At 47.3% G+C, this 71,652-nt stretch overlaps 1 protein-coding gene across 1 annotated transcript; it reads left to right on the forward strand.

Moving 5' to 3' along the window:
- The first annotated feature begins 37,846 nt into the window (after positions 1-37,846).
- On the forward strand, positions 37,847-42,061 carry Vax1 (ventral anterior homeobox 1). The gene is made up of 3 exons (XM_045141106.1): positions 37,847-38,227; positions 39,397-39,584; positions 41,202-42,061. The coding sequence occupies exons 1-3, from the start codon at positions 37,987-37,989 to the stop codon at positions 41,793-41,795; spliced, it is 1,023 nt and encodes a 340-aa protein (XP_044997041.1). The 5' UTR covers positions 37,847-37,986; the 3' UTR covers positions 41,796-42,061.
- The last annotated feature ends 29,591 nt before the right edge of the window (positions 42,062-71,652 follow it).

Genomic DNA, 71,652 nt, shown 5'->3' on the forward strand with positions numbered 1-71,652 from the left:
CCATCACCCTGGAGCTGGTTGTCAGGCTAGCAGTAAGAGCAGTGCTCACGTCTCTGCTTCCTCTGCAATGTCTCCTGGGCCCCAGCAGATGTGGTTTTGGTGGCACGTTCTGTGGTGGCAAGTCAGCTATCTTTTTGTGTCCCTGATGGATCTTAGCTCTGCTCCATTTTCTCTGCCATCTGTAAAATAAAACAGATTCTGCAACCAAGAGTTAGAGCAGTTTAGGTTAAAGGGCATATGCAAAGTCATTTCAGAGACGTTTTGGTGTGTAAGCCCACTCGTGGTCTCCAGAGAGCAGTGGGGGCTTGTCTCTGATGTCTGAGCTTCCTGTCCATGGGATTCTGACTTGGTTTCCAGTACCAGATACAAGTTCTGTCCCACTATGTGGGCCTCATGTCCAGTCAGAGAATAGTTAATTACCCTCAGAGGCTGTGTGCCACACACAGAAGTGGGTACTTCTTGTGTGCATGGTTTTGTAGTCTGCAGGGTCCCCTGCTTATTCATGCTGTGGGTGACTGTTTGCTCCCAGCAGTTCCCATAGGGCTCTCAAAGCACCATGAGACCAGCCAGGTGGGAGCTAGTTTCCCTTTATGGCCCAGCATGACATGCCAGTGTCCCGGTTTAACCTCAGCCTGTGGTGCCGTCAGCAATAAGACCTTACCTTTTAGCTCTGGCAGGATATCAAGTGTTTTAGCAATGGCCTACATTGTTTGGGGGGCCTCATGGGTCTCCCTGGCCAACAGCTCACTGTTGGAAGAACCCAACTGTGGACCTGAGATTTACTACCAGAGCCCATGGTTTTAAGGTTGAGCTTTTCCTACCTTCTGCCTGGACTGCCCTTCCTCCCCCTTTATTGGTGGCTGTAACTTGTAGAATGCTGGCCAGAGGGAGGGTTCCTATGGAAATGATTCCTATTGCCCTAACTTTGTATAGTTCCCTACGCACCTTCCTTACTCCCTCCCCCTCCAAGCCCCTCTGTCAGGTAAGCCCTCCCCTCCTCTCTAGTTCTTCTCTCTCCTGGTCTCACATATTCTTTGTGCTTACTACCATTTGACTCATCTCCACTTGATCCCGGTTAGGAACCCCAAATGAGAGAGTACATGCAGTGTTTGTCTTTCTGTGTCTATGTGACCTGGCTTAAAATGATTTTTTTTTTCCCCAACTCCATCCATTTTCCTGAAATTTTTCATTATTTTACTTTTCTTCTGCTGAATAGCATTCCACTGTGTACATGCATCGTATCTTCTATGATAAATTTCTGAAGCCCCAGGACGATGTGGCCCCACTTAAAATCTCAGCTAAAATGTCCTTTCCTCAGAGACCCCCCACCTGAGTGCCCACGCAGGATCTGAGTTCAGGCAGAAGCCCACTGCCTTCCCAGTACGCGTCCCAGTGGGTCACTGAAGAGAATGGTAAACAGTGTCTATCCTTCGCATGGAAGGCTGAGGAAGAGTCATGTTGGACTCCTTATGCCTATATAACATGCTAAGCAAGTGTGTCGTGTAATGGACATGTGCTTTGTGTCATTAGGTGGTGGCCAGTAGCGTTACAAAGGTTAAGAAAAACACTGTGAGTCAAGTTCATAAAAGGAGTGAGGTGAGCAAGGGAGTCAGTAATTTACAAAGCACATGTGAAATGCCTAAGATGTTTCCAGTAAAGACAGAGGAGCCTGTAAGACCCAAAAGTCACGGGAAAATGCTATCAGCAACCTGTGCAGCAGGTTAGAGGTGGCAGAATAAATGAACTTCATGATGGAACAAACCAGGGTGCACTGTACACACAGAGGTAAAATGACCAGGCTGTCAGGTACCATCACCTGCCTCACAGTTGGCAGCTGTGCGGCCCCCTTGCTCAGCCACTTGCCACTGATACTCAGTACAGTCCCAATTGTGTTCTGCCCAAGAAACAAAAGACCACAGCTGCCCAGTGGGCTGGGAGACGTCCTCCTGCCATGCCCCTCCAGATTTTAATAGCAAATGAGTGACGTCGCACTGGATGCCTACAGTCTGCTGAGTTTCCTCACTCACTCTCAATTATGGTCCCTGTAATAATCACACCATCATTAAAAGGAGTTGTAAAAGTGACATGGATACAGAGGTGCCAGAGACAGACAGAGATGGGAGAATGGCATATCACATAACTCAAGACTCAAAGACCATCTCTTTCTGCCTGTATCTCACCGCGTTGTAAACTTATTCAGTAAACTGCACCCTTCAAGCATCTACGTCTCCAAACTTGATCTGTGAGCCTTTCTGCTCTACCAGCTCCAGAACTGTTCACTCCGGGTGCACCTGGAGGTTCATTTCACACACAGTTATGTTGAAATGCCACATTGTGAATTATCTACTAGGACTGCTGGTGAAGGTGAAGTTAAGGTCAAATTAGTTTCTAAATACAGTTTTCCAAAGAGAAAATTCATTCAACATCTATTGGTTGTGTTAAGGGCTGAGGATACAGTGATGAGAAAGCAGCCCTGACCTCACGGGCTTTACAGCAACAGAATGACAGCAGAGAAATTATTCACATAAAGGCAAAGTTTCAACAATGGTAAGACCCGTGAAGAAGGCTAAGGGTCCTCTGAGAGCGTATGGCAGGGTAATGCGACCCACTTGGAGAGAGTGGCAGCTAATCTAAGTGAAAGGGCATCAGTGTCCCAGATAGAGGGGTTGGGCTGTGGCAAGGCCAGGTGATGAGATGATGTCACTGAGCCAGCATTCAGCACGCAGCCCGGGCTCATCTTCAGTCTCATGCTAGAAGCAGGGGTGCAGACCCAAGACAAACACAGAGAGTTCCTTCAGAGAGAGCCTTGGGGTCTTATCCCAGAGTACATTATGCATTGTGGTGTAGGTATCCACCACACCCAAGATGCCATCCATCTCAGGATAAAAAGAAAAAGAAACTGAGGGGGAGTGGGGCTGTAACTCAGTGAAGAGCTCCTGCTTAGCATGCATGTGGCCCTGGGTTTGATCCCCATCATGGCAAGAGGAAAACGATGGGCAGGAGGGATGGCTTAGTGCTTAAGGCACTTGCCTGCAAAACCAAAGGACCCAGGTTCGATTCTCCAGGATCTGCATAGGTCAGATGCACAAGGTGGCGCATGCATCTCGTGTTCTTTTGTAGTGACTGAAAGCCCTGGCACACCCATTCTCTCCCTCTCTCTCTACCCCCTCGCTCTCAATTAAATAAAATAATTTTTAATGCAATAAAAGGAAAAGACAAAACAAAACATGCACACACAAAACCAACCTCACAATAATTTACCTGGCTCCTTCCAGTCCTAACAAATAGCCTTAATGTGCCAACTCAAACCCAATTTTCAAGTCATCATTACTTAATATCTCACTGAATTCCAGTCTTAAAAAGAAGAAGTCAAGACTCCATTCCATGGCCGGTGTTATTTATCGTCTTTATAGCAACCATGAGAGGTAGCAATAACAGGTGCTCAGAGAGGAGGCATACATTGTGCCCAAGTTACTGACTTGAGTGACAAGGTCCAAACCCACCTCCAGGCTGTTCTGGCTCTGGAGCCAAAACCCCACGAACGTAAGAGGGGCTAACCAGGAATGTGGCTGTGATGGAGTGCCAGCCCATGGAGCAGCCGTCCCTTAAAGCTTCAGGGACTGGGCGTCTCCTGGGTGTATCTCACTATTGTGGCTGTGTTGGTATACTGTGGTTTGGGTAATGGAATTGGCTTCTGATACTTGATAAAGTGGTGTCTATCTAGGTTTGTTTTTTTCCCCATTTATTTGTTTTTCAGGCAATCTGAGTGAATGGAGGAGAAAGAGTGTATGGGGGGGAAGGGAGGGCAGAGTGCGTGGAAGAACAGACTGACCATGAGTTCATTATGTGGTGTTTGGAGATGGGCACCTGGTGGTTCACTACAATCTTATCTTTTCTTGGGCTGGAGAGGGCTTATGGTTAAGGTGCTTGCCTGCGAAGCCAGGTTTTACTTTCCAGATCTCGTGTAAACCAGGTGCATAAAGATGAGGCAAGCGCAATGTCACACATGCCCACTAGGTGGCGCAAGCTTCTGGAGTTCCATTGGCAGTGGCTGAGGCCTTGGCGTGCCAATTCTCTCTCTCTCTCTCTCTCTCTCTCTCTCTCTCTCTCTCTCTCTCTCTCTCTCTCTCTCTCTCTCTCTCTAAAATAAGAATCTTAGTGGGCTAGAGAGATGGCTTAGCGGTTAAGTGCTTGCCTGTGAATCCTAAGGACCCCCGTTCGAGGCTCGGTTCCCCAGGTCCCGTTAGCCAGATGCCAGATGCACAAGGGGGCGCACGCGTCTGGACTTCATTTGCAGAGGCTGGAAGCCCTGGCGCGCCCATTCTCTCTCTCCCTCTATCTGTCTTTCTCTCTGTGTCTGTCACTCTCAAATAAATAAATAAAAAATGAACAAAAAATATTTTTTAAAAAAAAGAATCTTAGCCAGGCGTGGTGGTGCATGCCTTTAATCCCAGCACTCGGGAGGCAGAGGTAGGAGGATTGCCATGAGTTCGAGGCCACCCTAAGTCTCCATAGTGAATTCTAGGTCAACCTGGGCTAGAGTGAGACCCTACCTCAAAAAACCAAAAATATATATATTCTTCTTTTGAATACATTTGAAACTTTCCATATAATGTTCTCTAAAACAGGGAGCAGGGGAGATGTTTCCCTGGGTAACAACACTTGCTGCTCAAGCACAAAGGCCTAAGTTCATTCCCCAGCACCTACATAAAAACCTGAGCATGGTCACTCATCCCTGCCACCTCAGCCCTGAGGACAGTGGAGACAGGAGGATCACTGGGGATCGCCGGTCAGCTAGTCTGTCCCAGAACAGCAGCGGTTTGTCAAGGAGACAGAGCATGATGGGGAGGACACCTGAACTTTTCCTGTGGCCTCCACAAGCATAGACACAGGGAGCCCGCATCTACACACAGAAGATGCACATGTACTACACACACATCACAACGCACTGAAGTAAAAGTTTTCCCAAACAAGTTCTGAGTTAAGTCTTGGGATCCACTTCTCCACGTCTCATAGAAGAAGTTCATTATGATATTTTCCTGCCGAAGTAGAAGTTATGTGGGTTGACAGCGAATGCGCATCATGAGGGGTATAATTAGGTTCCCACCTTGGGTTAGAGAACAGGAAAGTACCCAGTGTATCCTGCCACGTTGGGTCTCGGCACCAAATCCCAGGTCACAGGCACTTGGAACAGCCTGGCCATTTACCATCACCTGAGGACTTCACCCAGTCCCTTGACTTGTTAACTCTGTGACTATGGGCAAGTGACAGAGACTCTCTCTTCCCTTCTGTGCCCTGGTGGGGGAAAAAAAAAGAATGGCAAGGAGGGCGTGGTGACAAGCTTTGGGAAGGGTGATGGAGCAAGATAATACAGGCAGTGTACAGGGCTGGGGATGGAGTCGCTCTCAGAAGTGTTTTCCTATTGGTCCTGGTTTGGATGGACCCTCTCTCTACAGTGGTGTTTTTGAAGGAAGCTGGTACCCACCTAGCCTTGGACAGGTGACATCAGGGGACACTGTATGATGCAACACAGTTACTGACATTGTGTAGGTTCGGGCCTGAGGCCTATAAACAAGGTTTCTTTAGGTGCACATGGGCAATCTCTCTTTAGAAAATTTATTTTATATTATTTATTTGAGAGAAAGAGAGAGAGAGAGAAAATGGGCACACCAGGGCCTTCAGTTACTGTGAGCAAACTCCAGGTGTATGCGCTACTCTGTGAATGTGGCTTATGTGGGTCCCAGGGAATCAAACCTGGGTCCTTTGGCTTTGCAAGTAAACGCCTTAACCACTAAGCAATCTCTCCAACCAATCAATCTCTCTCTTTTTAAAAATTTTTTTTTTTGAGGCAAGCTCAACGGATTGGCCTTTTTATGAGAAAGAGCGAGAGTGAGCAAGAGGGAGAGAGGTGGGGAGAGAGAATTGGCAAACCAGGGCCTCCAGCCACTGTAATCAAACTCCAGACGTGCATGTGCCACCTTTTGCGCATATAAGACCTTGGGCACGCGTCACCTTGTGCATCTGGCTTATGTGGGATCTGGAGAGTTGAACATGGGTCCTTAGGCTATGAAAGCAAGTGCCTTAATGGCTAAGCCATCGCTCCAGCCCTGCCTCTGTTTTTAAATCCAGATGCAAACATTGTTCCTTCGCCTCTAACTTGAATGAAGGGTTTGGGGATGGAGGAGGGTGTGTGTGTGTGTGTGTGTGTGTGTGTGTGTGTGTGTGTGTGTGTGTGCGCGCGCGCTTTTTTCCTTTTCTTTGCCTGGTGCTGGCTTGGCCTTAGGTGGAAGCCCCGCCCAGAGACTGGACCAGCTCCTGGAGATCCTCCCTAGGAAGGAGATGTAGATATGAGAATTTCTGAGTGCTGTCGCTAGGGGGCGCCAGATCCCACGCAGCGGCTGGTCCAGGCAGGATGGGAGCCGCTAGAGGGGTTGCTGGCTCGGAGCTGGTACAACTAAGGGATGCCTTGGGCTCTGAGAGGTCCAGGGTTAGCGCAGTGTGCTCCTGGGGTCAACTTGGTGTATGGACAGTACAAGGACTGGGTGCAGGGCCTGACGCCCCAGGTGTGTTCTCTAAGTACTTACGGAGGAGCCCAAGGACAGCTCCAGGGAGCAGCTGGCCCAGGAACCCCAAATCCAAGCCCATTAGTCAGCCTTAGTGCAGTACCCCAGGCTGTCGTTTAAGGTAGGGAACGAGCGAGCCTTGAGCTGCAAGGGACTGGATGGAGTTCAGAGTGTCCCAGCCAGGCGTCCCTCATTCCTCCGCGGCGTTCCGCAAACCTAGGGGACTTCAACCATAACTTTTGGGCAGAAGGGAACAGTATTTAAGTACACCCAGGGCTAGGAATGTAGCTCAGTTAGTAGAATGCTTGCTTAGCACGCAAGAATCCCTGGGTTGGATAAATCAGCACCACCTAGCCAGGGAGGGTGGCCCAGGCCTGTAATCCCAACACTACGGAGGTGGAAGCAGGATCAGAATTTCAAGGTCATCTTTGGCTCCAGAGTAAGTTCTAGGCCAACTTGGGGTACATGGGACCATGTTTCAAAATAAAAATAAAATAGTTAAGTAAGCCGGACGTGGTGGAGCACACCTTTAATCCCAGGCCTAGGGAGGCCTTGGTTGGAGGATCACTGTGAGTTTGAGGCCAGCCTGAGACTACAGAGTGAGTTCCAGGTCAGCCTGGGCTACAGCAAGAGCCTGCCCTGAAAAACAAACAAAAAAATAAATAAATAAAGTTACACAGGTTTGGTGTAAGTCCATGTTTCACCTCATTACCACTGTTGTGATCTTGGGGGCATTTCTTAACTTCTCTGAGATGTCACTTGTTTTTTATAATAATTTTTATGAATTTTGAGGGGAGGAGAATGGGCATGCCAGGGCTTCATGCCACTGCAAACAAACTCCAGATGCACGTGCTACTTTGTGCATCTGACCTTACTTGAGTACTGGGAAATGGAATTTAGGCCATTGGGCTTTGCAAGCAAGTGCCTTAGCCACTGAACCATTTCTCCTAGCTTTCTCCTTTTTATTTATCTTTCAAACTATTTGTTTGAAAAAGAGAGACCACCTGCCACTGCAAACAACCTCCAGATATATGTGCCACTTTGTGAATTTGGATTTATGTGGGTGCTGGGGAATTTAATCCAGGCTTTGCAAGCAAGCACCCCTAACCATTGAGCAATCTCTCCAGTCCGCTTGTTTTTGTAAAACAACTACTGGCAGGGCATAGTGGAGCGTGCAATTAATACCAGCACTTGAGAGGCTAAGGGAGGGGATGGCATGAGTTTGAGGCCAGCCTAGGTGGGCTAGAAAGAGAGTTCCAGGTTAGCTTGGGCTAGAGTGAGATCTTGCTTAAAAAACAAAACACCAGCCAGGCATGGTGGCGCATGCCTTTAATGCCAGCACTTGGGAGGCCCAGGTAGGAGGATCACCATGAGTTCGAGGTCATCCTGAGCCTACATAGTGAATTCCAGGTCAGCCTGAGCTAGAGTGAGACCCTACCTGAAAAAAAAAAAAAAAAAACTTAAGTACTTCCATGTGGACATTGTGAGATGATATCGAACTGTGAGCAGTGACTGCTTGATAAGCCTGGCCTGGCGGCAGCTATTAAACCAGGTTAATACCTATCCTGACCCAAGTAAAGTGTCCAAAGCTCTCCATACTGATGCTCTGGGGCCTGGAAGAGACCCAGGCCCAAGGCCTCCACCAGAATTGAGGGGAGAGAGCTGTACTTTCTGGAAACTGATGCCGAGACACCCCGACGCGATGTTGCAGGCGCCCAGTCTCGTAAGACTCTTGGAATTCCTCTCCTGCAGGCTCAGCCAAAGAAGGAAGTTAGCAGCAGCGACCTCAAGCGGCCCCTTAAGGACATAGAATAAATAAATCCTCACCCCTTGGCAGTGAAAAATTACAAAGTAATGGGATAGACAGAAAGATGAAGACACTTTCTGGAGTTCACAAAGTCAGGTGGCTAATCTGACTTCTGGCTCTCACCTCCACTGGGTGTTCTCTACACCTCCTCCTGCATCATGGGTCACCAGGGACCTACCTGCTCTCCTCTCCATCCCTGGGTGCCACCAGGGGCTGGCCCCTTACCCACTTCCTTCATTCTCTGCAAAGCCCGGGTGCCAGCAAAAAGCGCGCTGAGCCAGTGTTCACTAACGAATGAGCATTCCCAGCTTCCAAGGGGCGCCTGCGGCCTCCAGGCCCGGGGTCTGGCCATGGCCTCCTGCAGCTCCTACAGCGATGCCTAGGATAGAGACCAGCAGAGAGACTTGGTGCCCGGCTCCAGAAGAGGCCGCAACCTGGGCCCTGGGGTCCTCTCTGTGGAAGGAGACTTTCAGTATGGCCTGGGGCCTTTCTAGAGTCCGCCCGTCCCCACTTCCCAGAACAGCTTCGCTGGCAGGGATGTGGCCAGGAAAAAATTAAAAAGGCTTCACTGGGCAGCGGAGGCGGGAGCCGAGCCGGTGAGCTGGGCAGTTTCGCCACCGGATACCAGGGGGCAGTGCTGCGCAGCAAATACGGCGGCACAAGACCAGCAAGTTCACCGGAGCCCCTCCATCTCTCAAAGACCCCCCCACACACACCCCGAAAATTCCTGCCAGGGCACTCCCGATCCCAACAGCCTCCTCGCCCCATCACACCCTAAAGGGGCCACGGTCCCCTCCCTTAGCACGCATCCTGGCTGTCTCTGCTGGGTTAAGGCTGGGTGGATGCCCACCTGTGACTCGGCCCAAAAGAGGGGTAAACTGGGAGTGACAGGGTGCCCCTTCGTTTTTATAAGCTATATGCGCCCTGGTAGGGTGACCGCGAGGGATGGCGTTGGCTAGGACTTTCTCAGCCAGAACCCTGTGGAAATTAGGGGGCCGCCTTTGAGAGTAGGAGAAGCAAGGGAGCGGGGCGGGCCGCTTGCTTTCCATGGCTTTCGGGGTGTATGTAAAATTCGGTGGGGGTGGGCTGGAGAGATGGCTTAGCGGTTAAGTGCTTGCCTATGAAGCCTAAGGACCCCTGTTCGAGGCTCGATTCCCCAGGCCCCATGTTAGCCAGATGCACAAGGGGTGCATGCATCTGGAGTTCGTTTGCAGTGGCTGGAGGCCCTGGCGCGCCCATTCTCCCCCCTCCCCGCCGTCACTTTCAAATAAATAAATAAAAATAAAAACAAAAAAAATTAAAAAAAAATCGGTGGGAGTGTCGGAGGCTCACCATTAGCCAAGCGGGAACCTCCTCCCAGATGGATAAGTGGGGTTCAGTCAATCTTGCAGCAGAACCCTAGCTCTGGAATAGGTGTTGGGAAAATGCCTTTCTTTCTAGCCAGGAGTCTGCATGCAGGTTGAGGCAGTGGGCAAGCTGGGGCCTGTGACATGCTGCGTGTCCCCCCACACCCACCCCCCCACACACCCACACACCCACATTGGAGTGGCTGTGACCTCGGTTCCCCGTCCCGCCCCAGCGGAAGAGGCCGGGCCTTCCTGGCCCTTGGAAGCTTGAGAAATAGAAACCAGACATGATTCTTTTGGGGTTTGGTCTCCTTGGACTGGGATTTACGCCCCCCCCCCTTTATTGTAATAAATAAAATAAAAAGGTAGCTATATGTCAGTGTGTGAATGCTGGTGGCTGTTCTCTGAAGAATTCGCACTTTAAAATTGCTTTCTGTGAACGCAGAGGAAGAACTTACAAACCACCGTTATGTAATTTGAAACCATCAATAGGCCCTCTTTAAGGTTGTCTTTATTGTAGGAAGTCAAGGTAATGATTTCGTCCCTGTCTAATTTCATCCCAATGTACAGCGTCGCTTTTATAGCCTTTCAAAGGTAAGTGAAAGGCGTCAATCTAGGACCCTTTTTGTGGCCGATTAACAGTTTAAACTGGTTTTCTAACCCTGTCACAACTATTGGGCTGATAAACAGGATTTCTGCGGAGACATTAGCAAGTCTGTAAATAGATCATTTTTTTTTAAACCCAGGCAATTCTGAGCTCCTCTGGAAAATAAAATCAAATAAAACATAGGTCCAACAGGCGTCTGTGTGTCTCACCTCCAAGACACATGTGCGTACAAATGACTTCTGGAGAGCTGTTTGCGTCCTGGTTATTATGATCGTGACTATTATGGCCATAATCTTAGGAGAAAGTGAACAAGCCGAAGACGACTCAGGACTATGAAAATCAGTGTCCTCTGGGCATTGGTAAAGTGCTTCGTTGCAGTTTACCAGTGCCCCCTCCCCACTAATCGTGGGCAAAACCTGGTGCTTTCTTGGACAACGAACCGTCCAAACAAAAACATGTAGTTATATCTCAAGAGTTCTGCCGACGAAAATATTCCATGTGACCCCTACTGGGACAGCAGCTGCAGAAGATGTGCAGATGGAGAGGGACCGGTGCGTCGCCCTCCCCTCACTGAGGAATCCTTAATGCTAAAAACAAACAAAGAAAGAAAATCAAAGAGAAATTGACGCCCAGAGGCAAAATAAACAATTTGCAACTTTTTCTTTTCTTTCTTCCTTTTTTTTTTTTTTTTTTTTTTTGAAATATTAGGCGGAGGCCCAATCCATGGAAGGGGTTTGTCTTCGGCGGCGCTGCATGGTTTCTCTGATGTGCTACAACCTACATCCCGCAGAGAGGCTCTGGGGTGGGGGGGGTGCGGTCACCCCAGGGTCACCTGTGATGAGGCCCGGGTCCCCTTCTCCCCAGGGAAGGATGGAACGCGGTAGCGACGTCAGAGTTTAAGGCGTCCAACCTGGCACCCATCCCCGGAAGATGCTGGGGAGGGGGGGGAGACGAACCCCAGGACCCGGGGGAACCACCGAGACGCCCCCTCTCCCTAAAGGGCTCTAGGAGTTTCGGGGATCCCCGCCTGGGGAGGAAGATGAACGAGCTTTTTGGACTGGAGCCCCGAGGTCGGTCCAGACGCCTAGGTGAGATCCCCCGGCCGGCCGGCGAGCCCCGGGCTGCGAGCGGGCCCCCCGGGGCCTCTTGCAAAGTCCAGGCGCGCAGGCCGCCAGCTCTGGCTTTGGCTCTAGGACGCCGGGTCCCAGGGGTCTGGGGACACGCCTCCCGAGCGCTGAGGGGGGACCCGCCACCCGGGGGGTGGGACCCTCGGGGAGCCCCGCCAGGCTGCGGAGCGCGAAACGCAGCCTCGGGCGACGAGCGGGACGCGCAGCCGAACTCGCACTCCAGCCCCGCGGCCGGGCCCTGGGGCTCCGGAGGGCGCTCGTCCGGGACCCCGTCCCTCCCGCAAGTGCCACCGCCCAGGGAACGCGTCCAGCCCACCCAGCCCTGGAGGTGCCGATGGGGCGGCGGGTGGGGCGAGCGTCTCGGCGGCTCTTACCTCCCAAGGCCGGCGACGCCGGGAGGGAGAGAGAGAGAGAGAAAGAGAGAGAGAGAGAGGGAGAGAGAGAGAGAGAGGGAGAGGGAGAGAGAGAGAGAGGCTGGGGGCCCGGGTTCCAGGCCCAGCCCGGCTGCAGGCCTCGCGGCCCAAGTCCCTGCACGCTCAGCTAGAGCGTGGCCCCGACCTCTCCCGGTCCTCCTTCCCCGGGGGGGGGGGGGGGGGGGGGAGGGGGTCCACCCTCCAGGGCTCTGGTCTCGGACTCTTCTCTCCTTCCCACCCAGGCTCCCACCCCCCAACTCTTCTGCACTTTGTCCCCAACGGATCCCAAACGACCCCCCCCCCAGTACCCACCCCAAAAGGCACCCAGAATGCCAGCACTTCTTCAACCCCTGTGGGTCGCCTGTCGCTTTGGAAGGCAAACTGACCCCAGGGCTGGATTTGGACCGCTTAGGGAGAGGCCCGAAAGCTAAGGACGGTCAGGAGACAGGACTCCGTTAACACCAGCGCAGCGTCCGGGGACAGCATCCTCTCCGACGTCCCCAGCCCGGGACCTTAGCCCATTGTACAGAAAGAGAAGCAGGACTGTTAACCCGTGAGCATTTATAAACATCACGTTTCTCATGTGATGGATTCCAGTCTTTTGAATACAGTCTCTACCTCTTCCCCCCCCCCATACTCATTTAGTTTCTGGGTGCTTTCTTGCTTGGTTTAAGCAACGCGACGAAGAAAGGGTAAAGACAGCCCCATACCTTTCAATAGCGGGTACTAACAACCTGGAATTACAGCTCCCGAACTATCAGAAATGAAACTGTGTTTGTGAAAATCTGTAACCCTGGCTATGTAATTGGACACATTCATCAAAAAAAAAAAAAAAAGATACTTCACAGGTGAAATGATTTGACAATTGCTTCCATATTTTTAATATCTTTTTTCAAAATTGTATAGAAGACTTTTCCCTGAATACAACAGGCTGAATGCTTCCGCTTGGAAAGTTCAGTAGAGCCTTAGTCATCGGAGAGCTACAGTTATCATAAATTGCCTTTAAAGTATATATTAAAGTGATTGAAATTTTCTTTCCTTTTTTTTTAAAGAAAAAAAATAGTCTCTAAAGTAATACACTTCTTAACCTTACCAAATAGACTTTCATGAAACTTGAAAATGGTTCCCGTGAACTTTTTTCTTGGAGAAATTTCACTTTAAACATGATGCTTCTGAGACTCTTAGAAAGTAAAAAGGAAAGAGGAGGAGAAGGAGTTGCAAGCCACCCCTCCCAGTGGTCCATTTACCCCAGGGTCCCTGCACGCCCAGGTCTCGCCCTGGTGGCCCAGGCAGATGTTTTCATGCCTGGGGGATTTTGCATTCCTGAACGCTCTGCTTTAGGGCACATCCTGACTTGATGGCGTTTCAGGAACCTCAGGCCTGTCTGGGTGTCTAGAATTTGGGGGGTAGGAGCTCAGTAAGTATTTTGGGCTTGCTGACACCAGTGTAAAAACTGACCAGATTCATAGAGGCTGAAGATCAAATCAAAACAGCTCTTCATGGTGCAGGAAGCACTCCCTTTTTTTTTTTTTTTTTTTTTTTTGCCCCTTCGTGTTTTTAACCCTGTGTCCTCTCTATTCCATTCCTGCGTTCCGGGAGCCAGCCTCGAGGGCTTATCAAGGAACTGCTTGCTTTGAGGTTCTGCCCATAATCTTGGTAACTACTTACACTAAGGGTGCGTAATTCACATCCTTATACTTTAATCTTCAGCAACTAGGTTTTCAGATTAAATGGGGTTTCTATCCCTAAGTAATTTTTCACTGGTTTTCACTCTATCCCTTGGATTAACACCCTCTATTTTTCTCCCATTTATTCACTTGGTCACTTAAGCCTTCAAGGACAGCAGTTTGCCTAACTGACCAAACTTCCAAAACGCTTTCACAATAGTAGTTGTTTGTCTGCTGGGGATGCTTTTAGCCAAGAAGTCCCTAAGTCAACCCAGAAAGATGAGAAGGAGGGAAGGATGGGATAATGACATACGGGTAACTGAAGGCAAAAACACTGTTTTGTCATGCAATTGGGGGGGGTGTTTTATCCCCAATGGATGTTTTAAAATTATAAATATCAAATGAATTGTCATAAAAATGTAAGTTGTCAACTTCCAATGTGTATTCAGGCCACAATATTTTCCCCACAAGACATGGGATATACATACATACATACATACATACATATCAACTAAAAGTGGAGTGTCTAACTTCACGTGCTTAATTCTATAAGCGTCAGTCTGTCCTTTGTAGGAAAGCCCCACCTTAGAGGAAATGAAAAGGTTGGAGGGGCACCCATAACACGGATACAAAATAATTACCTTGTTGAAACACTCAAAGGAGCACAAATTAGTATTTCCATGTCTCATTTCAGCCCCAAGGAGACCGAATTTGGAATGCAAGAGGAAATGCAATTATTAGGAATTGAAACGCTTGCCCAGAGCATTCTAAGCAAATCAATCGTTCGTCCAAGTTTTATTTTTAAGCCTATTTCCCATTTGCTTTACTCAATTAAAAAAAATTTTTCCCAAGAGAGAGGAAAAATTTGCAAAATGTCTCATTAAGAGCAAAGATGAATCGAACTTCAACTTCTGAATGCTCTGCAGCTTGAATGGAGACCCTGGAAGCTCCTGGAATGAGAGAGTTCTGCCAGCTTCCTTTCGTCCTGCTTTCCATCTGTGAGCGGGTTTCTAGAGGGTGAGCTGCTAAAGATGCAGATGGCCGAACAACTTTGGCCCTGGAGTTTTCATTTATTTTGTTTCTAAGATGTTATTTCTCCAGAAATGTGGGTTTTAAATCATTTCTCACCTTTGATCTAAGTTTTGTTTTGAGAAACACATCAGACCAGAGGGTCTCTGTATTTTATATGAGGTCACAAGAGGAAAAAGAAGGAAAATAGGGAAGGTCTGATTTGGTGAATCAAATGGATTATTGGTTTCACTCTTTGGGAATTTATAGTGGGCACTTATAAAATTAACATTTTTTAACACATGCAGAACTTCACTGATAGAGTGATGTCTAAAATGGGTGGCATGTGCAGAAGGGAAATATTGGCTGAGCGAGGCAGTGCTTTGTGGAAAGCTGATGAGATTCAAAGCGGTTCCCTCAGCCTAACTCTGAAGCCAGAAGTTTGAGGAATATATAGATACAGTAGTACACTGTACCCTGTACCCTGTTCTCTGCCCCTCCTAGCTCAGGTCACCCCAGCTCTGAGCACCCGCAGCAGAACAGGAGGCTCCAGAATCAGAGAGTTATTCAAAAAGAAGGTAGAGGTTCAACTCCTTGTTTGTTTTTGCCTCAGCATTTCCCCACCAGTGGGAGACCATTACCCTGGACAATGTTCTATTCCATTGTCATTATCTCCCAGGGAACTAAAACAATGCTCTGTTTGGCTTCCCAGGCAGGGGGATTTGTTCTGCTTCTGCTTAAGCAAAATCCCCGACTGAGTTTCTGACCCTGTCACTTGATATCCAGCAGGGATACCTGGAGACAATTTTTTAAAAATCTGCTATCTTGTGTTTTGTAATTTCATTCTCTGAGAAATAGCCCTGAAACTCGATTCTTAATCAAGAGGGATCTCACCAGTGCTGGGGGAGAGGGTCTGAGAAGCTGCAGGAGATCTTCTCATTTAAATCAGCCAGATAGGATTTATTTATAGTTGTCTGGTTTGGTTTGGTTTGGTTTGGTGTTATTGAATAACAAACCCTAAAAGATTCTGTGTTGCTGTTAGATACTATAAGATCTCAGAATCTGCTATCATATCATGGTGTTTCCTTTCTGTTTCTTTTTAAATGCATAAGTGAATTAGATAGATAGATAGATAGATAGATAGATAGATAGATAGATAGATAGATAGATAGATGATTAGAAATTGTGGGGTTTTTTGTTTCTCCTTAAAGCATAAGCGAGAAAGATAGATGATTAGATAGATTAGATTAATAGAAAATTAGGTAGTAGATTAGATAGATTAATGGATTGATGATAGATGACAGAAGGTTAGAGATCATAGGGTTTCCTTTCTTAAATCATAACTGAGATAGATACTAGATAGATGATAGATACATAGATGATTAGATAAATTAGATTGATAGGTGGTAGATTAGATAAATAGAGAAATGCCAGATTAGATAAATAGATAGGTAGGTAGGTAGGTAGGTAGATAGATAGATAGATAGATAGATAGATAGATAGATAGACAGACAGACAGACAGACAGACAGACGGACAGGTAATATGTCAAGATCATTAACATGCATGACAGATGTTGACAAACACTAATTCTTTGGCACTATTTTGCCATACTTGAGATCTTCTACTGAATTGGAACTTTCCCCTTACAAGCTCCACACTACCTGACTTACCTCAGTTCTTGCCACAGAATGCCATGTTTGTCCTAGAGCTCAGGAGTCAGTAGGACACTTAAAACTGTTTTGCCCTTGAACTTGAGGCAAATAAACGGCCGGCTTCACCCCAGTTGTTGCCATCACTTTATTACTCTTGTTCTGTTAGGCCACGCGTAACTTGAGAAGTCCAAATGCAACAGCTGCATATAATAAAAGCGTAATTAGCTACCTGAGGTGATTGAGCCCCATGCTAATGAGGCCAAGGTCTTATGCTGATTGGCTTAGCCCTGAGATGTTAATGAATAGCTTTGGCTACCAGCAGCCAGCCCAGGGCCTGATGGGTCAACCCTATCCCCAGACAGCTAACAGAGAACAGCTCAGAGTTTAGGTCTCACTTGGAGAGCCAGAGAGCCACTAGGGAAATAGCGATGGCAAAAAGGCTTAAGAGTTGGGGATCAGGAAGCAGACAGACCTGTGTTTGAGTCTTGGCTCAGAGTAAACCTAAGCAAGTAAGGCCCCTCTGAGCTTCTGTTGCCACATTTCTCATAGAGGAAAGAGAATAAATAGCCCATTATTTGTTATAAAGCTCAACTGTCAAGGTTCATGAAAAGCACTCACCACTTTATAGCTTATGATTGGTTCATCTAAGGAACAAAGCTCTACAAGGAAGATGCCAGCTTTGAGTGTTTCCAGTCCTAGTGCCCTCACTGGAAGGTCTACCCTGTGGTTGCCATGATTACGGACCTCACTGTGTGGCACAAGGGGAGCTCCATTTAAGTGGCGTGTTTGGACTATACAACCATGATACACACTGTAAGTCACAACGGTCTTCAGGCATGGGATGCTTTACAGATGTCTACATAAACCTGCATGTTCAAATGCTCCAGGTAAGTTTGTGACATTGAGATCAACATGGCCACCATGTTTATTTTTTCCTGAAAGATATTAAATATAGGGCTGAGGGCATATCTCAGTTGGTAGAGTGCTTGCCTTGCCCTGCCCAGGGTTGCATCCCCAGCACCACATAAGAGATCATAGAAGATCAGAAGTTCAAGCTCATCTTCACATAATAAGTTCAAGACCATTCTGGGATACATAAGACTGGATCTCAAAAACAAACAAACAAACAAACAAAGAAATAGAGATAACTATCTGTTAAATGCAACAGATCTGTGTTGAATCTGCAGTATTCATGTAACATGTGAGGTGTGGTGGAATGCACACTTATAATTCCACCACCAGGGAGGTAGAGACAGGGGAATCTATGGACCTCACTGGCCAAATAGTATAACCAATTGGTTTAGGCCAATGAGAGACCCTGTCTATAAAAGGTGGATGGAATGAATATCCAAGGATTAATATCCATCGTGGTTCTCTGACGTCCACAAGCATACCTACACATGTGTGCCTCCCACATGGGCACACAAACACATTACACACGTACAAAGAAAAAAAAAAAAAGACAATAATCTTGCCACAGGGGAGCCCTGAAATTGAGGATATCTTTTTGCAAGTAAATGCAAGCTATGTGAGCTCATTGGTAGCTTGTAAGTTCTCATTTGGCCACTGATGTGCTGGGACCCAGAAAAATCTATCTGAATTGTGTCCCTTCCTTCTCTCTTTGTGTCTCCCCATGAGTGTCCTAGTCATTCCCAAAGCCTCTATTTCCAGCCTACGTGGTCCAGCATTAGATCCTGCCACTTCTGCCTTGTAAGTGTGTCCTGAATCCATTAACGTCTCCTGCTATGATCACTCTTTAGCACTTTCTGACCCTGGGTGGAAGGATGAGTGTACAGACGGGCAGGTCGTGTTCCAGGTCATGTGTTCCCTGAGGGAGTACTGTACTTATTCATAAAGCAGGCATGAAAAAAAAAAAAAACATTTAAGAACTGGAAAGATGGCTTAGTGACTAAGTCACTTGCCTGAGAAGCCTAAAGACCCAGGTTCAATTTCCCAGTACCCACCAAAGCCAGATGCACATGATGGTGTATGTGTCTGGAGTTTGTTTGCAGTGGCTGGAGGCCCTGGTGTTCTCATACCCCCCCCGTGTGTGTGTGTGTGTGTGTGTGTGTGTGTGTGTGTGTGTGTGTGTCTTTCTCTCTGTGTCTGACTCACAAATAAATAAATAAATAAAAATTAAAAGAAAGAAAACATTTAATCTGTCATGGCTGTTTCACGGGGCACTTACAGGAAAGAACTCTAAGCATGTGAAGTATTCCTCATATATGTACACATGCACAGGAGGTGGACATGCACATTCCATTCTGCAGTTACATACATACATACATAGCAGACATATACACGCCCCAGTGGTTTCTTTTCTATTTTCCTTTTTTCCCCCTGAATCTCTTATGAAACATCTCACTGTCTCTAGTGAGATAGATCACCATGCACGTGCCTTACCCTCTTGGGCTAGAGGAAATTTCCTTGATAGTAGAAGGCAAGGCTGAGTCATCTTCCTATCAGAGCTGGGAACCCAGCTAGACAGAGCACGTGTGCAGATTAGGTGTTGAGAGGACCTTTGTACAATTCATTCTTTTACTGAACAACTACCAATTGCCAGACACAGTTAGATTATTATAGATGTGATGATGAACACCACAAAGGTGAGCTTTCAAAGTCTAGTGGGAGAGAGGGGCAACAGATAGGAGACATATGGCAGTCACATAGATGAGTTCAGACAATGGCATGTGCTACGAGGAAATATGAATAGAATGCATGACTGACCTTAATGTGGCCAAGTATGTAGAGGACCAGTTAAAGGAGCAAGCACATGCTATTGCCATAACTTTCATTCCACCTTTGAAAAATATTTTAGGGGCTGGAGAGATGGCTTAGCGGTTAAGCGCTTGCCTGTGAAGCCTAAGGACCCCGGTTCGAGGCTCGGTTCCCCAGGTCCCATGTTAGCCAGATGCACAAGGGGGCGCACACGTCTCGAGTTCGTTTGCAGAGGCTGGAAGCCCTGGCGCGCCCATTCTCTCCCTCTCCCTCCCTCTATCTGTCTTTCTCTCTGTGTCTGTCACTCTCAAATAAATAAATAAAAATTTTAAAAAAAATATTTTAGGGCAGGAGAGATGGCTCAGTGGTCAAGTTGCTTGCTTGCAAAGCTTAACAATCTGGGTTCTGTTCCCCAGTATCCACAAAAAGCCAGATGAACAAAGTGGGGCATGTGTCTGGAGTTTTTTTGCAGTGGCTGGACACTCTGGAATGCCCTTTCTCTCTCTCTCTCTCTCTCTCTCCTCGCAAATTAATTAATTAATTAAAAATATTTGCCAGGCGTGGTGGCGCACGCCTTTAATCCCAGCACTCGGGAGGCAGAGGCAGGAGGATTGCTGTGAGTTTGAGGCCAGCCTGAGACTACATAGTGAATTCCAGGTCAGCCTGAGCTAAAGTGAGACCTTACCTCAAAAAAAAAAAAAAGAATGCACACACATACACGTATATATGTATATTTATTTAGATGCACAAAGTGGAGCATGCATCTGGAGGTCACATGCATCAGCTAGCTGGAGGTTGGTACACCCATTCTCTCTCTCGCTCTCTGTCTCTGCTTGCAAATAAATAAATAAATAAATATTTTTAAATAAAATAAAATAAATATTTTTAGGGCTAGAGAGGTCACAAACGCAAAAAGTACTTCATGCTAAGAAGACAGCATTGTAAAGCACTCGGCTCATCCTCCTCTTGCTCTTGCATTATTTCCACCCTCTTCCATGAAGTTCCATGGGCTTTGGAGGGCGTGGTTGAGACGTTTCATTTAGTGCTGATTACTCTACAGTAACGTATTCCCAGCACTCTAGTGATTTTTCAGTCTCCCCAGTAGTCATTTCCATCTTCAAAGAGAAGCTTCTCGGGGGCTGCAGGGATGGCTCAGCAGTTAAGACGTTTGCCTACGAAGCCAAAGGACCAGGTATGATTCCCCAGGACCCATGCAATCCAGATGCAAAAGGAGCACAGGTGTCTGGAGTTTGTTTGCAGTGGCTAAAGGCCCTGGTGTGCCCATTCTCTCTCTGTACACTCTGTCTATTCTCTCTCTCTCTCTCTCTCTGCTTGCCAATAAATAATTATTTTTAAAAACAAAAAGGTTCTCTGACCAAAGTTGAGAGGAGAACTAATCTATGACAAAAAACCCATAAATATTTAGAGTACAGTGTGCTGGGTGCCACATGTGCATTTAGCCAAAAACAGTAGTGGCGCCTCTAAAGTCCATGACCTTCTTAGCCATAGGCTTTTCACTATGTCTTCAGTACCAGGCCTGAATTCCCTTCTGTGGAGCAGGACTCAAATCCAAAGAGAGGTTGGTTATCCTCTTACCAATCATACCATTGTTGCAGTAGTGGGCACATTTTGCCTGGCTGGTCAGTTGTGTCACAGAAATGTTCTATCCACTACGGGGTAAGACTGTTGATGACTTTTCTCCCCCAGCAGCCTGTATAGAACTTTCCAGCACTATGACAGCTAGCCAGCAGGGAGGAAACTTCCAGTCAGTTCCAACTTGATTTTTCAGTGTCCTGCAACCAAAGCACGTGATGTTAAATGAAGTCTTTTAGAGGGATATATGTAATTTCAAACCCTCATTTAGTACCCTATTAGAATAAATACAAATTCCCTCCCACCAGCAATAGAGACCTCTATTAGCTGGTATTCACTCTCCTTTCCAAGTTCTTCAACTCCACTCTCTCAGGACTTAGCCCTAGCAGCTTTTCTGACTTTCCAGTAGTCCATGCATTCCTGCCCAGGACCTCTCTGACTCACTAGTACTCCATGCATATCTCCCTGGGACCTGTCTGACTCTCTAATACTCCATGCATATTTCCCTGGAACATCTCTGACTCTCTAGTACTCCATGCATTTCTCCCGGGGACCTCTCTGACTCTCTACTACTCCATGCATTCCTGCCCAGGACCTCCCTGACTCTCTATTACTGCATGCATTCCTGCCCCAGGACCTCCCTGATTCTCTAGTACTCCATGCATTTCTCCCTGGGACCTCTCTGGCTCTCTAGTACTCCATGTGTTCCTTCCCAGGACCTCCTTGACTCTCTAGTACACCATGCATTCCTGCCCAGGACTGCCCTGACTCTCTATTACTCCATGCATTCCTTCCCAGGACCTCCCTGACTCTCTATTACTCCATGCATTCCTGCCCAGGACCTCCCTGACTCTCTATTACTCCATGCATTCCTGCCCAGGACCTCTCTGACTCTCTAGTACTCCATGTATTTCTCCCCGGGATCTCTCTGACTCTCTAGTACTCCATGCATTTCTCCCCAGGACCTCTCTGACTCTAGTACTCCATGCATTTCTCCCCAGGACCTCTATGACTCTCTAGTACTCCATACATTCCTGTCCAGGATCTCTCTGACTCTCTAGTACTCCATGCATTTCTCCCCAGCACCTCTCTGACTCTCTAGTACTCCATGCATTCCTGTCCAAGATCTCTCTGACTCTCTAGCACTCCATGCATTCCTGCCCAGGACTTCCCTGACTGTATTACTCCATGCATTCCTGCCTAGGACCTCCCTGATTCTCTAGTACTCCATGCATTCCTGCCCAGGCCCTCCCTGACTCTCTAGTACTCCATGCATTTCTCCCCAGGACCTCTATGACTCTCTAGTACTCCATACATTCCTGTCCAGGACCTCTCTGACTCTCTAGTACTCCATGCATTTCTCCCCAGGATCTCTCTGACTCTCTAGTACTCCATGCATTTCTCCCCGGGACCTCTATGACTCTCTAGTACTCCATGCATTCCTGTCCAGGATCTCTCTGACTCTCTAGTACTCCATGCATTTCTCCCCGGGACCTCGCTGACTCTCTAGTACTCCATGCATTTCTCCCCAGCATCTCTCTGACTCTCTAGTACTCCATGCATTCCTGCCCCAGGACCTTTGCATTCATCTTTTCTCTTTTCATGAAGCTCCTTCCCTGGTCTTCTACATACTTGGCCACATGAGTGTCCATCACACATTCCATTACCATTTCCTCACAGCATATGCCATCGTCTGAAAGCATCCATGTGGCTGTTATATAGGTTCCTTATCTGCCACCCTCCCCCACTAGGCTTTGAAAGCCCACCATTTTGGTTTTTACCACTGTGTCTATAGCTACCTAATGGTATCTTTGACAATTAGTAGATAAAGATGCATTTTAAAAAATCATGTCCTACTGTGATGGCCTGAATTATGCCATTCCACCAACCCCCACATATATGTTGAAACTCTCTAATGTGATGATGTCAGAAGACATTACCTTTGAGGAGGTAATGAAAGTTAATGCAGGATTCTAATCCCATAAAACTGGGATCCTTAAAAAGAGCAGAAGCTGGGGAAGAAGTTCAGTTGGTAGAGTGTTTATTTAGCATATATGAAGCTCTGGGTTTGAACCCCAGCACCACGTAAAAATCAGCATGGTGGTTGCAGTGGTTTGATTTAGATGTTCCCCATAAACTTGGGAGTTCTGAATGCTAGGTCCCCAGATAATGGCAATTTGGAAATTAAAGCCTCCTGGAGGCAGTGTGTTGTTGGGGGCGGGCTTATGGGTGTTATAGCCAGCTTCCTCTTGCCAGTGTTTAGCACACTCTCATGTTGCTATTGTCCATCTGGCCAGGATGTGATGCCTACTCCCTGCTCATGCCATCATTTCCCCTGCCGTCATGGAGCTTCCTCTTGAATCTTTAAGCCCAAATAAACCTTTCTTTCCCCCACAAACTGCTCTTGGTCAGGTGTTTTCTGCCAGCAATACGAACCTGACTGCAAGAGTGGTGCACTCCTATTATCTCAGCACTCCAGTGGTGGAGGCAGTAAGATCAGAAGTTCAAGGGTAGCTTGGTCCACATAAGACCCTGCCTCTAAAAACAAAAACAATGATCTGGGGCAATGCTCAGTGGAAGAAGGGCTTGGCAGTGCAAGTTTGGATCCCCTGCACCCATGTAAATGTTTGGTGGGTGTGGTACCCTACCTGTGACCCTAGCACTTAGGACGTAAGAGACAGGAGCGTTAGCCAGCTATATAGACTCTCCTAATCTGTAAGTGCTGGGCTCCAATGAAAGACCCTGCCTCAGCAAATGAAGAGGAGATCCGTCCAGGAAGACATCCAATCTCTACCTCTGGTTTCTGCTTGTATGTGCATAAGTATGAAAATGCACACACAAATGTACACACAGCGCATGCACACAGACACGTGCAAGAAAAATAAACCAAGAGGAGAAAGAGGAAACACTGATGGTCTGTCCAGACACAAAGGAGAAGCCATGAGAGATCCTAAGCAGATGGCATCCATCGAAAGCCAAGAGGAGAGCTTCAGCAGACCCAAACCTGAGAGCACTGTGTCCTTGGACTTAGAGCCCTATTGAGCAAGAATAGAAATTTGTATTGTTGAAGCACCATGTCCGTGGTATTTCACAGCCTGGAAGACTACACCATGTGTCATCTTCCACCAGCTAGTGGTTGACCGTCAACCAGTCACTGAGCTTCTCCTAGCTTTGGTTTGGAGCTAAGAAAGGCTCCTGCCTTAGGGACCAAGAGATGGCTCAGTGGATAAAATGCTTGCCGTGAAACTCTAAGCACCTGAGCATGGAGTACTAGAGAGTCAAAGAGATGCTGGGGAGAAATGCATGGAGTACTAGAGAGTCAGAGAGGTGCTGGGGAGAAATGCCTGGAGTACTAGAGTTTGGATCCCCAGACCCCTGTAAAAGTCAGAATCTTGGGAAGGCTTCTGTAATCTCAGCATGCCCAAAGCACAAAGGGAGACAGAGACAAGCAAATCCGCTAGAGGCTCACACATAGACCAGAGGACACGTACAAATAATCCTGCCTCAAATGAGGCAAAGTGTCAAAAACAAAATGGGGGAGGGGCTAGAGTGATGGCTTAGCAATTAAGGCACTTGCCTGAGAAGTCTGAGAACCCAGGTTCGATTCCCCCGTACCCACGTAAGCCAGATACAGAGAGTGGTGCATGTGCCTGGAGTTCATTTGCTGGAGTCCCTGGCACACCCATCCTCTCTCACTCTTTCTCTCTCTCTGCCTCTTCCTTCCTCTCTCTCTCTCATAAATAAATAAATAATAAAATAAACAAGGGAGAAACTGTCTCAAGCTGGCTGGAGGAAAAGGACAAGCACCCCAAGGTAGTCCACAGACTTCCACACGTGTGCCATAGCACACCCGTGCCCCCACCTCACATCATACTCATCCACACATACATACATTCACACATCCTAGTCCCCGCCTCATAGACATATGGTCAAAGACTGGGTTACTATGTATATAGCCGTTAAGATACTATAGAAGTCTTACTGTTTGTATGGGTATGAAGAGAGCAGTCACACTTAGTGCACGATGCCAGTCCACACATTGTGCGTGGAGCTCTGGACGCAGGCCAGCCAACACAGAAGACCTCGCTGGTCAGCTGGCTGTTCCTGCTTCCTACATCCTTGTCAGTCTGGGATTCTGGAGTCCTAGTTTCCCCCTCTATAACGCAGGTGGCACTGGAGGGGGGGAGGTCAACAGGAAATGCCTTGCCAACTCTCACTATCTCAGGTGAATACAAGTGTTAGTGCTGTTTCCAAAACCTGCCTACCATTTAAAAAATATTTTATTTCTTTGAGAGAGAGAGAGAGAGAGAGAGAATGGACATTCTAGGGCCTCTCGTTATTGTGAACTCCAGACCCATGAGCTCTTGTACTTCTGGCTTACATGAGTACTAGGAAATCGAACTTAGGTCCTTAGGCTTCTCAGGCAAGTGCCTTAACTACTATGCAATCTCTCCAGCCCCCTACCAATCATTTATTATGTTTGTTACTTTTCTGTGATCCAACTCAGAGGAGGAAGGTCACATCATGATGAGGGAGAATGGGAGTGGGAGCCTCTCCTGATGGTGGCGGTCAGCTTGTTCCCATGGGGGGTGGGGAGACAGCAGAGGCTGGATAGCAAGATGGAAACTTGAAGGCCCACCCTTTACAGAACTGCTTCCTCCTGCTAGGTTTCACTTCCCAACGATTCCGCAACCTCCTCAGACTAACTAGCTGGAGCGGGATGAGCCTCTGAGGGACATTTCACTATTAAACCATAATGCTTATTCTCTTATATTCCCTGGTCCCACAAGAGCTGGATCTTCCTTCTAGATAGGAGGAATTGAGGGGTTCAGTCAAGGAAACTGGTCCTCCCAAGACAGCGCTTTGTTGGTGTAACTTGGGGTTTTAAGTACTCAGGGATGGCATAAACCCAACCGCATGGAAATTTCTTCAGGAGCAGCCAGCTCTGAGAGGCCAAGACCGATGCTGAGGCTCTCCCACTTCGTTAGTTCCCCAAAGAAAAGGCTGTTTGCACCTCCCGGCTTCTTACACTACCCAACTTGACACTGGAGCGATGGCTCTTCATGATATTGTCTTACATTTGGATTCCTCCCGGCATGCACTCGACTGTTTTCTGTTTCTGTCACAAAAATACTTGAGTCCAGGTGCTTTATGAAGAAAAGTGGTTTCTTGATCTCACAGTTCAGAGGGTCGAGAGCATGGCACCAACATCTGCTCGGCTCTGGTGAGCGCCCGTGGCAGATTATCACTGTCAGAAGTGCACAGGAAAGGGTCCAAAAGGTAAGATGGGAAGCCCGAGAGCTGGGAGAGGACACTCAGGTCCTGGAAGAACCAGCTGACTCCACCCCTAATACCTAGTTCTCCCCTACCAGACCACACCTCTTAAAGCTTCCATTACCTCTTAAAGCCATCACATTGAAGGCCGAGTTTCCCGTACAAGAACCTCTCTGTGGGGGGGGGGGGGGAATAGTGTGGAAGGATAGTAGCACTTGCTGCACAATTATAATGCCCTAAATTCAATCCCAGCTCCCATGTCGAAAGCTAGGCATGGCCATGCACGCCTGTAACCCCAATGCTGAGGGGAGCAGGGACAGCAGGATTGCCTGGACTCGCTCATCAGTTAGCTTAGCTGAAAAACAGCAAGCTCCAATTTCTGTGAGAGACACTCTCTCAAGGAAACAATGCCAGAGAGTGACAGCAGAAGTTATTTGACATCCTCCTCTGGCCTCTGCAGGCCTGTGCATGGGCACATGCCTCTGCACGCGCGCGCGCACACACACACACACACACACACACACACACACACACACACGGGCACCATACCATACCTACATGCATACATACCAAAAAATAATAATAAAACAAAAAATAATCAAGAACAGTAACAACAAACTCTTTAGGGGCAAGGCTCCAGGGCCAGGCTTGTGCAGCAGAGAGGCATACCAGCCCTTCCAGGAACAACAGCCACTCCTGGCAGCAAGGTCATCTAATTTTTCAAGAGAAGTCACTTCAAATGTTTAGATTAAAATTCCCCTTATTCTTAAAAGAATGGAAATTGAATTTAAAATATTGTAATGGGATAGGGGCTGGGGAGATAGCTTCCTGGGTAAATCACTTGCTGTGAAACCCCCCAAGTACCTGAGTTCAAAGCCCCAAGTCCCATATAACAAGCTGGAAGCTCTAGAGGGCTTCTGCAATCGTGGTGGACATATGGTGAGAAGGGGGCCAGACAGGAGGATTTGCAGGAACCTCTCAGAGCCGTGAACAGTGAGAGACCCAGCGTCAAAGAAAGTGGAAGTGAGGACCGACTTAAAAATGTTCTCTGGCCTACACCCCCCCCCACACACACCAAAATAAATAAATGAAACAGTAATAAATGAAAATAAGGGCTGGAGGGGTGGCTTAATGGTTAAGGCCTGCAAAGCCAAAGGACCCAGGTTCAATTCTCCAGGACCCACGTTAGCCAGATGCACAAGGGGGAATATGCATCTGGAGTTCGTCTGCACTGGCTGGAGGCCCTGGCATGCCCATTCTCTCTCTCCCTCCCTCTTTCTCTGCCAAATAAGTAAATGAAAGAAAATTAAAAAAAAAGAAAAGAAAAGAAAAAAGAAAACTAGGTGGGCTCAACAAAATTCAAAACCCGAGGTTAGCTTTGTTTCCAGTGTCTTCCTTAAATGATACACATTGTCATACGGGTAGGTGTTTGATGTTCTGTTATCAGTGACTTATCTGAATCTCTTTGGTGCACTGGGGCCTTGACATGGCCCTCATGGTAAAATGATGGATGGCAGAGAGAAACATGTTTTCAGTCATGGCATGGGGAACCTTGCCTACCCTCCCTCCAGGCCAGACCAACCTGAATACAGCAATCACATGACTTGCACCGCCCATGACGACAGGTACAAGAGGTAATCCCCATCTGAACAGCCAGTTTCCCCCGGGGCTCAGGCACGTACCATCGCGTGGAGACGGGGGAAGGGAGAGCTGGCCGCGGGACCACCTGGCCTGCCTCAGCAACCAGGACAGTGAGGGCCGCGTGGGACGTGGTCAGTCCTGTCTGGGGTTGATCAGCTTTTGTGTGGTGTGCACGGAGCCACAGTGCAGCCTCCTGATCACCACTTCCATCTTCTTCCTACATCTTTCCCCAGAGCGTCTATATTCAGCTATGGAATAATTGTTCTTGCTCTGACCTCAAAACGCATTTGTCCTGAGCCCCTGGGCTCCAGGGCCGTGAAGAAAGAGCCATAGGGTGAATGTGTGGCCAGGACTCCGCTCTGCTCTTTGTGACTGAGGTCAAAATCGGAACCAGCAGTGTGGATGATTCTCACATCCTGGGTAAGGACTCCATTCTTTCACAAGTCACAACATACCCTTCTGTGTAATCTCGATGGGTTGCCTCCAATTTGGTCCACTAGTCAGTAGAAACTCCTTTATATCACTTCTAGAAAAAAAATGTGGCAAAATATAAAAACAAAAGAAATAGTTTAGGATGTAGCTCGGTCAACGGTGTGCTTGCCTAGCAGGCACAATCCCAGCACACCTGTAATCCCAACACTCAGAAGTGCAACTACATCAGGAGTTCAAAGCCAGGCTAGGATACTAATACCTTGCTAAAAACAAAACAAAACAAAATATAGACAAGCAGGAAGAAAAGGTACTATCGGGTCTCAGGATAGAACTTTAAGTATTTTTAGACAAAATGCATTTAGGTAGCAGAAAGCAACTCTCTGAACTCTCTGAATGGGGCTGAAGGTCCCTCCATGTGCAAGATGTCTGGCCTTTGCTCAGTGCAGGGACCTGAGAGGGACATCTGCTGCCCACACCTCTCTAGAAGGTTCCTTTCAAAGATGGTGGGAGAATGTGGTTGGTTCCCGAGGTAAACTTCCTCTCCTTTTCTGTTTCCATCCACCCAGCGCTCAGATAAACCCTCAAAATGAAAGCCTGAAGGAGCCAGGATCACAGTGGTGACATCCTCCCTGCTTGCAGAGAGAAACTTCATGGCGTTTGTGATTCAGTCTTGATTTTCAACAATGCGTGTTGTACAGATAGCGGAAGGTGTCCGTGAACAGCTTCTGAGGACATCAAATGCCACCACCACACTTGGATATTTAATCCCTCACAAAAGCTGTTTATGGTTCGACATACTCCTCTTCAAAAACATTATACCTTAATTTTATTTGCTGTTTTTCAGAGAATACAAACAGATTAAAGAGGCTCAGTTCTGCCTTTGAGAAGTCACGCTGGTTTAATTAGTTAATGTTTCTCAAGCACTTCTGAAGAGGGGAAGTGATGGATATTCCAAAGCGGCAGGGCTAGGAGTTTATCAACACACTGTGTTAAAGCATCTTCCTCCTATCCTTTCTCAGGGTTGGAGCTGTGGGTTACTTCCCAAGAGGATTTCATTCCATGGAAAGTAATTCTGCCTCCTTTTGAGTCTCATTGTGGGCCAGGGCCACTTACAGCCATCTGTGGCCCTATGGTCACAGAACTCCACTTCTCTGAAAGCTGAGTCTGGCTGAACTCTTGGAAATAATGTCCCTCACAAAGCATTCTGAGTCTTCACCCTTTCTTTTCCTCCCCATGTAAAACTGAGCAGGTACCCACAATGCTCCTGTTCACACTTCCTCTCCATCCTCTTCCCTTGCCCTGGTCCATGAATGAGTCATTTCAACCTTTTGCTTTCTTTTTATCTCTTTCAGGGAAGCTCAAAGAAAATTTCTGGGGATAAAAGAAATGGGCTCACATTCAGTACTATAGTCCTGAGCCACACATGGCCTCCACATCGGTACAGTTTTGCCTTTCACAGGTATAATGACTTCTCTCCCCTGGTGGAGAGGAATGAGAGGTGGTACAGGCGCAATTTTTCTGGGATTATCTTATATGAAAATATTCCTCAGGTATGTCATGTGCTTCCATGCCATCTCAAACAAGGTGACACCTAACCTAGAAGTACCATTTGCTTGAATATCAATTGTCATACTGTACTCTCCTGTGCTCAGACCATCCAGATCACTTGAGAGCGTCATGACTTGTGCCCAAAGTGACCCTAGAAAGAAATGCTTTTGGAGTCACTCAGCTTGGTTGCTGTTCCTCTCCAAGGCTTGCTGACCATGGGTGTTCTCCGTCACTGGTGAGTGCTATCCCTTCCCATATGCAGCCTCCAAGCTTCTGCTAGCTAGGAAACGAGAGGAGAGAATTAGACCCCTTACAATTAGATTTTTTTTTAATTTTATTTTTATTTGTTTATGAGAAAGAGGCAGAAAGAGAGAGAGAGAGAGAGAGAGAGAGAGAGAGAGAATAGTGGGCACACCAGGTCCTTTAGCTACTGCAATCAAACTCCAGATGCATCGTACCACCTTGTGCATCTGGCCTTGCACAGGCGCTGGGGAATCAAACCTGGGTTCTTAGGCTTTGCAGGAAAGCACCTTAACTGCTAAGCCATTCTCCAGCCCTAGGTGTTTTTTTTTTTTTTTTTTTTTTTTTTTTTGTTTAAGGAGGGTGTTGCAATCCCAATACTCAGGAAATGGAGACAAAATAATCTCAAGTTTTGTTTGAATGATCTGAGTTATACAGTGAGACCCCGTTTGAGAGAGAGAGAGAGATTATTAAGAAAAAAAACCAAGAATGTAGGTTGAGAATATAGCTCAGTCAGTAAAGTGCTTGCTGTGTATGCACAAGACCTGAGTTTGACCCTCTAGAACCCACATAGAAATCTGGGTATGCTGGTGTGTTCTTAAAATCCCAACACTGGGGATATGGAGACAGGAAGGTCTCTGGGGTTGCTAACCAGCCAGGCAAGTTCCAGGCCAATGAGATGCCCTGCTTCGCAAAAGGTGGATGGGATCAGAATATGACACCCAAAGTTGTCCCCTAGCCTACACACACACACACACACACACACACACACACACACACTCACACACACACACACACAGTTCCTAACACACATGGCTTTGGATGAGGAACTGACATGGTTCTGCTGGAGCACAAGACCAAGTGGGAACCTACAAACATATGCAGATTTCACTGCTGGTGGCCTCTTCCTCCTTTTCCAGTTTGGGCTGTCTTCTGGATGGGATGAAGTGCAGAATAAGTGATTCTGGGCAAGGGATCTTTCCCCCTGAAGTAAAACCACTTCATGCCTTTGATGTAGGGAGTTCTCAGAGCCTTGCTGGGAGTAGGTGTTCCTATTTGTTGAACACATGATTCTGGCAGTTTTTTAGGCAGTAAAGGATTTTAGATTTTTTTCTGTTCATTTTTATTTACGTATTTATTTGAGAGCAACAGACAGACACTAGAGAAAGAGGCAGAGACAGAGAGAGAGAGAGAGAATGGGCACGCCAGGGCCTCCAGCCACTGCGAACAAACTCCAGACGCGTGCGCTCCCTTATGCATCTGGTTTACGTGGGTCCTGGGGAATCGAGCCTCGAACCAGGGTCTTTAGGCTTCACAGGCAAGCACTTAACCGCTAAGCCATTTCTCCAGCCCAGGATTTTAGAAAAGGATGGGTTTAAAGATGCTTTGAAACACAAATGTACTCCTGTTAGAAAGATACAAATTTATAAGCCAGGTTTCTTGGAAAACCTCAAAGTTCTTTGTGACCCAGGAAAACATTGTAATAAAAGCACCCTTTCTTTTCCTTCTCACTGAATGCTACATCTTGGGAATTTCAAAGAGCCAGGCGACCACTTGTGGTCATATTCTGTCCACCATGCTAAGTGTTAATGTAGCTCTAATTCCTAGAAGATAAGAGCAGCACACGTTCCCTGGCATCTTTTTGTTGTTGTTGTTTTTGTTGTTCTTGTTTGTTTGTTTTGTTTTGTCTTGTTTTAAGATAAAAAGGAATTCAGAACTCTGGGCCCAATCCCAGTGAGATGCTCCAATTTCAATTTTCAAAAAGAAAGATCTTGGCAGAAATGGTTTTAGCTCCATTTCCAGTTTGAACACGTTTTGACTGCTTCATTGTAAGACTTCCATGCGAGGTCTGTTATGAGACCACCTTATAGCAGATAGTGTCTCAAATAGTTCAGCAATGAAAATAAATGTATACATTATTCCTTAAATTAGGTTGCTTTGTGGGAGTTACTGAAAAAGTTAATGACTGTTATCACGGTCCTGGTTGGCGTCCTGATTGTAATGCTTCCTTGCTTGGAGACCATGGAGAAGCTCCTGAACTTTTCTACACCCCAGTTTCTCCTTCAAAATGTGGGGGTTATTTTGTTTTATTTTGTTTTGCTTTTTATTTTACCAATCAAGGCATAACAAACTTATCCAAAGTTTGGTAACTTAAAACAACTACCATCATATGATGTCTCAAGATTCCCTCCTTGCGTCGGGCTGTCTATGGGAGACTTATGTCTCACAAGGCTGAAGTTAATCGGTGCATAGGACATCATGATGACCTCACTCCTCACCTCCTTGACACTGGTAATATGTAACTTCTCCTCTCCTTATAGTCTAGTCTGTCTTCCTCTCAGAGAGATAGCTGGGGTCTAGGAGAGTGGGAACAGAAGCTGCCAGACCACTTTGGGGCGTAGTCTCAGAAAGAGTACAAGGTCACCTCCGTCTCATCTTGTTGATCAAAACATGACATAAAGCTTGCCAAATTCACAAAGAGAAATAGCGTGTGTCTCTTTCTACATTTTTTAATTCTATTCATGAAAGAGAGAGAAAAAGAGAGAGAGAGATAGAAAGGCAGAGAGAATGAGAATGGGAATGCTGGGTCTCCTGCCACTGCAAACTCCAGATGCAAGCAGTACTTTGTGCATCTGGCTTTGCATGGATGCTAGAGAATTGAACCCAGGCCATCAGGCTTTGCAAATGAGTGTCCTTAACCACTGAGCAATCTCTCCAGCTCAGTGTATAGCTCTTGGTGGAAAAAATATCAAAGAATTTGTAGCCATGTTAATTCAATGAGATAATGTCAGTCAGTATGTCTTTCACAAATACTAGAAGCTTTTTATGCTATACAGTACTAAAGCCAGTCAATTTTGCTATCTACTCCTTGGACCCATCATTTACGCTGGCTGGCTCTCGGTTTCTTTTTGGTATCTGTTTCAATCTGAACAGAACTGGCCCCAGAGAGATGCTCTCATTTAGACAGTAAAGGCAAAGGTTATATTGACACTGTTTACCATGCAGCAGGCACCATTCTCAGCATTTTACTCCTGCTATATAGCAACCCTATAGGTAGATACTAGTGCCAAATTTATTTTAGGCACAGAGAAGGAAAGCACATGCTTAGAAAGGTCAGGGCCAGGGATTTCAATATATGAATCGCACAGCCTGAACCCACATTTGCTCCATTGTTTGAAGGGTGAACCAGTGAAGCTTAGGAGTTACACCACTTTAAGGCTTCTTCTAAAATTCAATGTTTTATTTACAAAATATAGAAATAATTGACAGAACTTGGTTTCTTGGTGCAAAATACAAAGTTGAAACATGGAATTCAGTGAAACTGATAGCTTTAAATGTGAACAGAAAAACCCAGAGTTTAGCTCTGCGTATTGGCTAAAATCAGAAAGAAATCTCTGGATGTATGAGTACATTTTTCACTGTGGATGTTCAACACTGATTCATATTTCAGTACTTCTCCACTGCCCCCACGACTTCCTGCAAAATAAGGCTATTAACAACTAGATGGGATTGAATTTACTACCTTTATAAATAGTAGATATTCTTGTTATGAATTAACCACTGTACCAGGCACCTGACTGCTAGAAAGAATTTCCTCCTGCATTATCTCCTGTGATGCAATTTCTCAAAAGCATGTTTTCAGACAGCTAGTGATTCCATCCCCAAGTCCTTCATAGTCTAGGAGGAACTTGAATATTCTTCCCACAAGCGTCACCTCCTACTTCTTTCTGAAATAAAAAAGGGGTGCCCATGGTGAAAGAAAGGGCTCTTTGCTGTCTTGAATCCTGCTTGCCGGTGCCAGGGGAAGAAAGCAGTGGACAGAGGCAGTGAATATGAAAGGCACTCTCAAGGCTTAGATCGTGATTTAATTCACTTCTACAGCATCATTGCACCTAATCCCCAAGAGTGCGTTTATCGGTTCCAGCCCTGGGGAGTCTGGGTGGAGGTGGGGGTGTAGCTTGGAGCCAGGAGAGCAGGACCGCCCCACCAAGGCCTCCACTCACTAGTTGTCTAATCCTTAACAAGTTGCTTTGTCTTTGCAGGCTAATTTTCCTCATCTGTCAAGTCAAATGAAGGTTATGGAATAGATGATCTCTAAAAAATCCTTCCAGCTCCACAGTTCTATTCTGGGTCTCTCTGCACCTGCAGCCAGCCATGTGGGGGCAGAAAGGGCACTGGGAAGGGAGACAAATTTAGTCAAGAGAATAAAACACTTTCACCTGGAGCAGCCCTGTGTCCTTGTGTGTGTGTGTGTGTGTGTGTGTGTGTGTGTGGTGCATCACCACCTTGTCTCAGATTATCCAAAAATAATTGAGTGAGTTCCCTCCTTTCTTTGCCAGTGCATGGACATGCACACACACACACACACACACACAGAGAGAGGGGGGGGGAGCTTTCGTTTTTTCTGGGAGCAGCAGCTGTTTTTCTGAAATTTCCTCCACTGTGTCCTCTCAGAAACCTGTCATGGTTTTTCTGGATGGATGCCCACAGAATTTTAATCCAGTCAGAGAGAGGGAGAAAGAGAAAGGGAAAGAGAGAGGGAGAGAGAGAGAGAGAGAGAGAAAGAGGGAGGGAGAGGCTGTGCATAACATAACAAAAAGCAGAAGCCAGTCATAGGGCTTAAAAAACACATTTAATTTGTTTATCTCAAGGAATTGGAGCCTAGAGAGGCATCCGTCAACAGCAGCAGGTGCACTGCCAACCGGGAGCCATGACTAGAGCCAGGGTGAATTCCCGTAGTCAACTGGTTTGTCCTTGTAGAGGGCAGCCCGTTTGTGTCAGGGACCTCCTGAGTCCTGCACGTGGTCCTGAAATCTCCAGACACTTGGTAAGTGTGGGTTTCATCAAACCAGATGTTTTGAGAGCCCCCATTGTCTGCTCTTCCCCAGTAAGCCATTTGCATTTCCAGTAAGCAGTGGTGTGTGTGTGTGTGTGTGTGTGTGTGTGTGAAACACGAGTGTGTTGGGTCCCTGATCCGCAGAACTTAAGGAGTCCCTCCACTTCAAAAGGTGCAGTTTCCAAACTCAAACTGGTGGGAAAACATCCCAGGCCCCCAGCCACTTAGAAATGGGAGTTTCTGCACTGGGATCCCAGATCCTAGTATCCAGCTGGCTTGAAACCCAGGAAACTGAGCTATAGTCGCTCTAGAAAAGCTTACTGGGGAAGAATGAGGGGCTTCTGAGAAATACTCCTGGCCAGACAGAAGGAAGAGGGTTAGACACAAGAACCTCAGGTTTCCACTGAAACTCCGTGTTGTTTGGATAAAATAGATGGAAACCGATGCGAAATAATCAGGTGTTTCGACATTAACATTTAGGTCCTTGCTTTGTCTCTCGGATAAACATCACCTTCCCCCAGAGATTTGGGAAACTCACAGAGGGGAGGATTGGGAACTAACATGAGGGTAAAATCCTCGGGACTCGGTGAAGAAAAGCGCACACAGCGTCGAGTTGAGACGCAACAGCCCAGTTCTGCATTCACCAACCTGTGGCTGGGACAAGCTCTTGAACTTCTCCAGCTTCCGTCCATTTAGTCCTAAAGCTGGCATGTTTCCTTCCCCGAGTGTTCAAAACAGATTTCCAACTTCTAACAAAGTGTGTCATTACCATCCCCAAAGAGTTGTGGAAGGGCAGGGTCCCCGCCCCCAGGACCAAAAAGAAATGATGAGCTGGCCATTTTTATTTTTAAAAGACTTCCCTCGGGCCTTTGACCCTGCACCGCAGGTGTCCCGCCAGGGTTTATTAAGCTGCGGAGGTGTTTCCGGAAGCCTAGAGCCCTGGTGCTTAGGAAGAACCTGGAACATTTGAGAAGGCCCTGTTTGGCTGGCGCTGGGGACTCTCCCCGACCTGGAGGGCTCGCTCTCACAAGCCAAGTCCCTCGGGTCCTGCGTGGTGGCTCCTTGAGCTTGAATTCAGGACCTGAAGCCCAGGAGCTGCCCAGGGCTGATCTCTCCAGGAGACCTGGACCCCCATCCGAGGCATCCGCGTCCCAGGGACTTTCTCTTGGAGACTTGGTGATGGGAGTCCGAATCCTCCCACCCAACCCCACCACTTGGCCATAGAAAACGGGGAAAAGAAGGCTTTGGGGCCTTTAGGCGCCAGTCTGGGCGTTTGAGCATTGTGGAAAGTAAGCATTAAGTTGGCTGAATTTTGTCCAGATCCCTCTCCAGGCCTTCCGACCAGGGCCCCGCGAAGATTGGCTCCCTCCCGCCCCAACAAGCTGTGCGGGGGCGGGGGGGGAACAGCCCGCCCCACGGGGCACTGGCCACCCTGCGGACGGCGCTCGGGGCCAGCCAGACAGCTGGGCTTCGGGTCTAGGAGGACCCTAAGGACCCAGTGGACAGCCCTCAGAACCATCTCCCAAGTACCCGAGGTCTGTCTGTGGGATGGCATACACCCTGGAGACCAGACCAGAGGTCATGTCTCCTCTAAGGGGCTGGTGGTGGTGGTGGTGGTGGCTGGGCGAGGGGTGCGGTGGACCCAGGCTCAGCCACCCTCTCCGGTCCCCAGAGGTTCGATGGCACGGTGGGGGCGGCGGCTGAGGCCGGGCGGTGACCGCGGAGCCCCTCGGGGGACCCGCCGCACACACCCCATCGGTCCCCCCCCCCACCCGCTCGCCCGGCGACCCCCGCCCTTCCCCCGCCCGCCTCCGCCCCATTCTTGGAATTGTGTGGAAAAATTCTCAGCCAAACCTCCCACCTCTCCTCTCTCCTCCTCCCCCCCCGCACCCCACCCCGCACTCCCTTTTAAAACCCCCCTTTCGTGCGCGGCCCCAGCACTCTTTGTGAATGAGGGCAGGGAACACGGCCCTTCCCCCGCCCAGGAGCCACGCCAGACCGCCGCGCTCAGAGGACTGTTTGTTAATAGTCCAATTAGATAATTGCCATCTTTCACTCCTTTTGCTCCGCATTTCCCATAAAGGAATGAATGGGGAGAGCGGCGTGGAGAGGGCTTCTGCCCCGGCAAGGTGACGAGAAGGGCTGGAGCATGCTCCTCGCACAAGGCCAGGCGCTTGAATTGAATCATTGTGGCCTAATCAATGCTCTTATTGGATTACTGGCTGTTGCTTTTCTCAAAGATATTGTAGCAGAGACAATGAAATAGCTAGGGGGAAACTTTTTTTTTTTTTTTTTGAAGCAGATCTCACAGTTGAGATTTTTTTTTTCTCTGCTCTCTCTCTCTCTCTCTCTCTCTCTCTCTCTCCTCTCTCTTTCTGTCTCTCTCCCCCTTCTCTCTCTCTCCTGCTGGACTCTGAGTACAAAGCTGCCCTTTGAATGGGCTGCCTCGGGGCTGCTGGAGGTGTGGGCATGAAAAAAATCCGACTGGAACTAAATGAAGAGAAGGTGGCAGTTTAAGATGGCTGTCAGCGTCGAGGTGTGTTAAGGAGTTGCCTAAGAAGAAAGCTTGGTGGTTGTGCTGTTTTTTGTTTTTTTTTTTTTAATGTAGGGGAGAGACTTTGGGGGGAAACTTTTTCTCCTCCCCCTCAGCCCCCCCCCCCGCACCCAGAGGCAACAGCTTTCTTGTGCTGCTGGGGTTGTGAGGGGCATCTGGCCCCCACCCCTCATTCAGCTCTATCTGGCGAGTGTGGAGAACCCGCCTCCTCTAGCCCGTATGTGAGCAGAAGGGGTCAAAGGCAACGAGAAAGTTAATAATGCCTGCTAATGGTACTAACCATTCAGGATGAATCTTGTCAAAAGTTTTTCTGGAAGTGTAGGTCTTTGATTGTGTGTTTCCCTGAAAGCAAGACCAATCATTTCCGTTTATTCACTGGCTAAACCCCTACTTGATTGGGGACAAGGACAAGAAACCATCTATTACGATCTGATATATTATCCAAACAATTTAGTGTATTCATGAGGTAACCGAAACGTGGGGGCTGCGAAATTACCCGTAATCAATTGCAACGGCGGCGGCGGCGGCGGCGAGCGTGCGTCCCCCTGGGTGTCGGGACAGCTACAACTCGCGGGCTCCGGAGCCGGCGGCAGCAGCCGCAGCAGCAGCAGCAGCAGCAGCAGCAGCATCTGGAAGTCGCGCTGTTCGCTCCCTGGTCGCCGGGCTGGGGCCACTGGACGTGCCCGGAGGACGCGGGCTCTGACCAGGCGGCCTCGCCGCGGGCTCCGCCGGGATCCTGGACCACACCGGCGGCCTCCCCGCCCGCGCGCCCCTCTCCAGTCGCCGCCGACCCCAGCCACCCCGCGGGGACATCCCTTCTCGCCGGCGGCCACCGGGCGCAGGGGCTGCTGCGCGGTAGGGGTTTTGTCCCCTTTTGCTTCTCCCCCTCTCTCTCTCTTTTCCTTTCTCTCCCTTTTTCCCCCTCCTTCCTTCTCCCTTTTCTGTGTTCCTTTGCCTATGTTCGGGAAACCAGACAAAATGGACGTCCGGTGCCACTCGGACACCGAGGCCGCCCGGGTGTCGAAGAGCGCGCACAAGGAGAGCCGGGAGCTCAAGGGCGCCGAGGGCAGCCTCCCCGCCACCTTCCTCAAGGAGCCCCAGGGCGCCTTCGCCGCTTCTGGCGCTGCGGAAGATTGTAACAAAAGTAAATCCAATTCCGCAGCCGACCCGGATTACTGTCGCCGTATCCTGGTCCGAGGTAAGGATGAGTTGGGCACGGCTGTGGGGCGCGATCTTTTTTTGAGGGGGGGGGTGACAACTCCTTGGCACCGGCCGTGTGTCGCCCAGGGCCAGCAGAGCCGGGATACCGACTGGGACTTCGGAGAAAGTTGGTGGCCCTTTCCTGCCCGAGTCCGGCTGGCTGCTGGGGTTCGAGCCTGGGGCTCACCAGCGCGCGCTCCCCAGGGGCCTTAGCTCTCCTAGCTCCGAGGACCCCCCCCCCCAGCCGAACCCAGCTGCTGGGGGATGGCTGAGGGGCTGCGGGCCGTGGTGGGGGATGTGGGGAACGGGGCAGGCTACCAGGCTGCGGCCTCCAAGCCGGCACCTCTGGAGAGGACAGGCGCACGCCCCTACGGGATGGAGGACCCACTGGAAGGTGGCCTGCGGGCTCCTGCACCCTAGAGGGCAGAGAGCATCCAAGGGAGCCCGGGCACGGAAGAGCAGCCGCCGACCATGGGCTTTGGCCCGGTCAGTTCTGCGCGGAGCTGAGGGCCCTGGCGCTGCGCTCCGGGCCTGGCCGCTGCTGCCAGGAGAAGCCGCCGAGCTGGATGGTGGAGCTGCCAAGGCCGCCTGATTGTTTTGGCCCGACCTCGCTCGGGGCGCGGCAAACGCTCCTCCCGGACCGCGGTGGCAGCGGCGAGGCCCAGCCCCGGCCAGCGCCGCCCCCGCCAGCAGATAGCCAGGCCCCGCCGGCGGTGATTCCCTCGGTCCCTCCTCCTTCCGCCCGACTCGGGAGGACCGGAGATTCGCGGTGGGGGTGGGGGGGACAGCTGGAGAGCCGGCTACTCGGAAGCCAAGGGCCCGCAGGACCCAGACTAGCTAATAAAGGCACCCTCGGGCTCCAGGGGACTTGAATCAAGCAGCCCAGGGCCCCCTAGGCCGAAAAGAACACCCGCTTCTTTGGAACTGATTTTCTTCTTCCCCTGTCTGGAGGGTTCTACAAAGTCTGGTGCCTCCTCCAGTCAGTGGTGTGAAGTCAGCCTCCTTGGCCTCGTACACACACTCACACACAGAGTCTTTGCCAAGGCCACCCTCCGCATCAGACCGGGAGGGTGGGGGGACCGTGCCCCTGAAGCAAGCTGGGGCCTAGGTAAAAGAAAAAGGAGAGTTCTGTGTTCAGAAAGTGCCTGACGTCTCCTCCTTTCCTAGATGCCAAGGGCTCCATCCGAGAGATCATCTTGCCTAAGGGCTTGGATCTGGACCGGCCCAAAAGGACACGCACGTCCTTCACCGCCGAGCAGCTCTACCGCCTGGAGATGGAGTTCCAGCGCTGCCAATACGTGGTGGGCCGCGAGAGGACCGAGCTCGCCCGGCAGCTCAACCTCTCTGAGACCCAGGTACCTTGACTAGTCTGTGCGCAGTTCTGCTGTAGGCTCCCGGCCCGCTATCGCTACCGCGCGCTGCTTTAACTCACTACCCAACCGGGCTTTGGACCCAGCTTCCCAAAGGAGTTGAAGGGCATGGGACAGACAGGGAAGAAAGGTGTAATATAAAAAGACTTTCTCCTCTTTCTTAAGCTGTGTTTCCCCAGTGCATCCCGGAAAAAAAAAAAAATCTTAACAAGGTTTATGCTTGGCCCACAGGGCCCCAAATCCCATCTCTGTGGGATTCTTATTGGTTCTCAGACTTAAAAGAATTTTGGGATGGTTTCTGCTTTTGTAACAAGCCAGTGTTTTTGCCCATTTAGGGGCACACTATTTTGGCCACAGTCCCAGGATTCCCTTTGAGGTTCTCGGCTTTACTCAGCACCCAGGTCTATTCTGCAGGAAGTAGGATTAGAAAGGCCTTGCCAACTCCCAGTGCAGACCTGGCAGCCGGACTCTTCAGGATGTCTCTCCCTGGGGCCAGCGCTGAGCATCACTCTGCGGAGGCCCTAAGAAGCCTTGTGCTGTGTGTCAGTAGTATGAGACATGAGGTGGAAACAGATCTGGGAACCTTAAGTCTACGCATTGCCCTAGAGCTGACCATGTCTGGAATCTGGGCTGAAGGCTGAGAGTTAAGGAGAAAACAGATGGGAAAACCTCAGGTTGAATTGGCACAACAGCATTTCTGTTACTACCTCCTTTGGTTTTCCAAATCTAGACAGGAGGGTTTTTCCTTACAGCTGCTACCCTCCATTCTGCTAGGCCAGAAGAGGGGCAGAGGGAGAAGTGGAGATGAGAGGGGTCGGAAACTGGAGAGTGATAGTCTACCTTAGCCTCCTGTCTTCCTCCCGTTACTTCGGAGCTCATTTTGGAGAGCAGAGGGAATGAAAAATTAGGAGTATCACTCAGACCCTCCAATCCAGCTGGAGGTGAGAGGAGGTGGAGAATGCTTAGCCTATTAGAAGTCCGTCCTTCAAAACATATTCCTTCTACAGTTACTTTCCCTGGGTGCTGTTGGCTCACGGTCTACTCTTAACCTAACAAGCAGGAAACAGTCCCAGGCAGCCTTTAACCCGAGTGGCTCTCTTCTGGGGCTAAATTCTAGAGCACTGGTCCTAGGGCCTTGTGGGCTGGGGGGCCCAGGAGGGCTGAGAAACCCTTTCCCCATACCTTCCTTAAGGCCTTGGGCTCTCAGGCGGCGCTGATTCCACGAATCTGTGAGCCCCAGTCCTGCTCAGGATAATGCAGCAGCCGGCCCAAAATCCCTTGTGGTCTTCCTTGGAGTTGGAGTCATGAGCATTTTTGTGACTTTGTTTTTGTTATGGGCTCAAGCCGGGCCCAGCTTCCGTGACCCGGAAGCGCAGCCTAGTGGAGTGGTATCCCCCCTCGTGGCGGCGCCAGCTTCCCCAGGCGCCTCGAAGCTCCCTCCAGGACAGCGGGGTGGGGCCCGCGGCTAGGGCTGGGACTTTGTGGGTGGGTGGGTGAGGGGTGCACAGCGCATCCCCGGGACGGGACGGGAGCTGTCTCTGTCTGACACTGCTCTTCCCTGCCTCCTCTCTCTCTCACCCTGCCGCGCGCCACGGAGCGCAGGTGAAGGTCTGGTTCCAGAACCGACGCACCAAGCAGAAGAAGGACCAGGGCAAGGACTCGGAGCTGCGCTCCGTGGTGTCGGAGACCGCCGCCACGTGCAGCGTGCTGCGGCTGCTGGAGCAGGGTCGCCTGCTGTCGCCGCCCGGCCTGCCCGCGCTGCTCCCGCCCTGTGCCACGGGCTCCCTGGGCTCGGCCATGCGCGGGCCCAGCATCCCCGCCCTGGGTGCGGGCGCTGCGGCGGGCTCGGCCGCCGCCGCCGCCGCCGCCGCTGCCGCCGCCGCCGCCGCTCCGGGCCCCGCGGGCTCCGCGTCTCAGCACCCGCCGACCGTGGGTGGAGCCCCGGGTCCCGGGCCTGCGGGACCCGGGGGACTGCATGCGGGAGCGCCGGCCGCTGGCCACGGCCTCTTCAGTCTGCCGGTGCCCTCCCTGCTCGGCTCGGTCGCCAGCCGCCTGTCCTCCGCCCCGTTGACAATGGCCGGTTCGCTAGCTGGGAATTTGCAAGAACTCTCCGCCCGGTACCTGAGTTCCTCGGCCTTCGAGCCTTACTCGCGGACCAACAATAAAGAAGGGGCCGAGAAAAAAGCGCTGGACTGATTGGAAGTGTTTTGCCTGTATTTATATTTATAGTATCCATTGTGGTGGTATTTATGGACTTCTAGGCGCCCAGGGCTCCCCGCGCTGGTCCCCTGGCTCCCAACTAGGCCTCTGACGGCCCTCCATCCCCATCGGACTCTGCTAACCCATCGCACCTCACTTGGGCTATTTTTGTTCCTTTCCCCTCTATCTTTCTCTCTTCCTCTTAACCCTAATTGCCTTCTGAATCCAGAAAAAAAAAAAAATCCAAAGAATTGGGGAGGGGGGAAATGCGCAAATTAGCCAACATGGTACCCCCAGCCCCTCCCACCAATGCCAGCCTGGGAGCCAACACTCGTCTGGGCACCAGACTTGTTCCACGTCGGGCTGCTGCGGGTGCTGCGGATGATTCCCCGTGGATCACTGAAAGAGGGAAGCTATGCGCAGACCCCAGGGGCGGGAAAGCCTTGCAGGTTTCTTTAGACCAAAAAGGAAAGCCTTCCTAACGCTTGGTGGAGAAATCGGGGACTTTGGGGAGTCCCTGGCCCCTTATTGGGGTCCTCGCAGGGGAGTCAGCTTCCTGGAGGGACAAACCCTGCTGAGTTTTATCCGCTAAGAGAAACTCCAACCACAAACTACCCCGGAACCCAGAAAACAAAACCGAACAAACGTTCTATCAGGCAACAGAGGTGGTACATTTGACCTAATCAGAAGTAAAGTAAGAATAATTACTACATAAAATCAAATAAGAATAACCCGGTTTTAAATACGCATAATCGTGGAATTTGAGAAAGGTGCAAGAAATTGAGGCCAGAGAATGTGCCCACGGGCCAATGCGACATTAAATCTCTGGGATTTGTGAATGTACACAGGAGCTTATAGGGGAAAAGCACACCGATGATGAGAGGAAAAAAATTTTTTTTTCAAAATCTCGCCAAAGCTTTTTGGGGCGGTGGCTGTCAAGGCCTTGCTCCTGCTAGGAGAGAGCCAGGCAGCTGGAGGCCATTGCCAGACCCCAGCACCAGCCTTAAGGTCTCCCAGATGCTAGGCTCCAGCCGAACTGCAGGATTTGAGAAAGCAATCAACGCCTACTGCCGACTTTTCCAAACTCCCAGATTGGTAACATTTTCCCACCACGCAGGAAGTCCCCGGATGTCTGAGCAATTGCTTGCACAAGGAGCGATATGGGATGCCAGGGTTTTGCTGGCCTCCTGGGTTAATCCTAGTCTGGTGCCCATTGCCTGGCTGAGAGGAATCATCCATCCCCTCCTCCCTCGTGCTCCGCAGCTGCAGGGTTGGAGGCAACCGAGTTAGACCCTCACCACCAGACTGGTGAGACCAACCTGATCCCTGACAGCCATGGCCACCCGCATTTTAACCAAAATCTCCGACCCAGAGCGTGAGGTGCCGCAGTGTCTAGAATGTATCGTCCATCCGAAGCTAGCGCAAAACACTTTTTTTTTTTAAAAAAAATAGTAACTATATTGTAAATTATTTACGTCGGAAGCTTTTTTCCTTTTATTTTTTTCGTTTCTTTTCTTTCTTCCTTTTTTTTTTTTTTTTAGGCAAATAGTGAAGAAAATAATGAACGATTCAAACGGCGGGTAGGTGTCACTGAATCCTGGCTACTAACCTTGTTCTGAATGTTTTGGATATTTGGATGTTTTGTATTTATGTGGTGAGAGTGAAATATATATATCTATGATGATAAATGAAGTGTATTTTGTCTTATATTTGAAGGATTAAAAAAAACATAAAAAAAGAAGAAAAAGAAGATCCGACGAATGATGAGTCTGGGCATAGGGACTTCTGGGTCAGAGGGAGGTGGTTCCCCAAGTGCCAGGGCCCTGACTGGCACTGTGAGCTCTTGAGATGAGATCTAGGGGGACGCAGAGGTGCTCAGCTCCATCCCCCTGCCCTGAGTCCCTGGCTCTCCATTGGTGTGGCCACTTCACGCCCCTTCTCTCTTATAACAACTTCCATGATTTAGGATCCTAATCTCCCAACACTTCCCATTTCTTGAGTTTTTCCAGCTGCATCTGCACTTGGGATTTGAATTTTGGAATTCTGAGATTCAAGAAAGGCAAGATGTTCTTTTCTTCTGACCTAGAACAAGTCTCTCTGCCATCCAAGAGAGACTTGAAGGGTGTCAGAAAATGTACTACTTATTAGCTCCTGCAAAAAGCCCTCTCTTCTCCTCCCGGCCCCAGGAGACAGGCTGTGATATGGCTTGTGCACCTTGAGGTCGGGACTATAGGGAAGGTATGAGTGGCTAGAGAGAACGTTGAGTGGTGATTGTGCTCTCTCAAATGTATGCAGTCGGGACTGTCCACACACCTAACTGTTGCTGGAACTGTAGTTTCTTGGTGTCAGCCACATAATCAGGTCCCCAAACCCCAGTTCATATGCTGTGCTTGCACACACCAGGTATAAGTATGGGAGAGGAGGCAGGGGGGCAGAGTGGACAGCCAGTGGAGTCTGTGAACAGAGTTGAGGCGCCATGGGCTTGGGTTTTACTGACGGAGCAGCAGCCCACACACAGTTCACGTTTGCTTTTCAAAGTCGCTTCACAATGCTTGTTATGTTCTCTCTCTCTCTCTTTTTTCTTTCTCTCTTTCTCCTCTTGTTTTTAGATTCCTCCCTTCTCCTGCCCTGGCTGCCCCAAGGCCAAGGCTGTGGGTGGCACTGGCTGCATTGTCAAGGCTGGTGCCTGGAGAAGCAGGGAGGGAGAAGGTGGCATAATCTTATGGAACAAAAGAAAACACAAAATCTCAGCATCAGAGTCCCCAACAAGCTCAGCCTCCTCTCCCAGCAGCCCTGGGAGATTACCAAGCAGATCCCTCCTTCCAGCTTCCCTCACCTCCCCTGTTTTTGCTTTCTTCTCCCTAGAAGGGGAAGTACCCTCACCCATCACCTCTCCCTCTCACCTCCTTTCCGTCCCTGGTTCGGGGAGCCGCTGAGCTTAGAGCCTGCCACTCAGGGAGTACAATTGTTCTTAAAGGGCCTCTTCTGCCCAGAAAAAGAACCACAATTTTAATTTAAAAAAAACCTGTAGACCACCCATTTAATCTTAGTGCCTTTCTTGTTTTCCCTCCTTCTGCAAGGGCCTCTAGCAAACTGCCTTGGTTTCTGAAGGCCCCTGGAACTGGAGACTTCCAGACCAGGGAGGAGGCAGGTGTCTTCTGTGGCAACAGCTGGCTGTGCTTGGGAGAAGGTGGGAGGGCTCCTGGGCCTCTGAGGAACAGCTGGGATGGGTTGGCTTGCCAAGAAGACTGTCACACTCAGGCCTACGCAAAGCAGCATCCCAGTTGCTTCAGAGCAGAGAACGAAAGAAAACCTTGAACTCACCCACTGTGAAAGGGGTCTGATTTAGGAAGGAGCTGGGAAGTCACTGTGGAGCTGCCAGAGGACCTAAGCTCATATCTGCTCTTACAATAACTAACCCAGAGCAGAGAGAGCGTGGTCCTCATTCTCATGCTTGGGATCCAGCAGATCTTTAAGGGTTGCACATAGGACTTCGGAGGCACCATTCTTTTATTTCCAATGCGGTTTTCTTTTTCCTCTTCTCCTCCCCTCCTCTTCCTCCTCCTCCTCCTCCTCCTCCTTCTTCTTCTTTTTTTTTTTTTTGAGAGTTAGTCTTGTTTTAAAGATCAGCACACAGAATTGGAGCAACTAACTTGCTCAGAACCCACAGTCCCACTAGGGTCAGGCCCTCCTCTTTTAGCCCCTCCCTCTTTCTTCCTCCCTCTCTGTCTCTGATATCTCCCTCATATAATTGAATGCTTCATCTCTTGTGCCCACAATCTACTAACTCCCATTTCCAGCTTGCTTTCACTGCCAAGGCTCTCTGGATGCATGCTCCAAATTTTTCCCTTGTCCGTGTTGTCTTTCTTCCCTGTCAGTATTCCAACTTTGTCCTCTACTTCAATCTGGAACACCCTCCATAAACTGCTTCACTGCTTTGGTCTCATACTTTCTTAATTAAAAAAAAATGTGGTAGACAGCCACTTAGTAAACATCGGCATGACAAGGTACCTGAGGCTTGAGAATACAAATTGATGGCTTTTTACACTTGAGTCTTTCCAATGAGACCCTTCTGCATCTCTGTCTCCCTTGAGTCATCTCCTGACAATGTCTTTACACACACACACACACACACACACACACACACACACACACTTGAATTCTTCCATGAAGCCCTTTCTACTTTTCTCTGTCTCTCCTTAGGTGACCTCATGACACTCTCTTTTTCATGACTGGGAAGAAATGCCATCTTATCGGTGTGCTATTGGCCCATAAAAGTCTTTCCAAGAAGTCTCTCTAAAATTCCCTAAGGATTTCCAAGACACCCTGAATGAAGTGACTTGATCACACAGCTGATCAGAGCTTTAAAAACTTACTAAATCAGGGTTGCTGTTTTTTTTTTTTCAATATAAACCCCGAGTCAAGTTGTGCCAGAGTCACTGTGGAAGCTGGTTATAAGGAGATTCCTTAGCCTCAGCCCCACTAGATGCATCAGAAGTTCCAGGGTTGTGCATTTTAAACAAGTTTTCAAAGAGATTGTTACCTGCCTAACAGCAGAGAACCACTGAACTAAAGGACACACTCCCCACGGAAGCCTTCAGCATGTGGCCCAGGGTCTGGGAGAAGTATAGTGGATGTTTGTTAAGCAAATTAATCCTGTTTTCTGACCCAGTGTAGAGTTTCTTGTACCACACATTGTAATTCAACACCATTTCTACAGGGGAGGGGGAATCTTTATATCCCACCGTGTTTTTATTGAATATGTATCATGTTGATGGGGCAGGAGAGGAAAGGGGGTCCATGTTGCTGGTTTCTCAGGTGTCTGGGAAGGTCTTTTGTAAAGTCAGCTCAGGCCACCTTGCTGAACAGGCTATTGCTCTCTTGCAGGTGTGATGACTCAAAAAGGCAAAAGGGAGTCCACTGAGCTTGCTAAAAGGTACCCTCTTCTTCATAGGAACTGATGTTCCTGTTGGAGGGACATCAGAGCTCAGTCTCTAGAGGGAGACCTGGTCAGAGCACTTCATAAGGCACATTTACTTATCCTCTTATCCTGTGATGGGGTTCACTCTATGCCCCCATCCTGGGAGTCAAGCCCAGGACCACTCACGTACGGAGTCCCATTCTAGCCCTTCCTCTTACCCTGAGAACGGACAGTACTGTGCCGTCTGTGGCAGTACTGTATCCATCCTTAGAAAGAACTATTTTCTTCATGTAAAACTGTACATGAAACAATCTAAAAAGTGTGTGATGCATGTAAAAGTGTACATAGCAGCAACAACATGCCTCAGAATCTCAAAAGGCTGAAACTGCTGCCTTGATGCGTAGAGGAAAAAGCAATTCACCTTGGTGATTACAAGCTGCAGCCCCTGGAGTTAGAATGAATCGGGTTCAAACCTCAGAGTGTGTATCCTCAGGTAGAGTACTGAGACACCTGTGCTAAGTCTATACAGATGTTTCTGATTCTGCCTCTCAGTATTTTCATTAGTATGTGATTGGTTAAAGCATATAAAACATTTAGCAGACCTCAAATGCTAGCTATTTATTATAAGACCATGAGAATGAGGCAGTGGATGATCTTCAGCTTTCTCAACCTCAGTTTCCCTATCTGTAGAATGAGCACACTCACCAGAGTTCTTTCCTGAGGAAGTACTTATAATGTGGTTGAGCCAGTCATAACATGTTTTATTCCCTGCTTTTAGACTGCGTGCCACGGCCACTAGTAAGCACAGCATTTTTACCCACCACTAGTAAGCACAGCATTTTTACCCACCACTATAAATTACTGTAATGACTTAGCAAACAGACCTCAGCTTCAGCACTTAGCTGTCCACACGCTAAGGCTGACAGCCTCGGCTGACATCTGCCACCTTGCCAACTCCTGTTTCCCAGGCTGGTCTCCAGTGACTGACGGAGGGTAAGCCTGGTTCTTGCATTACAATATTGGGTAACTTCACAGGCTCATCCAAGCTTCCACACTCCCTGAAGAGCAGGCTGAGGTTTCTGTTGTGAGTCCAGTGAAGTTTGACTTCTCCTTCCATCCAATCCTGCCTCCTTCCTTTCTCTCCACAGCTGATGAGCTTGAAGAACTCCCTCGTGCATCTTCTCCATGATCGTCTCCCGCTTCTTGAGGAAACCAACTTGAGTGAAATGCTAAGAGACAGGACATGCTAGGATGTGGCAATGAGGAGGAAGCCCTGAGGACCTGGAGCACAGGATGCCTGGGGGCAAATACTGGGGCTAGAGGCAGGTGTGAAGGCCGAGTAGGGAACATCAGGACAATGACCTTTAGATGTCTCCATGAAGATGGACGGGATGGGGTGGGGGCTCACTGAAAAGTTCTCCTAAGGAGTTCATAGAATCAGCATAGTCCTTCTTTTCAAAGATCTTTCTGGTGCTTTGGAGTGAAGTCCACTGGCAGTGTGGAAACAGAAGTGCAAAGATTCTGAGGCAAAGGCTGACTGGTGAGTCCTCTCATGTGGGGGCACGAGGACATAATGGTGCTGCTGATGGTGACATCAGTTGGTACACTGGCAGCAGAGACAGAGGAGATGGGCTCAAGGCATTTTGCTGAGAATAGAATCGGAGTGTCTGGGCTGGGGAGATGGCTCATTGAGCAAGAGCGCTTGCTGCACAAGCAGGAGAAACTGAGTTTCATTCCAAGCACCCACGTAAACAGCCAGGCTTAACCTGTAACCCCAGCGCTGAGGGTGATGGAGACGGGAAGATGACTGGTCTAACCAAGAAATGAAAAGCTCCAGGTTCAGAGAGAGACTATCTCAGGGAAGCAATGTGGAAAAGTGGGGAGACTATTGATGTCTTTTTCTGACCTTTATACATATGCATAACACACACACACACACACACACACACACACACACACACACAGCAACAAAAGAAAAAGAAAGTTAAAAGAAAAGAGAACGTACTTAGTATCAGATGGGAAGTGACTAGTGGTGGCACTGATTTCAAGATTGGATCCAAGTGGTGGACCTTTGAAACTATTTCCCTGATGCCACTTGGGGGCTGGGAGATGGCTCAGCAGTTAAAGGAGCTGGCTTGCAAAGCCTGACATCCTGGGTTTGATTGCTAAGCACTGAGTTTGATTCTCCAACACCCACATAAAATCAGATGTGAAGAATGTATACATTTAGGATTCATTTGAAGCAACAAAAGATCCTGGCATGCAGTCCCCTCCCCACAACCACACACATGCAAATAAATAAATAAGTGAATAATTTTGAAAAGGAAATTTATTTTGTGGTTCCTTCATGTGATATCTTCCCCTCATTTTCATTTGGTCTGTTTTCTAGAAATCCTATTATTTCAGGGTTGAACTTCAGGATCTGATTATCCAACTTTCTTTTTCTTTTGCTTTTTTCTATAATTTGATGCTTTGAATTAATTAATATGCATAAAGCATTCATAATATCTGGCCAATTCATATACTAACAAACCTACTAGGATTTCTAGGTCTGGAGAGATGGCTCATCGGTTAAAGGTGCTTGCTTGCTTGCTGGCAAAGCCTGGTGAGCAGGGTTCAAGTCCCCAGTGTCCATTCTTATATTCTGCAACCTTTCGTAACTTTTTATTACTTCTGATATTTTATTCCATAGCTTGAAAGGTTGTTTCTTTCCTTAGTTTTCCAAAACAAGGTACCTCATAAAAAAACAATGAGTGCACTTATTGAAGAATGAGCGAATTTCTTTTCTTCTCTGTGGAATATAGATGCTATTTTCAGATAAGACAACAACTACTATGTTTTATTTTTATTTTTTATTTTTTGTTTTTTCAAGGTGGAGTCTCACTCTAGCTCAGGCTGACCTGGAATTCACTCTGTAGTCTCAGGGTGGCCTCAAACTCATGAAAATCCTCCTCCTACCTGTGCCTTCCAAGTGCTGGGATTAAAGGCGTGAGCCACCATGTCTGGCCCAACTACTCTGTTTTATTGTGAAATGCTCATTGTTCTTAATACTTGGTGAAAACTGTTGGCCTTGCTTCTCCATGATCATGGAAACCTGTAATTACAATATGGTCATTATGATCTGCTCCTCAGAGGAGTGACTGAAGAAAATGCTCCACTCAGGTGAGAAAAGGCCCCAGAGAACACAAGGAAAATGGGATGGTACTAGGTTTTAGAGAATACCTTCTACACCTCTGAGCAGAGGCTAGCCACTCATTGTCATTATTCTCTTCTCATCTGGAGCAGCATGGCTGCTGTGCCTGGGCCACTGTGAGAGCCCCTGCCATCTCCCAGGGTTCTCTTTCCTGCAATCCATCCATATTGCAACCACAGTGATGACTCTCAAATGCAGACTGTGGCTACTTGACTGTTTAAAAGTCTCAGCGGTAGGGAGCTGGAGAGATAACTTAGCAGTTAAGGCATTTGCCAGCAAAGCCTAAAATCCTAGGCTCAATTCCCCAGTACCCATGTAAGCCAGATGCACTAGGTACCACATGCATCTAGAGTTCGTTGGCAGTGGCTAGAGGCCCTGGACCACCCATTCTCTGTCTCTCCTTTCTCTCCCTCTCAAACTAATAATAATAACAATAATTATTAAAAAATAAAAGTCTCAGTGGTGGACTGGAAAGATGGCTCCTCAGTTAAGGCACTTGCATACAAAGCCTAACAGCCTGGATTCCATTCCCCAGGACCCACATAAAGCCAGATACGCAAAGTGGTGCATGCATCTGGAGTTCGTTTGCAGTGGCTAGAAATCCCAGTGTGCCCATTCTCTCCCTCTCTCTCTCTCTCTCTCTCTCTCTCTCTCTCTCTCTGCCGTCTTCTCTCTCTCTCAACTTACAAATAAATAATTAAAACTAAGTAAGTCGAAACAAGCAAGGGTGATGTTTTCCTGATGAACCGGATACCAGCACAAAGGGGAAGGAGGCCAACACAGAGAAAAATCAACTCCTACCAAATCAGAGAGCCAGAGCCTCAGAGGCCCCCAACACCGCAGCACTGAAGTAGACCAAAAATGAACCCAACATGGCTCAGGGAAATTTTGTGGAAGAGGGGGCAGAAAGAATGTCAGAGTCACATGTTGGGTCATGATATGCAGAGACATTTATCGTACCAATAACTGTGTGCTAACTCCAATGCACGACCCATTTACATCAACAAGGAGGGTCCGGGAGGGGGTAGATCATGGATGAGCCTAAACAATGGTACCAAACTGCCTGTATTTGCTGAAAAGAAAACTAATAAATTAAAATAAAATTAAAAATTAAAAAAAAAACAACTAAGTAAGTCTCAATGGTTTCCCATTAACAAGAGGGCAGCTTCTGTTTCCTTACATGGCCTACCAGGCCATATATTACCAAGCCTTGCCAATTTCTCTATTTCGACACATGAAGGCATTAAGTCTCCATCACGCTGGACTCTCACACATTTCAGATTATTCACAAACTCTCCCTGTCCAAGAGCACTCTTTGCCATGCTTTCTTCCTCACCCACATGCTGTTAATGTGGCAACTTCCAAATCTCCTCCAGGTCTCAATTACATGTAACTGAGACACCTTGGATCCTGAAATTTGAACTTGCTGACTCTTCTTTTGTTTTCATAGAATCCCATGCTTTTCCTATCATCTTGCTAAGCTTTACTCCTGTAGTGACCCGTTTGCTTGTTGTGCCTTCCCTAATAGTCTACATTATACAGCAGCAGGGATTCCATCCAGATGACTTCCCTTAATTCAACCTTAAGAAAGTACCTGTAAATGGGTTGTTTCTTTCTTTTCTCGACATGGTCTTATGTAGCTCAGGCTGGCCTCCAACTCCCTATGTAGCTGAAACTGACCTTGAACTTCAGATCCTCCTGTCTCCACCTTCCAAGTGCCTGGAAGACAGGTGTGTGTCATACACCTAGTTTCTATGCAGTGCTGGGAAAGGAATCCAGAGCCTCATGTATGCTAGTCAAGCCCTTTGCCAACTGAGCTACATCCCCAGCCCTGAGTAGGTGTTAATAAGAGTTTACTGGGCTGGAGAGATGGCTTAGCGGTTAAGCGCTTGCCTGTGAAGCCTAAGGACCCCGGTTCGAGGCTCGGTTCCCCAGGTCCCACATTAGCCAGATGCACAAGGGGGCGCACACATCTGGAGTTCGTTTGCAAAGGCTGGAAGCCCTGGCGCGCCCATTCTCTCTCTCTCCCTGTATCTGTCTTTCTCTCTGTGTCTCTCAGTCTCAAATAAAAAAAAAACACTATTTAATAAGAATTACTGAAAGATTATTTTGTGTATGTGTCCTAGGTATGAGGCACAAGAGGCACTTAAACATTTGTTGATTGACCACTTAGAATGATACCCTTTCGTATACATGCATAAATGAGAAATTCAATAAGAAAAGCAATTTTCACTCTGTGCTAACAATGCAGAACCCAACACATAGTCAGTGCGGCTGCAAAGGAGACATAAGGTTGTAACGTAATGTTGTCTTTCTGTGCCCCGAAGTACCACAGTGAAGAGCATGTTTAGCTCTTTAGTTCTGCTTACGGGCACATATGTTGTGCCCTAGAGCTTTGATTCTTTTTAAGGTCCTATTCTTTGATGGCCAAAAGCCCATTACACACTAGGCTGGAGCCAGGACCAACTGACTATAGATTAGCAATTCTTTCCAGTTAGTTTGCTGGGCGGATATTTGAACAGAAACCTAGCCTACAGATTTTGGAGTATAGGAAGAGGCTAGGGAATCCAAGGTCCACAAGATCATTTATATCATTGTTGGAACTCAACAGTGTCAATCACGTACTTCTCTTCCCTTTTGGCTTGACTCAACTAAAAGTGAGGGGCCCAATAGGACAGACCTGTAAGTGGGAGCAGATGGCTCCTGTGGTTGGCTCCAAGTTCCCACCTGGAATTCAACTCACTTGTGCATCACTGGGCAGATAGGAGCTTGACCCTCGCTTTACGTACTTGAAAGGGAGAAAGAGCAAAAGAGGCAGATACGGAGAGAATGGGCATGCCAGGGTCTGTAAGCACTACAAACGACTTCCAGTCATACGTGCCACCTTGTGCTTACATGGGTACTGGAGAATTGAACCTGGGTTCTTAGACTTCACAGGCAAGCTCCTTAACCACTAAGCCATTTCTCCAGCACAGATCCTTGCTTTTTAAGGGTTCCGAAGTGGTCCAGTGACTGTTGGTCCTAACCAGTCAGATGACCTCATTTTTCTCTTGAACTGTGAAGATTAAAGACACAAACATCTCTCCCGGGACTTCCCTAAGTGCTAGATGCATTGACTGAGCAGTGTTTTTCTTTAAAGTATAATAAAGTGCTTTAATTATTATTCTTAAATTTAACAATCTTTTTTCTGTACTGAGGATCGAAACTGAACTTAGGTATTTTTCTAAATGATATCCCCAGCCACCTGCTTTTAACTTTTGAATTAAAATTTAATTTTTTTTAACTGAACACCTTTTCAAATACTTATTGGCCATTTGTATTTGTATCGGTCATAAACTTAATTGTATGAACAAATCGCATGTTGGTCACATTCCCCTCGTGTGATCCTTTTATATCCCTTCTCCCCGCCCCTGTTCCACCGAGGACCCTCCTCAGTGGAGTTATTTCGTATTCATTTTGAGATGGGCTCTAAGTTTCTCAGCCTCCATCTTGTGAGTCTCCTGCTTCAGCCTTACAAGTAACTGGGATCACAGTACCACTATGGTGGCTTTTTGAAAAAGTATTTTTATTTATTTATTTGAGAGAAAGAGGTGGTGGGAAGGGGGGAGAATGGGCATGCTGGGGCCTTCAGCCACTGCAAACGAACTCCAGATGCATGCGCCCCCTTGTGCATCTGGCTTACGTGGGTCCAGGAGAATAGAACCTGGGTCCTTTGGCTTTGCAGGCAAGTACCTTAACCACTAAGCCATATCTCCAGCCCCCGTTGTGGCTGTAAAAAATTATTTATTTGCAAGCAAAGAGAGTTGAAGAGAGAGAGGCAGACAGAGAGAATGGGCATGCCAGGGCCTTCAGACACTGCAAATGAACTCCAGCTGCATGAACCACTTTGTTTATCTGCCTTTTTGTGGGTACTGGGGAATCGAACTGAGGTCATTAGGCTTTGTAGGCAAGCACCTTAACCCTTAGCTATCTTTCCAGCCCTTTTTATTTTTTTGGTGGTGCTGAGAGCTTGGATTCAGGGTCTTGCACCCATAGGCAAGCATTCTACCACTGACCTATATCTTTGAGCCTGAGGTTGGGCAACTTAAATTGAACCATCTACAGTGAAAGTTCTCATTGCTCTCTTAAATGTGACTTTACACTCATGGTGGTTTGATTCAGCTGTACCTCATAAACATAGGTGATCTGAATGCCAGATCCCTAGCTGAGGACAATTTGGAAATTAACGCTTCCAGGAGGCAGTGTATTGTTGGGGGCAGGCTTATGAGTGTTATAGCCAGCTTCCCCTTGCCAGTGTTTGGCATACTCTTCTGTTGCTGTTGTCCAACTGATGTTGGTCAGGAGGTGATGTGATGTCCACCCTCTGCTCATGCCATCACTTTCCCCTGTCATCATGGAGCTTCCCCTCGGGTCTGTAAGCAAAAATAAATCCCTTTTCCCCACAAGCTGCTCTTGGTGGTTTTCTTGGTGTTTTCTGCCAGCAGTGCAACACACTTTTTTTCTCTTTTTGAGGTAGGGTCTCACTGTAGGCCAGGCTGACCTGGAATTCACTATAGAGTCTCAGGGTTGCCTCGAACTCACGGCGATCCTCCTCCCTCTGCCTCCCGAGTGCTGGGATTAAAGGTGTGCACCACCATACCCACCATTGCAACACTCTCTATGTGGCCATCCCCAGGACAGGGTCATAGCTAGCACTTCTGTGTTTGTTGGTGAAGTGGCCAGAGTGACAGCACTGGTTTATAAGAGCAGCTTATTTGAGTCCCTGTAATGGCATAAATATGGACATATACCCTAAAGGATATTCTCTTGATTGCTGTGATGTGAACCCTTATATTGTGTTCAATCTGGGTTTCTCTGGTTGACCATTTCCCAATTGGCTTTGGGAAAATGTCTATTCAGTCCCTTTGCCCATTTTGTAACTTGATTTGATTTATTGCTATTGAGATCTAAGAGTTATTTTTATATCTTGACTATTAAATAAATAGCTTACTAATATTTTCTCTGATTCTTTAAGCTGCGTTTATATTTTGTTGTTTGTTTCTCTTGTCATGCAGAAACTTTTTAGTTTAAAATTGTCCCAGTTTCTTTTGCTTGTCTGTGCTTTTAGAGTCATATCCACTGATAAGACCAATGTTAAGGAGAGTTCCCCCAAGTTTTCTTCTTGGATTTTCATGATTTGGGTTTAGTAACTTAGGGTTGATTTTCATGTATAGTATGAAGGTCCAGACTTACCCTTTTCCAATGCAAATATCCAGTGTTCCTCAAATAATTTATTGAAGAGGCTTTCCTTTCACGTTCTCCCTTCTTGGAACCTGTGTCAAAGACAATTGGCCTCTACTTGTGAGGATGGCTACTGTTAAAAAAAAAAAAAAATCAAATGTTACCAACTCTTGGTGAAAGTATGGAGAGAAAGGAGTCCCTGTGCACTCCTGGTGGGGGATATAAGCTGGTGTAGCCACTGTGGAAAACATAATGTCGCTCTCAAAATATAAATAAAAATGAACAAAATTTTTAAAAAGGGGCAAAAGAGCAAGAGAGAAAACCTAGCATCCCCATTTATCTGCTGCACATGGGCTGCACATCAGCATACACATGTGCATATACCATGTGCACATGTGCACACACACACACACACACACACACACACACACACATTTGGCTTTCAGCAACAAGGGAAACATGGAGATCTACCCTGAGAAGGACATAAAATTCTGTTGAGCTCTTCAGCCTCTCCTCACCTTCAAGTCTAATAAAATGGTTTGATCACAAAAAAGTTGAAAAATAAACTTAGTTTGAGTGTCAAGCATTCCCCATAGCCTGGTGTTTTTGTGATTATGTTTTGTACTCAATCCCTAGCTGGTAGAGCCTTTGGGAGCAAATATTTGCTGGAGGATGTGTCATGAAGGGCAGGCTTTGAAGTTAATTGTTCAGTTAGCAACCCAGTGCACAGACTACTTCCACCTGCAAATGTGACCAGACATGAGCCAGCTTCCTTCTCATGCCATGCTTTCTCAACTGTGATGAATTTTCCTTCAAAAACTGCAAGCTTGAAATAAATCCTTTCCTTCTATAGGCTGCTTCTGGTCAGGTGTTTTGACCCAGCAACAAGAAGATAAGTGCTACAGGTGGGAAGGAGGAGTTAGAGTCAGGTTCTGGAAGATGTCAAATGAAGGCCAAATAACCAGAATGATCAGGGAAGGTCCTGGCTTTCCAGTGTCCAGAGATTTGGAAGAGCAGCCATTTGGCTTTGGGCTTGATGCTTCCTGAGTTATATGGTCTTACAAAAATAGCTCCTATAGTGTGTGTCTACTGAGCACTTGCCACATGGAAGATGCCAGTCTAGATTTTACATACAAACATACTTACATATATAATTTAAAATTTTATATAATTTATATATAAATTTTTAAAAACCTGGGGGCTGTAGAGATGGCTTAGTGGTTAAAGTGCTTGCCTGCAGTGCCTAAGAACTCATGTTCAAATCTCCAGGTCTCACATAAGCCAGATGCACACTGACACAAGTGCATAATGTCGCACATGTGCACAAAGAGGAGCACACTGCTGGAGTTTGTCTGCAGTGGCTGAAGGCCCTGGAGCACCCATTCTCTCTCTCTCTCTCTGCCTCTTTCTCTCTCTCTCTCAAAAAAAAAAAAAATCTCAGGACTGTGGATGTAGCTCAGTTGGAAGAATGCTTGCCTAGCATGTGTGAAGCCCTAGGTTTGATCTGCAACACTGACTAAACTGGGCATTGAGGCCCACACTTGCAATCCTAGCACTTGGGAAGTGAAGGTAGGACTCTCAGTAGTTCAAGGCCATCATTGGCTAACTAGCTGGTTTGAGGCCAGCCTGGGATACATAAGACCCTATGTCAAAAAACTCTGAAATAAAATATGATATAAAATACGATTTGATATATTACCTATAGTTTAAAAATCTATATTCTCCTCTGATCTTCCTAATATCTTGGTAAGCTGTTTTCATATAATCATCTCTGTTCTTTAGAGAAGAACACTCAAGGGCACAGAGGTGAAATGATTTGTGTGACAGTGTACTACTAGCAAGTGGTAGACTCAGAATCAAGCTCAACTTGAGAGTATGAACTCCTAGATCTTCATGCATTGTGTTGCCTTAAGACTGTTGAGAAAGTCACTCTCTGTTGGAGAATCTGCTTCTCTTTTTCAGATGGGAACAGGACTTGAGGAGATAAATGACCCAGCGTACTCCACCCCAGCCCCAGCTGAAACCACAGAGGAATTGGGGAAATAAGCAAGAATACTGCTCTCTTAGTGAATCTGATATCAGCACAAGGGTGAAGGAGAGAGACACTGAGAACACTCAACACTTACCAAACCAGATATCTAGGTGCTCTTAAGTGCCTATCACTGAAGTAGACTTAAAATGTTCCCAGAATGGCTCAGGGAATTTTGTGGAAGATGGGGCAGAAAGATTGTTAGAGCCACAAGTTGGAACATTTTGCACAGAGACATTGCCTCTCCCCCATAACTGACTGCTACCCCCAAAATGCATGACCCACAACCCCCAAGGGGATGACCTACATCCCCAACAAGGAAGGCCTCTTCAGAAAAGGGGCAAGGAGGAAGAACAGGATGGTACCAACATGTGATGTTTACATACAAAGTATCTCCATATCTAATAATAAAAAGAAAAAATAATGAAATAATGTACAACAAAATATGAGCTGTTATTAATTATATGAATAAAGAATTTTTCTCTACAATAAAAAAGACTTGTGAAGGTTATATGCAATGATCTATTGACTTAACACTTGGCTTGTAGGCAAAACTCAATAAGGTGAGTTTATTTTACTTGAAGAAAACACTTTAAAACCACAAAGTTTATTCAATAGTATGGGTGTTGGAGTGTGTCATAATTTAAGTATGATTTTCTGGAAGATTCTTGGGATAGTCTTATGTTGCAATCAGGTTCGCATTGCTGGTAGAAATTACCCAACCAAGAGATGCTTGTGGGAAAAAGAGGTTTATTTTGGCTTACAGACTCAAGCAGAAGCTCCACGATGCAGGGGAAAACGGTGGCATGAGCAGAAGGTGGACATCACCCCGTGGCCCACATAAGGTGGGCAACAGGAACAGGAGAAGGTGCCAAACACTGGCAAGGGAAAGCTGGCTATTATACCAATAAGCCTGGCCCCAACAATACACCATCTCCAGGAGGCGTTAATTCCCAAATCTCCATCAGCTGGGAAACTAGTATTCAGAAAATCTAAGTTTAGGGTGGACACTTGAATCAAGCCACCACATTCCACCCCGGCCCCCAGAAACTGATATCTATAAATGATATAAAATACAATGCATTCAGTCCAACTTTAAAAGTTCCTATAGTTTTTATCAATTCCAATGATGTCCATACATCCCCATAGTCCAAGGTGTTTTAACTGAGCCATAATACCAAAAAATCCCCCCCAAAAGCCTGTAATGGCACAGAATAAGCATTCACATTGCAAAAGATGGCATTGGGCATAGCAAAGAAATATTCAACCAATACAAGATTTAAAACAACAACCAGGGCAAACATCAAATTCTGTAGATTAAGTTCAATAACTCTAGCCAGAGACATATCTCCAAGTCCCATAACTCTAACCAGCGATAAGTCTCTGGCATTTCAATTCCACCCCTCCAGCTACGCTACTCTCAGTCCTAGAAAACTTCATCAGGGCTGGCAGCTTTCCTTGGCAGCCATCTCATGGTCCCGACATCTCCACTGGGTCTCCACTGCAGCCCACGGTTCATCCTCATGTACCCATGGGGTCTCCATGCAGGCATCCAGGAAACCTGCTTCACACTGCCCATGGCTCTTTCCAAAACACAAGAACATGTTGCAAACTCAATGACCCTCTCTTTCTTGAGTATCTTATACTCCACAACACCAGATAGAGTGCCAATTTGTTAATACAGGGGGGAATAAAGCAGACTTTGAAGAACAGGACACTCCTCAGGCCTCTTCAAAAGAGTCTATATTCTTCCCATTGCCCCAGTGCAGTTCAGCTGGCCCAATCTCAATGGTTGTAATCTATCAAACAATTTTGCAGGTGAATGGGCAGCAGTTTAGGCCCAAAGATTTCCTTTTTTCTGTGCCATATCCCTCTGCTCACACCAGTCTATTTCTACACAGTGCAACCCTGCACAACTTCTCAAGACACAGGCATAACAGCAAGCCTCTCAAACTGCTTCTAGCTCAGTCCAAGCAAAGCTCTTTCTCACCCTCATAAGCCAAACTTACTGAATTTAGGTCTTTCAGCTCTGACAAGAATAGTCTATCAAGCTGTGCTTACAGTACTGCAAGGAGTCTCTTAGGCCAAGGTTTCAAATCCTCCCACATTTCTCTTGAAAATCAGCTCCAAAAGGCCAACACCACACAGTCAGGTGTCTAGCAGCAACCCCATTCCTTGGTACCACTTTACTGTTGCAGTCAGGTTCACATTGCTGGTAGAAATCACCCAACCAAGAGCAGCTTGTGGGAAAAAGAGGTTTATTTTGACTTACAGGCTTGAGGAGAAGCTCCATGATTGCAGGGGAAAACAATGGCATGAGCAGAAGATGGACATCACCCTCTGGCCAACATCAGGTGGACAACAGGAACAGGAGAGTGTGCCAAACACTGGCATGGGGAAACTGGCTATAGCACCCATAAGCCCGCCCCCAACAATACATTCCCTCCAGGAGACGTTAATTCCCAAATCTCTATCAGCTGGGAATCTAGCATTCAGAACACCTAAGTTTATGGAGGACACCTGTATCAAACCACCGCATCTTAGTAGAATGGTTTTCAGGAGAGATTCAAGGTAGAACTGTTTGGAGCCTGGCCATTTTCACTCTAAGTCCCTGGCTGGGAGAGACAGCCTAGTTGGTAAAGTACTTTTCTTGAAAACGTAAGGACCTGAGTTAGATCTCCAGCACCCACATAAAAAACAGGGCATGGGGCTGGAGAGGTGGTCCAGTGAGTAAGATGCTTGCCTGCAAAACCTAATGACCCAGGTTCAATTCCCCAGCTCCCATGTAAAATGAGATGCACAAAGTGGCACATGCGTCTAGAGGTCGTCTGTAGTGCCTGGAGGTCCTGATGTTCCCTTCCCCTTTCTGCTTGCAAATAAACAAAAATATTTCTAAAATGTAATTTAGAGATTCTGGGCATGATGAAACATACTTACAACCCAGGCAGGTGAGGCAGGTAGAGACAGGCAGATCCCTGAGTCTCACTGGACATCCCATCAAGCTTAATAGTTGGGCTTTAGGCTATTCTTGGGCCTTGCATCCACTTTTTTTGTGGTTGTTGTTTCTTTCAAGATAAAGTCTTACTCCAGCCCAGACTGACCTGAAACTCACTCTGTAGCTCCAGGTTGGCTTTGAACTCATGGAGATCCTCCTACCTTAGTATCCTGAGTGCTGGGAATAAAGGTGTGTGTTGCCACACCCACCTATAGGCCTTGCATCACCAAAAGGTAGATGGCACCTGAGGAATGACACTCATGACTGTCCTTTGGCTTCAACACACACATATACACATGTACATGTATTCTCCCACACATGCACCTACACATACACATGAGTATGCATGCACATCCAGATGCAAACACACGCACATGAGCTGTCACATAACCAGAAGTACCCAACAGAGAAGGAGATTGGCAGACAGCTCCAGTAGTGAAGCAAGGACACTTACACAATACCTGAAGTGCACAGATGACTGTTGGCCACCATGGGAAAAGAAGAGGTCAGTCCCTGAGTATACATGACAGGTGCCATTGCCTTTTTCACCTTAGAAATTGTTCATTGGCACCATCAATGAGCCAGATACTTGCACCTAACCATTTTTAAGTCTTGCAACAATACCTCAAGGTAGGAGAAAGAGACAGATATAAGACATGGCTAACTTTAAAAAGTATTTCAGACAATGGGCTAGAGAGATGGCTTTGTGGTTAAGGCAGTTGCCTGTGTTGCCTAAGGACCCAGTTCGATTCCCCAGGACCCAAGTAAGCCAGATATACAAGGTTACAGTGGCTGGATGCCCTGGCATGGCCATTGTGTTTCTATCTACCTCTTCCACTCTTCTCTGTCCTCTTTCAAATAAATAAATAATAATAAATATTTTTAGGGCTGGAGAGATGGCTTAGGGGTTAAGGTGCATGCCTATAAAGCCTAAGGACCCAGGTTTGATTCTCCATGTCCCAGATGCACATGGTGGCGCATGCGACTGGAGTTCATTTGTAGTGGCTAGAGGCTCTGGCACATTCATTTTCTCTCTCTCTTTCAAATAAATAAATAAATATAAATCAGAAAAAAAATTAAAAACATTTTTAAAGTATTTTGGACAAAATATGTTAGTTTGAGTTTTTAGATTTCCATGAATTTTCTGAGATTTTTAGTCCCAGTTTTATAGGGGAGATGGTCACTCAGCATAGAACCTCAAGGTACTCTCATAAAATCTGTGACCCATTATTATCCAGGACTGTCAGCATGACCCTCAGAAATCCAAGCCCCATGCCCTCATGTTAGATGCGGGCCCACAGACAAGGTGGAGAGGATTTGGGACACAGTGGCACAGGGGCAGAGCCAGCACTCACTAGAGCTCGGTGCTTCTGTCCCCTAGGACACTGCACCTCCTTGGGTGGCATCTCCCTGGAGGGCACCAGGTATCTCCAGCAGCTCAGAAGAGTTTTGCTGCACTAAGTCACATGTCCTTTGAAACCATCTTGGCAGGGAGTCCATTGGGCGCCTCAGGAAGGAGGTGGGCTGACTCAGGATCAGGTACAAAATGACCCTTATGTAGGGTGCCTTTAGTAAGTGACTGCTTTACTGAGAGCCACCAGGTAGAACGAACAACCCAACCTCCCACTTCTGATGAATGTACAGTCATCTTCCCAGGCCTAGAGAACCCTGTGTGGGCAGTGTGAGTCAGACCTCCCCTGAGAAGGTGGTTGTGGCAGAGGGAAGGCAGGAGCAGAGGCTGTGGGTGCCAGCAGAGGCTCTGGCTTGAGGCAGAAGTGGCTATGATAGAAGGAGCGTGGTTGTAAGTGACACCCCTGAACATTTGTCTACTATGAACCCTTATGGGATAACTCCCTGTTCTTAGCCTGAAACCACAGCCCCTTGTCCATGCCTCATGACTCACGCTGTTTATCTCTCTCAGCAATGAGGATTGAATGTAGGGCCTTATACATGTTAGGCAAGTGCTGTACTACTGAGATACTCGTAAGTGCCTCACTCTACTTTGTGTGTATGTGTGTGTGTGTGTGTGTGTGTGTGTGGTGTGCATGCATGTTTGCATATATGTGTGTGTACATGTGGTATGTGGAGGCCAGAAGTCAACATAGGATATCTTCCTAAATCACTCAACACTTAATTTTAATTTTCTTTATTTAAAAAAAAACATTTAATTAATTTATTTATTTGAGAGAGAGAATGGGCATGCCAGGGCCTCCAACCACTACAAATGAATTCCAGACGTGTACACCACCTTGTGCATCTGGCTTAAGTGGGTACTGAGGAATAGAACCTGCAACCTTAGGCTTCACAGGCAAGTACCTTAACCACTAACCCATCTCTCTAGTCCTATTTTTTTTTTTTTTTGAGGAAGGGTCTCACTCTAGCCCAGGCTGCCCTGGAATTCACTATGTAGTCTCAGAGTGGCCTCAAACTCAAGACGATCCTCCTACCTCTGCCTCCCAAGTGCTGGCTTGACTTGCAGCCAGCTTTTCTGTGGGTGCTGGGGATCCAAATCAGGTCCTTGTGCTGGTGCAGTGAGTACTTTACTCACTGAGCATCCATCCGGGTCCTCTCTGGGCTCTTGAGGACTGTCTTGGTCTCTCTATCACCCAGCGGCCTCTGTCTCAGCATGGGCTGGCTAAGTTGATGGGGGAGATTTTCATGTCACTGACTCTTGGTTCTACCACTTATAGGTTGTGCTTTTATGACAGTAAATTAACCTTCCTGAGCAGTAACATATGTAATATATAGATGCATATGTATATACATACATACATATATATATGCATATATATATACATATATATATATATACACATATATGTGTGTGTGTGTGTATATATATATATATATATATGTATATATATATATTGCAGTAATGATCTGATAAAGTAGAAAACAGGAGGGGTCAGTGATAACCAAGACAAGCATTCTTAGAGCCCAGAGGAAAGAAATCTAAAGCCGACCAACCCTCCCGGAGGACACAGGGGCTACACTGCCTGGCCCACGCCAGTGGGTGGACCACGGTTTATGAAATACAGTCTTTAGTTTAAGCTCAGACCTTGCATTTGCAAATGTTGGCCTGCCACAGTTACATGAGAACGTTTTATTATTAAGTATGTGTGTCTGTAGGTGTGCATGCAGGTGAACATGCACATGCATGTGTGAGGAGGCCAGAGGCCATCCTTGGGTATCATTCTTCAGGAATGTCATTCACCTTTCTTTTCTTTTTTTTATATGTGCACGTGTAGTATGTGTGAGTACACAGTATGTGGTGTGTATGCAAATGTGCATGTCCAGTGTGCATACATTGGATGTCCTCCTCTATTGCTCATTGGCAGATGTCCTTGACATGGAATCATCTGTCTCTGAACTTGGAGCTGCTGTTTTCATAAGTTCCAGCAATTCTCTGGTCTCCATTCCCCACAGGACTGAGGTTATAGACATTTGCCCATGCCCAGCTGCTTACCCGAGTGCTAAGAAATCGAACTCATATTCTCTTGGGCCTTCATGCCTGTGTGGCAAGCACTCTTAAGTACTGAGCCATCTCCCCAGACCCCATGCACCTTTTGGGGGGACAACACTTCTCAGCAGATTGGAGCTTGCTGAGAAGGCTACATTGCTTGGCCAGTGAACTCTGGAAATTCACCTGTCTGCACCACCCAGGAGCTAGGGTTATACATGCGCTCAACCACACTCAACCTCTCCATGGGTTCTGGGGATCAACCTCAGGTCTTTGGGTTTGTAAGGCAAGCGCTTGGTCCACCGAGCATCTCCCCAGCCCCTGATGTGAGACCTTTTGGCATTTTGTGCTGCCTTCTCTTGATGGGCCTTCAGTTTTTTCCCTCTCCAAGGTAAGACAAAATTTGTGCCAGCATCATTTTTTGAGAGGCATTTGGAGGTGCCCTCAATGAGGGAGAAAGGAGAGGTTAAAGGTTTGTGAAAGGATGGCCTCTTGCATTCCAGATTAAGTTTCTGTGACTTTTTCCAGAAAACACTATTATTTCTAGATTTAAAGCCACTGAGGTCTCACATTAAATTGTGAGAAATGTACCAGGAATTAATGCCTGTCTGACATTATACCAATTGCCTAGACACCATGACACTTATAACAAATAGTCATCTCTTTATTTGAATGAAAACCAAGCATCTCAGGGCTGATTAAAAATACATTTTTTTTTAATTTTTAGAGGAAAATAATTCTTTAAAGAGAATTGTCAATGATCAAAACTGGTTGACAAATCACATATGTAACTATGTAATGAAACATTTCCACTCAGAGTGCTTCCTCTACGTACCCATAATGAGCCATTCTTGCTAATATGCTAAGTGAGAAAGGGAGGCAGGAAGAGGAATTTTAGATTCAATTTTTTCAGGAATTTGGATGGTAAGGCACTGGAGCTGTGTCCAGGCTAGGAGGCAGGAGATCTGTGTTCAAATTACCCAAATTGTCTCTCTCATTAACTGAGGGGCTTTCCCCAAATCACTGAGCTTACCTGAGTCTTTGTTTCTTAGCTAGACCACAGCTTCAGTGGATGATTCCAAAGCTGGAAAGAAAGGATGGGTTGGGATCTGTGAATCCGACGTGTGGTAGGATGTGCTTTCTGTTCTCAGAGCGGGCCCTCTGTCGGTGGAAGAAGGAAAAGGCTTTTTGCAAGATAATCAATCTTTGGTGAGAAAAGACAGAGGTGAAGAGCTTTGTTGACATGGTCCCTACATCCATGAGGGGTGATGGTGGTGGACTGGTAATGGCGGCGGTGAAGGGGTCACTAAGACGAGAAGAGGCAGAGACAGAGTTCATTAGAAGCACTTCGTTACAGCTGTAGCAGGCAGGAGACTAGGAAGTAATGCGTGCACAGAAGCGTTCTAAGGGGCAACGTTCATGAACATTCTATATGGGCAGTCAGGCATTGTCACAGGGCCCTGGAAAAACTGCTCTAGGGACATATTGTGGGTAGCAACAAGGGGCCTTGAGGCCATCAATGACAATCTTGCCTGAGCACTACGCTCAGGAAATGGTCAGAGTGGAAGCATGAGAGCCCAGGAGGGCCCGATTTGCCCGGAGTTCAGTTCCCCAGCTCCCACGTAAACAGCTGGGCATGCGCATTTTCTGGGAATGGAGAGAGGAGACTCGGGGCTTGCAGAGCAGCCTCTCTGACAGAAAATAACAGCTTTGGGGTTAGCGAGAGACTCTTCTCCAGAAATTACATGGATGAGTGATAGGTGAAGTCACTCAATGATCCCATCAAGCCTCCATGTGCACATGCAACATGTACATGCATCTTCACACACACACACACACACACACACACACACACACACACACACACCACTCACACAACACACATACACCACATCACAAAGACATGCCAAAAAGGATGGGGGACCAAAGAAAGAACTGGCCTGGCACAACCGCTTACCCTATGCTGGCGTCCACCCCCATCCAAAGGTTAACAATGTCAAAGTTTTGCCATTTAGCTGAAGGTCTCTTCTTCTTCTTTTTAGTTTTTATTTATTTGAGAGAGACACACACAGAGATAGAGAGAGAGAGGGAGGGAGAGACTGGGAGCGCCAGAGCCTCTAGCCACTGCAAACGAACTCCAGACACATGCACCACCTTGTGCATATGGCTTATATGGGTCCTGGGGAATCATACCTGGGTCCCTAGGCTTTGCAGGCAAGTGCCTTAACCCCTAAGGCATCTCTTCATCCCCTGAAGGACTCTTCTTCAGTTGTTTTAGCCTCGAATCAATGTGCTGCTGGCCCTGCCTATTGCTGTTGGTCTGACAGGGGCTTATGGAGGTGGCCATGGAATGAATGGACACGCCAGGCAGCCCATGATAAGGAAATAAGTTATGACTGGTTCTTGCTTCTATTGGAGCATTGTTTGTATAGAAGTTGAAGTTGGGGAAGGGAGCCTTTTGATAAGAATAGCAGATGAGAGGGCTGGGAAAAATGGCTCAGTGGTTAAAGACATTTGCTTGCAAAGCCTGTTGACCATGGTTCAATTCCCCAGCCACTCATGGAAGCCAGACATAAGAAGTGGTGCAAGTGTCTGATACTTGTTTGCAGTGGTAAGAGGTCCTGGCATCCCCCACCATCACTGCAACACACGTTCATGTAAGTAAATAAAAAAAAAAAATTCCCCCAGTATCCTGAGGCACATTTCCCACCTACAGAGACTGATGCTTTTATGACTCCACAGAGAACCCCACTGAGGAGAGCCCTCTCTGGGTTGGGGAGGGAGAGAGAGGAGATACAAGAGTGTTACCTGATGGGGATAGGACCGGCATCCAATAGGGTCATGTAGCAAATTAAAAATAGTAGAGGGACAGGATGGAGGGATGGCTTAGTGGTTAAGGCATTTGCCTGCAAAGCCAAAGAACCCAGGTTCTATTCCCCAGGACCCATGTTAGCCAGGTGCACAAGGGGGTGCACACATCTGGAGTTCTCTTCCCGCATGTGCAGATAAATAAGGTTTTGTTTTTTTTTTTAATTTTTTATTTATTTATTTGAGAGCGACAGACACAGAGAGAAAGACAGATAGAGGAAGAGAAAGAGAATGGGCGCGCCAGGGCTTCCAGCCTCTGCAAACGAACTCCAGACGCATGCACCCCTTGTGCATCTGGCTAACGTGGGACCTGGGGAACTGAGCCTCGAACCGGGGTCCTTAGGCTTCACAGGCAAGCGCTTAACCGCTAAGCCATCTCTCCAGCCCCTTTTTTTTTGTTAAGAACAGATGATATTGTTGACTGAGACATCCTGTAAAAATTTTGTTCCATTTGATCCACAATGGGTATGTTATCTCAGGATAGGGTCCCAGTGACTTAAACAAGTATCTTTGTTGCAAAGCCATTTGAAGCTTAATTTGTTGAATTTTAAAAGAAATAATACTGATGGGCTATTGAGGAAGGCAGGGACCGAAAATAAAGAGCAAAATAAAGAAGTTTTACTGGAGGGATAATAGGGCCCAACTACAGCAATGCCCATCTACACTAATTGGAAAAACCAGCAGCAAGAAGAAAAAAGAGATCAGCAGGCCCCGCATGGAGGAAAGCTTTACCCGTTAGGGAAGAGAGTGGAAAGGCAAAAGATTGTTGTGCCAGTGGGGTCAGGGGTAGAGGACTTGGTTTTATTATTTCCCTCCTGGAAAGTCCCTGTAAGGCGGGAAATAATCAAGATAGGAAACAGATTGAGATGTGATCAATCAGTAGATATCAGCTGTGAGAGATGTCCTGGCAGGGGTGATCGCCTGTGGTCTGAGACTCATAGGAGGAGTTAAGAGATATGTCTTGAAAACTGGATATAAAGTACAGGCAAAAAAAAAAAAATAAATTATGAGACAGGGCTAAGCACTGGGATTAGGTGCCAGGGCTGGCCACTATTCTACAGAGCCTGTGAGAGAACAAATCAGGGGAAGATCAGCAAAGGCAGAGAAAAGAGGAGAACCAACATCCATCAATAAGACAAAAACATAGCCCATTGCTCACCATGAGACCTGTCACCACCACATCTGCAGGGGCCCAGGAGACCCTGCAGAGGAAGCTGTGACACGAGGACTGCTCTCACTACTGGCCTGACAACCAGCCCCAGGGTAGTGGTGATGGACATGATGAGCAATCAAAACCCACCAAAGCCGAAATCCAGGGGCTATGGAGAACTTAACACTAATCAGATTGCCAGCAGGCCTGTTATGGCTCAGAGAATGTTGTGGAAAGGGTGCAGAAAGATGGTAAGAACTATAGAGTGGGTAGGAATACCCTAAGTCCTGATCCCCAAACCCTGGTACTCCATAGAGACTGACTGAGGCCTTCATGTCCCCACAGTGGCTCCCATAACCCCATTTAAGAGGGCCTCAGGAAATGGGAGTAGGGGTGGGGAGATAAAAGAGTATACCCTGTTATAATATATATGTGTATAAAATAAAAAAAATTAAAAGTACTCTTCGAAATAAAAATTCAATTAGAAAAGCAAATAAAGTAATTTCTCGCTGAAAAAAAAAAAACTACAGGCAAATGTAGGTTAGCATGAGGATGAGTGTGATAGACCCAGGTGTGATGGAGATTTTCTCTAAAAGTAATAACAGAAACTTTAGGAAGCTGGATTTGGGGGCTGAGGACGTGGCTCAGCAGTTAAGAGCACTTGCTGTTTAAGTATGAGGGCCTGGGAAAGTCTTAGTCTGCCTGGGTTTGATTCTTTAGAATCCACATTAAAAAAGTGGGTGTGGCCATGAATGTTTCCAAGCCCAGGGGGAGGTGGAAACGGGAAAAGCATTTCCCTGGCAGAAAACATGGCATCTTCAGGTTGAGTGAGAGGCCTCCATAACAAGGAAGTATGGAGCTGGCAGTGGAGAAGTCCTCTGGCCACTGCATTCACGTGCACACACACATATGCACACACCATGATACACACATCATACATCATGCAAACACACACAACAGAAAGCTGGAGCCAGACGTGGTGGCGCACGCCTTTAATCCCAGCACTTGGGAGGCAGAGGTAGGAGGATTGCTGTGAGTTCGAGGCCAGCCTGAGACTACATAGTGAATTCCAGGTCAGCCTGGACCAGAGTGAGACCCTACCTCGAACAACAAAAAAAAAGAAAAGTTGGATTTTTATTCAATCAGGGCTTGACGACAATCAGGGCTTGACAGAAGAATAGTATATCATAAAACGACTTTTATGATAGCCACAAAAGAATTTGAGGCTAAAGTGGTTAAAGGTGCTTGCTTGAAAAGCCTGGTGGCCCAGGGTTCGATTCTCCAGTACCCATGTAAAGCCAGATGCACAAAGTAGAGCATGTGTCTGGAATTTGTTTGCAGGGGCAGAAAGTCCTAGTGCGCCCATACTCATTCTCTGTCTCCCTGTCTCTCTCTCTGTCTCTCTCAAATAAGTAAATATATTTAAAAAATATAGGAGATGAATTAGTAGTTAAGTCACTTGCCTGCTAAGCCTAAGGACCCAGGCTAGATTCCCCGGTTCCCATATAAGCCAAATGCACAAGGTGGCATATGCATCTGGAGTTCATTTGCAGTGGCTAGAGGCTCTGGTGTGTTCATTCTCTCACTCTCTCTCTCTCAAAGAGGGAAAGAAGGAAGGAAGGAAGGAAGGAAAGAAGGAAGGAAAAAAGAAAGAAAAGATTTGCCTGGTGAGCACAGGTAAGGATGGGTATGAGCCTTATCCATACAGCACAAGTCTATAGATTCAGTTATTTGAAGTTGGCCCTTAGGGTTCCTTCTGAAGGAAAAGTATAATCCCTCAGTTGGTTTACTGCTCCCATGGGACTCTCTTATATCCCACCTTGAGTGTTTTCTGAAAATGAGGTTTTATCTTGCACAGGCGAACCAAGTTAGTAATTTCCTGGAGTTTGACCCCTGCTGAAAGACCTAAGGCCTGGTAGGGGTTGTGAACATGAACTGAAGCTGGTCGCCTGAATGACTGTCTTGGTAGGATTTCAGGAGTCCCACATCCCCTTGCTGAACTGAGTCAGGATGAGAATCTTGGTTGGGGGCTGGCGGAATGTTATTTTGTAGTATTACTAATTATTTTATCTCTTGGATATACTTCTCTACTGAGCGCTATGACCATGTAGCTTCCAAAACTTAACATTTTGTGTCTTGACGGATGGCTTAGCAGTTAAGGTGCTCACCTATGAAGCCTTAGGATCCAGGTTTGATTCCCCAGTACCCATGTAAGCCAGATTCCCAAGGTGCATGGGTCTGGAGTTCATTTGCAGTGGCTGGAGGCCCTGATGTGCCCATTCTCTCTTTCTCTCTCACTTTCTCTATCTTCCTCTAATAAATAAACAAATAAGATACTTTTTTTAAAAATCAACATTCCTTCTTACTGTTAGGTTACTCAGGACCACTTAAGTGTTTCTCTGGGGGTTTTATGAGGAGCCCCCATGACCTTTCCACTTCTAGTTCTGCCATCTGCTGGGAGGCATCAAGATCTTGCTGACCACGTGGCTTCCCATGAAAACAGTGAGTATTTCCCCCTCCAATGATACTCTTTTAAAAAATATTTTTATTTTTATTTATTTATTTGTGTGTGTGTGTGAGAGAGAATGTGCACACCAAGGCATCCAGCCATTGCAAATGAACTTCAGATACATGTGGCACTTTGTGCATCTGGCTTATGTGGGTCCTGGGGAATTGAACCTGGAGGGATCCTTTGTCTTTACAGGCAAGAGCCTTAACTGCTAAGCCATCTCTCCAGCCCTGATTCTCTTCTTTGCAGGATAGGTACTGGCTAGACTCCAACCTCTGGGGCATCTATGTGCTCTCTGATCAAGAGTACAGGTGAATTATCAGAGCATTGGGGTCCTTTCAAAAGGATCTTGAACTGTGGGTCCTGGTTGAACTTGGAGGGCAAAGACAAAAGTATTAGCTGTGCTCTTCGTCCTTTCATCCTCTTTGGCATCTAAGGTTTAGCTGTTGGATACCCAGAGGGAAAGTTTTTATCAGTCTTGAGGAGTGGGTTTTAATTTTAAATTTTGTGTAACCTCCAAATTATAAAAAAAAAAACAACACCAAATTTGTGTATATAAAGGCAAGGGCCGACATACAAAGGTGGTTGTCCTTTGACTTCCATACATCAACTGTGCTACACAGGTGCCCTTACATACCCATACAAAACACATAAACAGATATCCACTGCGCACACACACACTCACTCACATAAAGAGAATGCAGCCTAGTGCTGAATGGGAAGGGATGGAGGGTGACTGTTCATAGGATCATAGGTAGATAATTCCATGAGGTATTCCTCAGCAGGTAGCAAAGTCCTGTGAGTGTCTGTAAGGGACTCAAGGCATCCTTCTATAGGAGCATCCTACATAGTAGGCAGGGTTTCCAGTGTCTGGCTGTTGGCACAAGGACACATTATGTTCCAACAAACATCCAAATCTACCAACTAGTAAAAGTATATTCAAGTGATCAGTACAGATTCATGAGAGGGAAGAGAGCTCTCAACTAATTGATGGAAGGCAGAATTGCTGGCAGAGGAGACCTCAAGATCAGGAGACTCAGTCCAGTACAGAACTCAAAAAAAGGGAGGGACTGGAGAGATGGCTTAGTGGCTAAGACATTTTTCTGTGAAGCCTAAGGACCTACGTTCAATCGCCAGAACCCATGTAAGCCAGATGCACAGGGGGGGTGCACACATTTGGAGTTCATTTGTAGCTAGAGGCCCTGGCATGCCCATTTTTTCTCTCTCTCTCTCTCTTTCTCTCTCTCTCTCTCCCTCCCTCCCTTCCTCCCTTTCAAATAAATAAGTGAAATAAGTAAAAGGTAGAGTGAGAAGGGAAAAATGAAATTTAAAAGAACCCCCAACAACGTGGTTGAGTTCACATTGTTGAACCACTCTGCCAGCTTCATTACACACTGGATATCAAGATACCAAAGAAAATAAAAGAGAAGTGTGCTGAAGTCACAGGAAAGTCTCATGAGAAATGGCCAGAGGAAAAGGTGAAGGAAAATTTGTAGAGAAAGATCTACA

The sequence above is a fragment of the Jaculus jaculus genome, chromosome 1 (genome assembly GCF_020740685.1).
Source record: "Jaculus jaculus isolate mJacJac1 chromosome 1, mJacJac1.mat.Y.cur, whole genome shotgun sequence".
Lineage (NCBI taxonomy): Eukaryota > Metazoa > Chordata > Mammalia > Rodentia > Dipodidae > Jaculus > Jaculus jaculus.

Excerpts from the sequence above, each read along its gene's own strand:
- Vax1 (XM_045141106.1), top strand. The coding sequence starts at position 37,987 with ATGTTCGGGAAACCAGACAAAATGGACGTCCGGTGCCACTCGGACACC. Across the intron at positions 38,228-39,396 it reads TCGCCGTATCCTGGTCCGAG|ATGCCAAGGGCTCCATCCGA; the intron begins GTAAGGATGAGT and ends CTCCTTTCCTAG. Across the intron at positions 39,585-41,201 it reads TCAACCTCTCTGAGACCCAG|GTGAAGGTCTGGTTCCAGAA; the intron begins GTACCTTGACTA and ends CACGGAGCGCAG.